The sequence below is a fragment of the Schistocerca gregaria genome, chromosome 1 (assembly GCF_023897955.1).
Source record: "Schistocerca gregaria isolate iqSchGreg1 chromosome 1, iqSchGreg1.2, whole genome shotgun sequence".
Lineage (NCBI taxonomy): Eukaryota > Metazoa > Arthropoda > Insecta > Orthoptera > Acrididae > Schistocerca > Schistocerca gregaria.
In genome coordinates, this window is record NC_064920.1 from 803,511,481 (window position 1) to 803,583,569 (window position 72,089).

Below are 72,089 nucleotides of genomic sequence, written 5' to 3' on the forward strand. Positions count from 1 at the left end.
GTCCATTCTCGCCGTGACGAAGTTGTTGACGACGATACTGCTGCTGGCTCCTTTCCGTTATAATTAGCGAGCACGGGAGTTATTGGCAATGATATTGGCGTGGCGGGTTCTTGATGTTGCTGCAGCCAATATTTCCACCGCCCACGCTCATCACTTGCCGCGTGGCGCTAAACAACCACTCCTCCAGTACAGTGCACGCCATCCATGTGTCCGCACTTCACCAAGTCTCACACCAGAGTTCTCTCTCTCTGTATAGCGCGCGCTCTGACGTAACATCCTCCCGCGTCCAGAGTCGCCGCTACTCCAACGATACTTATTCGTTGACAAAAACCTAACGTTCCCCTAACATTCCCTCAGCGATTACTCAGCTATATTTACTTAGTATACATAATTGATTATACAGCAAAATAAACAAATTAATGCATACATTGTGTACATATAAATTTACATAAAAATAGAAGCAAGTATATATACAATCATAAATGGTCAAAGAGCACATCGGCATGAAAGTGTTACAAATCCATTCATACACAGGACGGAGCAGTGAAATATGGAAATAAAAATAAGCTACTACAGCGCAATAGAATAAGCTGTGAATGTTTCCCCAGTAGCATCTTCTCGTGGCATCGCGCTCAGTGGAGAGGGCTGCGGCGAAATGGACACGATGCTGGAAGAACTTCGCGTGACTGAGGTGCTGCGAGGGTCAGGAGCGGCGTGCCTTACCTGTCGCCTAATGACAGGCGTTCGGCCGCCTGGCTTGGAACTGCGCGGCGCCTTTGATGGAGCGATGTGTGGCCCACCGCTTAATTACCGTCCAACTCTGTTCATTCTTCGCAGATCTCGAGCTCGTCTAGCATTCAGAGAACTTACTCCACATGAGTAATTGGATTTGTTTCGTCCTTACTGTCTCTCGCTGAGTTACGAACACTTTTTTTTTTGCCGATATGACTTTTTCAAGAAATGGTATTTCAACTAAATTAAAATAACGATAAAAGTGAAAAATTTGAAGAAAGACCCATTCTTCTAGGCTGTATATTAAGACTGTACTTTATTAAGCATTACTTGTTTCGATCGCGGCTCATTATCAAGTGTATCTATAACAGATGCGGATATCTCATCCTTAGCAAACAAGCATAGCACGGCTGTGAAAGTTCCTGACCTCGTGATGGAACTCCACGAACCACACGTACGCACATCCGTTTACGGCCCTGCGACATGTGTGCACGCACACAAGCACACTAGGACACGTGTAACAGTACCATAAACAGGCGTCTGTAGATGTGGTTCGTGGCGATGCATCGCGAGGTCTTGCTCTTTCACGACCGTGCTGTGCAAAATCACTCGCGGCACGCGAGTTTTGTTTGACGTGGATGAAGTATCCACATCAGTTATCGATGCCCCTGAAAACGAGCCATGCTCGAAACTTGCAATGCTTAATATAGTTTTGGAATACGGCCTTGTGGAACAATGTCTTTTCAGATTTATGAAGTCTGTGGTACTCGCGCAGAAGAAATTGATGAATGTGAAAAATCTTATGTGTATCTCTGTTGCGCCTGCCGAAGGCAGGAGGAGAAAAAGCGGCGATGCTCTACAACTGGCGCACGTTGTAGCAGCTCATGCTGCAGAATATGATGTGAGGATTGGGGCGTATTAGGATCATTCTTTTACTTCAACTGGTACTGCGTATCGGGGCTAGTTGGCGTGGGTGAGGAACTGTCACAACGTATCCTTTCTTATTCTACTTATCTTTGCTCGGGTTAGTCTTGAAATATATTCAAATAACCTTTTATGTATACCCACGAGGCGTATCTAACACACAGCGTGTGTCTGTGCGATTACCTGGCGTTGTCTCCGCAAAAACGATTAAAATGAACCTACTATGGACAACCTACACCTAGGGACTTCTATAAAACAAAGTATCGTGTTGTGGTTATTCTTCACTCCAGTCTACCACACCAAACCAATCATTCCTATCCAGGTTAATACTGTAAATTATTTTCTCTAAAAAGACGCGTGGATTGCAACAGTCGTATAAATATGAAGTACACAATATCGGATACTATCCTTCATGTAATTTCGAGAACAGGAGACTTTCTTTGGACCGCACCCTCCATTAATTAACGAACACAAAACAGGATGATACTGATTAGTAGTGAGAAACAGAAGAAGACCTACACCCTAACTGGCACCTTCAGAAAAAATTAGTGAACAAGCAAATATAACTCGACACATTTAGTGTGATTATCTTTTCCCTACAGTGGAGAGCACATGTCATCTATTAAGTACAGACAGCAATCGTTCTGCACCGATGATCTGCTCGTTGGGGCTTTGGCCCCTGTACAGATGATGTACTTGGATACTTGCAATTCTCTGCTACACAGTGGACACAATATGCTGTCCGAAAGCTTCTAGGGCTGAAATTACCACAGTACGAGACAAAATGCATGACAAGATTTCTGTTTGCTGACTAGCCACGAACAAAAATTCGACACAGGTATTCTCCGATACAGACGCACTTCAATGTGTCTCACACTCCATAGAGAGGTAAAGAATCGTCACTGAAATAAACAGAATAACAATACTGTTCTCGTGATTCAAGCAACACTTTTCAAAATCTAACTGCTAGATTCTTCTCTCTGGCTTTCACCAAATCTGCAGGGAAGTGTCTCTCCATGCCAAAGGCACATTCCCCCCTGAACACGTGGCGTCTATGTTTGCGTTCAAGCGATGAACTGCAACCCAGCAAGTTATAAAGAGATAACACTCGTTGCAGTAAGCCACGCAGCCGTCTAGTACGGTTGCTGCAGGATGACTATGGTGTTTTCGCTCTGCTCGCAGCACAGCTGACGGTGCCTGCCGTGAGAGCTGCATAGCGTAACATTCAGTCGATACGAAGATGCATACCCTCTACGAATCTAAATAATCCATATTAGCTATTATTATTATTTGGTACACAACCTTTTGTTATTAATGGAATGATGCTGTCAAAATTTCAGGTTTTTATTTGTTATAGTTCCGGAGATAAAGAGAAATACCCGAAAGTCCTTAAACCTACGCTTGTTTTTTAAAACCAGGTTAGGAACAATAACATACTGACTTTCATTATCATTTGAAGCCATTACAAAGTTGTCATTGCCTAAAAATCAATTAAGTAGATTTTCTTTTTAAAACTTTAGTCTCTTTGCATTACGAGTGGGCAGAGAGGAGAGTACCTCTGAAGAGTTGCTTGCTAGCCGGCCTACGGATCGCTCCTTAAAAATACTCTGTAAGATGAGGAAGTAGTGAGCTTATTTCGGTTCGAACATATCGTGACTGAAACGACTGGAGTTACGAACATTTTAATGAAAGCTTGGTGTTTCTAAGTGAAACAGTTTGAGAGATATGAGCGTGTGAACTTTCTGGTCGTAGTGAGAACACCGGGTGGCGTGTTTCGGGCTCTACGGAATATTTTGGCGAGCCCTTCTTACGACGAAGACCGCTGAAACGACAGAATGTTTAACTCGCGAATAGTTGTGGGTCTGTGACTAGAAGAATGTGAAAATTAGTCCCGTCAGACTTGCTAAAATTGTGGCTGCTTTTCGAGTGAATATTTGTTATACAGACAGTGAACTTTCATTGATAACGTATTACCGTATTAAATACGGACTTGATAGCCATTTCATGTGTTTCAGTATAAATAAAACACAGAGTTAATCTAATTTTAAACGCTTTTCTGCAAGTAGATTGAATATCCCGAACGCCCGATTTTTTTTTATTATGGCCTTTCAGAAACTGACTTTCAACTACATTTATGCGGCCTCTGTGTGGTAGGTATTAGGCAGTGGTTTCATCAACGCTGCTTTGCACTGCCTGGCACGTATCTGCTACCACAGAGTGAAGAGATATCGGCAAGAACCCTATCGAGGTAGGTGGACTGAACGATAGCATTAACAACAATGCAGACAACCTACCCGTTCCGCCGCAGAATCCCCGCGGCGATTACAGAAACATTACCGCCCACTACATGAATCTGCCGACCAATCACCTGAAGCTCATAAACCTTTCCAAAGATTTTCTGGAAGATTCAGTTTCCCTTCCTACATCTTTAGCACTCCGCTAATCAAACATGCGTCTCTGCTTTTCAGCGGGAAGTGTGACCTTGCGCTTCCCGTGAGAAGACTCCTTAGAGGCCAGCTCGTGACCCTCGTTTGTGGCCCTGTGCGTTTCTTTCCACTAAAAGGATATCTTTCGCTTTGTTCCGCCCCCAACGCTATTTCTCCAGTTACGCTATTCTGAAATCTTTTCTGTACCACCAGAGTGCACCCTCTTTCCTGCCCCGTCCACGCTATGGGGGTTCTGTGGCCTCCAGCATTATAAATTGCCCTCTCCTCGCTCAGCTCTCTCTCTCTCTGGGCAGAAAAATGTCCACCCCAGCAGAATGCAACAAGTCTCTTCCGAGCCCCTCTTTAACCGATAGCAGCTTCTGAAGAATGCGTGGCCCATGTCGTCCTTTATGTCAGTGCTCAGCACTAATTAACTCCAGAGATTTGATACAACAGAACTTTTAGTATGGGTGCTAGCCGGTGTCAGCTAATGAAATGATTAATAATACGATTGTGCTTCGTAAACAATGATCTAATATAAATATAAGTCGGAAAGAATATACATAATATTAAATGTAAGAAGCCAAAATCTTGCCACCTTACAAATCACGTATAAATATTAATGCCGATTGATCCTTCACTTGAACTAGACAGATACAAAATTATTGTGAACAATCTGAAATAAGACGGTATCTTAAGCTGGATAAGATCTTCTTTAATGGCGGCTGTGCTATGTATGACAAATTCCATTGTCATAGAAAAGATTGTTGTTCATGATCCATACTGAGTCTGGATCCATACTGTGTCTGTGACTTTGCCAGAGACTGACAAAGTCAGAACTCTCCGAAAATCATGGCATATTGATGGTCCCATGAACAAAAATCAAGTGATCAGTGGTCTGGTGATCTAACTGCCCACGCCCCAGGGTACTCCATGACCAATCACTTTTGAAGATAACGAATTTATGAAAGTGGATTCACACGGTACACTGAGAAATGTGTACCACGTGTTCTTTCGAAATGGTACACTAATGTCTCAGAAACTGTGTCGGAAAAGCAGTGATAAAAAGGGAAATATCGTTATGCTCTTAGTCCTGATGATGGCACGTGATGTCCCATGAGATGACCATCTGCAACGTCTCACTAGATACTGACGCCGGTTTTTTTTTTTTTTTCTGGGATGACTGCACCTTCGTTTATACTATGAGGATTAACCGTACTCTCCTTTATAAAATAGGTTTGTTCAGAGAAAATAATTATCCAGAAATTAGCTGGTGTCCCATCCACTGACTTATAATGAAGCTGCAGAAACCCGGTTTCCGTCTGTAGGCCTAAGGCAGAGAAATTGCACCTTTCGTGTGTGGAGGAGCTTCAGACGGTTACCGTGAATCGCTCTCTCATCAGAACTTAATTACTTTCCTAATGCTGTTCCAAGAGACATGTATGTTGTAGCCATTCGTAACTACTTTACTTCGTAACTACTTTTCCTTGTAACTTGCACTGTGCGTAGATCGTCGTCCCCAAACACGTGAAGTTCGTCACCGTGTTTTACACTGTGAAATTTGCAGCGGAATTAACACCACGGAGCGCTCGAAAGCAGCTTTTGGACGACCGTTGAACCGCACGCTGCTACTGTTATGGGAAAACATGCGCTGTTTCTTCCTGAGCTGGTCTTTATCTGTTTATAATTTTTACCATTGTTGGAAGTTGATCAGTTTGGCTTTAGGAAAGTTAAAGGCACCACAGAGGCAGTTTCGTTCTCGGTTGATAATGGAAGCAAGACTGAAGAAAATCAAGGCACGTTCATAGGATTTATCTATCTGGAAAAGTGTTTGACAACGTCGTATGGTCCGAGATATTCGAAATTCTGAGTAAAATAGGGGTAAGCTATGGGGAGAAACGGGTTATATACAACATGTACAGCAGGAGCGAAGAGAGAATAATAAGAGTGGAAGATCAAGGACGCAGTGCTCGGATAAAATGGGTGTAAGATAGATGTAGTATTTCGCTCCTATTGTTCAATCTATACTTCACTGAAGCAATGATGGAAATAGAAAGAAAGGTTCAAGAGTGAAATTAAAGTTCAAGGTGAAAGTATATTAATGATAAGATTCGCTTTTGACGTTGATATCCTCAGGGAAAGTGAAGAAGAATTACAAGAACTGCTGAACGGAATGAACGGTCTACTAAATGCAGAGTATGGATTGAAAGTAAATCGAAGAAAAACGAGAGGAATTAGAATTAGCAGAAATGAGAACAGCAAGAAAGCTACAATTAGGATTGATGGTCACGAAGTACATGAAGTTAAGCAATTCTGGTGTGGATAGATGTCATTCTTGGCAACCGGAATAAAATAATAATTGAATCCTTTTACCGACCTTCTCTGCCCTCTATGCACGATATCAGTGAAAGTACTATCGATGACAGTGCTGCTAAAGCAGAGTTACTAAACACAGCTTTCCGAAATTCCTTCCCCAAGGAAGACGAAGTAAATGTTTCAGATTTCGAATCAAGAAGCGCTGCCAACATGAGTAACCTACTCGTAGAAGCAGATAACCTCGGACCAGTGAAGCAGCTTAAATCACTTAATAAAAGCAAGTCTTCCGGTCCAGACTGTATACTAATTAAGTTCCTTTCAGCGTATGCTGGCGCAATAGCTCCATACGTAACCATCATATATAATCGCTCGCTCGACGAAAGATCCGTACCCATAGAAAAGTTGCACAGATCACACTAGTATTCAACAAATGCAATAGTAGTAATCCAGTAAATTACAATCCATATCACTGACGTAGATATGCCGCAGGATTTTGGAACATATGTTGTGCTCGTTATCAATTACCTGAAAGAGAACCTTCTTTTGACACACAGTCTACACGGATTTAGAAAACGTCATTCTTATGATACACAACTAGCTCTTTCCTAAGACGAAATGTTGATTGCTATCGCCAAAGAATTTCAAATTGATTCCATATTTTTAGATTTCCAAAAGGCCTTCTACAACGTACTTGACAAGCGGCTTGTAATCATATTGCGTTCTTACGGAATATCGTCTCAGTTACGCGACTGCAATTGTGTTTTTCCTGTCAGAAAGGTTAAAGTTCGTAGCAACTGACGGAAAGTAATCCAGTGAAACAGAAGTGATTTCTGGCGTTCCTCACCGTAGTGTTATAGGCTCTCTGCTACTGTTTATCTATATAAACGATTTAGGAGACAATATGAGCAGCAGTCTTAGGTTGTTTGCAGATGACGCTGTCGTTTACCAACTAGTAGAGTCATCAGAAGATCAAAAGAAATTGCAAAACGATTTAGAAAAGTTACCAGTATGGTGTGAAAATTGGTAGTTGAGCCTAGATAATGAAAAGTGTGAGGCCATCTACATGAATGCTAAAAAAGGAATCCGTTAAAGTTTGGTTAGACTATAAATCGATCAAATCCAGAGGCCATATATTAAACTAAATACATTAGAATTACGATTACGAACAACTTAAATTGGAAAGAACACATAGAAAATGTTGTTGGAAAGGCGAACCAAAGACTGCGTTTTATTGGGAAAGCGCTCACAAGATGCAACAGATCTGCTAGTGAAACTGCCTACACTACGCTTGTCTGTCCTCTTTTAGTGTACCGCTGTGGTTGTGGAATCTTTACCAGATAGGAGTAACTGAGTACATCGAGAAAGTTCAAAGAAGGGCAGCACGTTTTGTATTAACGAGATGTAGGGGGAAGAGAGTCACTGACATGATACATGATTTGGGGTGGACATTATTAAAACAAAAGTGTTCCTCGGTACGGCGAGATCTTTTCACGAAATTTCAACGACCAACTTTCTCCTCCGAATGCGGAAACATTTTATTGACGCCGACCTAAATAGGCAAAACAATCATCATAATAAAATAAGGGAAATCAGACCTCGCACGGAAAAATAAAGGTGTTCTTTTTTTCAACGAACTGCTGGAGATAGGAATAATAGAGAATTATTAGGAGGTTGGTGAGATAAACCCTCTGCCAGGCACTTAAGTGTGATTTGCAGAGTATCCAAGTAGATGTAGTTGTAGATGTAGATACTACCTAGGCAGTAAAATAACTCCTGACGTACGGAAAAAGGACGACATTAAAAGCAGAGTAGCACTGGAAAAAAGGGCATTCCTGGCCAGAAGAACTCTACTAGTATCAACATAGGCCTTAATTTGAGAAATCAATTTTTTGAGAGTGTACGTCTGGAGCACAGCATTGTATGATATTGAAACATGAACAGTGAGAAAACCAGAACAGTAGAGGATCGAAGCATTTGATACGTAGTGCTATAGACGAATGTCGAAAATTAGGTGAACTGATAAGGCAAGGAACGAGCAAGTCTACGTACAATCGGAGAGGTAGGAAATTTATGGAAAACACTGATAAGAAGTGACAGAATGGTGGGACATTTGGTGCTAGAGGGAGCTGTAGAGGGTATAGACTCTAGAGGAGGAGGGAGATTGGAATATATCCAACAAGTAATTGAAGGCGTAGATTGCAAATGTTGCATTGAGATGAAGAGAGGAATTGGTGGCGGACTGCAGAAAACCACTGAGAAGACAAAAATTTTATTGCTGTCATTATGAATGTCGATGGAATTCTGAGACTTTAGCCGCTATGAACAGTCGATATTAGCAGACAATGCAGTACACAATTTTACCTCCACATTTTACAGCTACATTTCAAAAGGAATACGTTTTTATCGTGAATATTTATTTTACTTAATTATAATCCACCAAAATCATAAAGTGAACATTATTTTTTTATTCCCTGACCATACCATAATTCCAGTTTTGTTACTTTTTATGGTTATTATTTTAACTGATAAAAGAGCCTGAAAAAATGAGTTGTCTATTCCGGTCTCAACGAAAAATTTCGATATTTTGGTTTATCATAATTATAAATTATTTGTCGAGGTTGCAGAGACATTTCATTAATATAATTGAACTCATGAGTGAATATTACTGTTTTCCACTAGTAAAGTCTCGACTCAAGTAGATGTTTACCTATCGCTCAATACATGAAATCGTGAGATTTCCGGAAAAATGCGTCCAGAACCTTAGCCAGCAATGGATTTTCCTTTAGATTAGCATAGCAAACAGTTTACAGCATTACTCTCAGAATGAAGAAGTAAAAGAACCATATAACCTACTTATTACTAATTAACATCGTAGTCTAGTAATTTACAACACTAACACCAAACTGAACTGTAATTGACTCATGATACGCATTCTAATTAATAAAGTGATCATTGTCAAAAACATAAAAAGTGATCTTTATAGTTATGTATGGCTGTATAGTAACTTATCCCTACCCTTTTCTGCCTGTAAGATAAGCAACTGATTAAATTATATCAAATTGTGAATAGACAATGTATACCGGCAATGGAAAAAAAAGCATTTGTAAGAGAAATTTTCTTAACATCGAATATAGATTTAAGTGTTAGAAAGTCGTTTCTGAAAGTACTAGTCTGGAGTGAGCCATGTATAGAAGTGAAACATGGACAATAAACAATTTAGACAAAAAGGGAACAGAAGCTTCAGAAATGTGGTACTACAGAATAATGTTGGAGATAAGATGGATAGATCACATTACTAATGAGAAGTTGCTGAACAGAACTGGGGAGATAAGAAATTTGTGGCACAACTTGACCAAAAGAAGTGGTCGGTTGATAGGACACGTTTTGAGACATAAAGGGATCACCAGTTTAGTACTGAAGGCAATTGTAGGGTGTAAAAAACGTAGAGGGAGGCGAAGAGTTGATTACAGTCAGCAGATTCAGAAGGATGTAGGTTGCAGCATCTACTAGGAGATGACGAGGTGGCACGGGGTAGAGTAGCAGGGAGAGCTGCATCAAAGCAGTGTTGGGACTAAAGACCGCAACAACAACGACAACAATACCACGCATAAACTCAATGTAAAACGAGAAAAAATGTCAGCTTCCCATCACCAGTATTTTGCTAGGTTGTCTGTAGCTTCAGCCTACTGTTTACTTGCGCGACTTAATTCATTTTAGAGGTCAGGGGCCAATTACTTCTACCGTGGCTGATTCATATACAGTACTCAAGCCGTCTCAATTCCTCAGATCTTCGTGGAGCACTAGCATACAAAACAACATACTGATTAGAAAGAAGTGGACGTGATTAGCCGGAGAGTTAGTGACTTGATGGTATCGCAACTGGCGTCTACACGTAGCGCAGTTTGCAGCTCTAAGTAAACGGACGACGTCAGCTGCCTGCGTATTAGTGGTGCCTTACTTCAGCCATTTCAGGCCACGTTCCGTGAATCTAGCTCAAGGTGAAGTTACAAAACTCATGACTGTGTGATGTCGTGATATTTGAGCTACTACGCCTTCGTGATGTTACGGTTAACGCTGCTACACTATCCATCAGCGGCACGCAGATTAGTGGCTAAATAACAAGTTAGTGAAGTGGAGAGGAATGAGTTGGCATAATGCAAGCAATTTCACCACGCGATATTTCTGTCACTTTCCTTAACAGACATGCCATTAACGATGGTATGAATACACTACTGACCATTAAAACTGCTGCGCCACAAAGATGACGTTCTACAGTCGCGAAATTTAACCGACAGGAAGAAAATGCTGTGATATGCAAATGATAACTTTTCAGAGCATTTACACAAGGTTGGCGCCGGTGGTGACACCTACAACGTACTGACATGAGGAAACATTCCAACCGACTTCTCACACATAAACAGCAGTTGGACGGCGTTGCGTGATGAAACGTTGCTGTGATGCCTCGTGTAAGGAGGAGAAATACGTACCATCACGTTTCCGACTTTGATAAAGGTCGGATTGTAGCGCATCGTGACATTGCTGCTCGCGTTGGTCGAGATCCAATGACTGTTAGCAGAATATTGAATCGATGGGTTCAGGAGGGTAATGCGGAACGCCGTTCTGAATCCCAACGGCCTCGTATCACTAGCAGCCAAGATGACCGGCATCTTATCTGCATGGCTGTAACGGATCCTGCAGCCACGTCTCGATCCCTGAGTCAACAGATGGGGACGTTTGCAAGACAACAACCATCTGCACGAACAATTCAACGACGTTTTGCAGCAGCATGGACTATCAGCTCGGAGACCATGGTTGCGGTTACCTTTGACGCTGCATCACAGACAGGAGCGCCCGCGATGGTGTGCTCAACAACGAATCTGGGTGCACGAATCATGATGGTCGCATCGGTGTTTGACAACATCACTGTGAATGCACATTGGAAGCGTGTATTCGTCATCGCCATACTGGCGTATCACCCGGCGTGATGGTATGGGGTGCCATTGGTTACACGTCTCGGTCACCTCTTGTTCGCATTGACGGCACTTTGAACAGTGGACGCTACATTTCAGATGTGTTACGACCAGTGGCTCTACCCTTATTTCGATCCCTGCGAAACTCTACATTTCAGCAGGATAATACACGACCGCATGTTACAAGTCCTGTGCGGGCCTTTCTGGATACAGAAATTGTTCGACTTCTGCCCTGGCGAGCACATTCTGCAGATCTCTCACCAATTGGAAACGTCTGTTCAGTGGTGGCCGAGCAAGTGGCTCGTCACAATACGCCATTCACTACTCTTGATGAACTGTGGTATCGTGTTGAAGCTGAATGGGCAGCTGTATCTGTACAGGCCATCCAAGCTGTGTTTGGATCAATTCCCAGGCTTATCAAGGCCGTTATTACGGCCAGAGGTGGTTGTTCTGGGTATTGATTGCTCAGGATACATGCACCCAAATTCCGTGAAAATGTAATCACATGTCAGTTCTAGTATAATATATTTGTCCAATGAATACTCGTTTATCATCTGCATTTCTTCTTGGTGTAGCAATTTTAAAAGAGTGTAGTGTATCTTCATGCAATAGAACGCTGTTATATGCGGAGGGTGATAAATATAAAAGAACAATACCCACGTCACAGTGTGAAGAAGAGTAAATTATATATTAAGAAAGTATACTATATCGTGTGACTGAAATCGATGTAATCAGGGACGGAGCAAACTATAACAACCTGCAGCTCGTTGCTGGTTTCAGTTAGTCTGCAGCTGCCAGTGTCTCGATATTAGTTGCAGCTAGTATAGAAAACCCTCCCCCCGTGAACCATGGACCTTGCCGTTTGTGGAGAGGCTTGCGTGCCTCAGAGATACAGATAGCCGTACCGTAGGTGCAACCACAACGGAGGGGTATCTGTTGAGAGGCCAGACAAACGTGTGGTTCCTGAAGAGGGGCAACAGCCTTTTCAGTATTTGCAGGGGCAACAGTCTGGATGATTGACTGATCTGGCCTTGTAACAATAAGCAAAACGGCCTTGCTGTGCTGGTACTGCGAACGGCTGAAAGCAAGGGGAAACTACAGCCGTAATTTTTCCCGAGGGCATGCAGCTTTACTGTATGATTAAATGATGATGGGGTCCTCTTGGGTAAAATATTCCGGAGGTAAAATAGTCCCCCATTCGGAACTCCGGGCGGGGACTACTCAAGAGAATGTCGTTATCAGCAGAAAGAAAACTGGCGTTCTACGAATCGGAGCGTGGAATGTCAGATCCCTTAATCGGGCAGGTAGGTTACAAAATTTAAAAAGGGAAATAGATAGGTTAAAGTTAGATATAGTGGGAATTAGTGAAGTTCGGTGGCAGGAGGAACAAGACTTTTGGCCAGGTGACTACAGGGTTATAAACACAAAATCAAATAGGGGTAATGCAGGAGTAGGTTTAATAATGAATAGGAAAATAGGAATGCGGATCGCTACTACAAACAGCATAGTGAACGCATTATTGTGGCCAAGATAGATACAAAGCCCAAACCTACTACAGTAGTACAAGTTTATATGCCAACAAGCTCTCCAGATGACGAAGAAATTGAAGAAATGTATGATCAAATAAAAGAAATTATTCAGATAGTGAAGGGTGACGAAAATTTAATAGTCATGGGTGACTGGAATTCGGTAGTAGGAAGAGGGAGAGAAGGAAACGTAGTAGGTGAATATGGACTGGGGCAAAGAAATGAAAGACGAAGCCGCCTCGTAGAATTTTGCACAGAGCACAACTTAATCATAGGTAACACTTGGTTCAAGAATCATGAAAGAAGGTTGTATACATGGAAGAAGCCGGGAGATACCGACAGGTTTCAGATAGATTATATAATGGTAAGACAGACATTTAGGAACCAGGTTTTAAATTGTAAGACATTTCCAGGGGCAGATGTGGACTCTGACCACAATCTATTGGTTATGAACTGTAGATTAAAACTGAACAAACTGCAAAAAGGTGGGAATTTAAGGAGTTGGGACCTGGATAAACTAAAAGAACCAGAGGTTGTACAGAGTTTCAGGGAGAGCATAAGGGAGCAATTGAGAGGAATGGATAAAAGAAATACGGTGGAAGAAGAATGGGTAGCTTTGAGGGATGAAGTAGTGAAGGTAGCAGAGGATCAAGTAGGTAAAAAGACGAGGGCTAGTAGAAATCCTTGGGTAACAGAAGAAATATTGAATTGAATTGATGAAAGGAGAAAATATAAAAATGCAGTAAATGAAGCAGGCAAAAAGGAATACAGACGTCTCAAAAATGAGATCGACAGGAAGTGCAAAATGGCTAAGCAGGGATGGCTAGAGGACAAATGTAAGGATGTAGAGGCTTATCTCACTAGGGGTAAGGTAGATACTGCCTACAGGAAAATTAAAGAGACCTTTGGAGATAAGAGAACCACTTGTACGAACATCAATTTCTCAAATGGAAACCCAGTTCTAAGCAAAGAAGGGAAAGCAGAAGGGTGGAAGGAGTATATAGAGGGTCTATACAAGGGCGTTGTACTTGAGGACAATATTATGGAAATGAAAGAGGATGTAGATGAAGATGAAATGGGAGATAAGATACTGCGTGAAGAGTTTGACAGAGCAGTGAAAGACCTGAGTCGAAACAAGACAACATTCCATTGGAACTACTGACGGCCTTGGGAGAGCCAGTCCTGACAAAATTCTACCATCTGGTGAGCAAGATGTATGAGACAGGAGAAATACCCCCAGACTTCAAAAAGAATATAATAATTCCAATCCCAAAGAAAGCAGGTGTTGACAGATGTGAAAATTACCGAACTATCAGTTTAATAAGTCACAGCTGCAAAATACTAACGCGAATTCTTTACACACGAATGGAAAAACTGGTAGATGCGGACTTCGGGGAAGATCAGTTTGGATTCCGTAGAAATGTTGGAACACGTGAGGCAATGCTGACCCTACGACTTACCTTAGAAGCTAGGTTAAGGAAGGGCAAACCTACGTTTCTAGCATTTGTAGACTTAGAGAAAGCTTTTGACAATGTTGATAGGAATACTCTCTTTCAAATTCTGATGGTAGCAGGGGTAAAATATAGGGAGCGAAAGGCTATTTACAATTTGTACAGAAACCAGATGGCAGTTATAAGAGTCGAGGGACATGAAAGGGAAGCAGTGGTTGGGAAGGGAGTGAGACAGGGTTGTAGTCTCTCCCCGATTTTATTCAATCTGTATATTGAACAAGGAGTGAAGGAAACAAAATAAAAATTCGGAGTAGGTATTAAGAACCATGGAGAAGAAATAAAAATGTTGAGGTTCGCCGATGACATCGTAATTCCGTCCGAGACAGCAAAGGACTTGGAAGAGCAGTTGAACGGAGTGTATAGTGTCTTGAAAGGAGGATATAAGATGAACATCAACAAAAGCAAAACGAGAATAATGGAATGTAGTCGAATAAAGTCGGGTGATGCTGAGGGAATTAGATTAGGAAATGAGACACTTAAAGTAGTAAAGGAGTTTTGCTACTTGGGGAGCAAAATAACGGATGATGGTCGAAGTAGAGAGGATATAAAATGTAGATTGGCAATGGCAAGGAAAGTGTTTCTGAAGAAGAGAAATTTGTTAACATCGAGTATAGATTTAAGTGGCAGGAAGTCATTTCTGAAAGTATTTGTATGGAGTGTAGCCATGTATGAAAGTGAAACATGAACGATAAATAGTTTGGACAAGAAGAGAATAGAAGCTTTCGAAACGTGGTGCTACAGAAGAGTGCTGAAGATTAGATGGGTAGATCACATAACTAATGAGGAAGTATTGAAAAAGGATTGGGGAGTAGTTTGTGGCACAACTTGACCAGAAGAAGGGATCGGTTGGTAGGACATGTTCTGAGGCATCAAGGGATCACCAATTTATTATTGGACGGCAGCGTGGAGGGTAAAAATCGTAGAGGGAGACCAAGAGATGACTACACTAAGCAGATTCAAAAGGATGTAGGTTGCAGTAGGTACTGGGAGATGAAGAAGCTTGCACAGGATAGGGTAGCATGGAGAGCTGCATCAAACCAGTCTCAGGACTGAAGACCACAATAACAACTACAACAGTATAGAAAACCTCGCAGAATACAATCCGGCCAGCAGAGTCAGCCTGTTTGAGCCGTAACCTCACTGGAGGTGCAGCCATTATCCAATTAGGTGCCCGTGGCCACCTGGGGCGCTCGGAACCGGAAACTCGGCAATCTGCACCGAACCGCGCGAACACAGCCGCGCACCCTGTCATTTGCGGTCGGCTTTCCTGAAGTCGACAACTGTGTCGGCTGAAGATTGTGGTGCTTTGTCTGGACTGAATACCACAGGCCACCAACAGCTTCCGCTGTTTCGCTGTCTCGCACCGTTGTCTTCCTTAGCAATTTCTCGGACTATCGGCATTTGCACTGTCACCTTTGCACTGTGCCGTATAAACGTTACGGATTGGCCGAACCGTTATCATCGTTTATGTAGTGTACAGCTTTGAAAGGTCTAAATAACATGGTTACAGGAAGTCTCATCCTGTCGTTAACGGAGAACCGTTTCAGTTATACGTTTTCTCCGCCGCCATTTCAAAGCTCGTTGTAAAGCGGCACATCGGCAATGCGGAACTTCCTGCGTCAGGCGCGTGAGAAATAGGAGGGCGTGACTCCCTGGCGAACTTGGCGCCTCGTCACGTTGCCTATCAGTCGGAGGCGCACAACCGCCGGCCGTTATTCAGCTGCCCGCCGGGGACGTGAGCAGCGCAGGATCATGCAGACAGTGCCGCTGCTCCATAATGCAGAGCACACCGCGCCTGCGGGAAACCTTAGACGCTTCAGAGCAAGAGGGCCGTCCCGGAGCGTGACGGCCAGTTCATTATGTCCGCCTTGTGGACTGCCCCTCTCCTCCCGAGTCTTTCATGGCACGAGAGCTATCGCTCTTCACAGCCATCGCAGAATGCAAGCTTCTACGTGACTAGTGCTGAGGAAGACAGTCGAAGACATTGAGTGTCATTAATTCAGGATGGGCCGGCCGTCGTGGCCGAGCTGTTGTAGGCGCTTCAGTCTGGAACCACGCGACCGCTACGGTCACAGGTTCGAATCCTGCCTCGGGCAGATGTCCTTAGTTTAGTTAGGTTTAAGTAGTTCTAAGTTCTGGGGGGCTAATGACCTCAGATGTCAACTCCCATAGTGCTCAGAGCCATTTGAACCAATTCAGGATGGCTGAGACAGTAGCAGGAACGTTTCGTGACTTTTCGTCATGATTTTTTTTTTTTGTCAAGGTATCTTCAGAGCCACATAACGCAGATTATCAGATAATGTAGTTTACCAAATGCACAGGTCGTTTGAAAAAGTTGTTACAACAGAAGATTGGAATATTTTTCAGGGATATTTTGATACAAGAGACCCGGTGTCGTCTTGTCACTCGTTTCGTAGTAACTGCCAGATACGCCCTATAAATCCGCTACACAGAACAGGTAATAGAATTGTGGAAAGGGCCAAAGTTTGAGGTCAGTTTCTTCTCCTAATTGTCATTTATTGTATTTCAATAACCTTTACAACCAAAGCGGCACATAGCCGGACCTTTACCGAATGCAACTTTTTCACGGCTGAAGGGCTTCAACCCAGAAATATTAATAAATCAACAAAAATCCAGTTAAGATAGCAATAAAATAATTTTAAAAAGCAAACATATGCAAATTGCAATACAAATGGCTGTAGGCCACAATTAAATTTCAAAATTTTAAAATCTGTTACCATAATCTTTTAAAGGCAGAAGGCCGCAATGTTTAAGCTTGAAAGATAAATTTAAAAATTAATTTTGCAAACTTTTTAAAAAAATTTAAGGTAGCTGACAACAGATAATGAAACACCTGTGACAGTCAGAAGCCTCCAGGGAGCTCGGTCTGTCCCCGTTCACTTAGGCCAGACGGATGGTTCCCAACTATACTTGATCAGTCGGAACCCAACCAGGGGACAGCCATGGACCGACCGAAACAACGACTTGCTTCCCGTCAATCAGTACATGAGAACCGGAAAGGTTTCAAACTTGACAACAGGTGAGGGAAGGACGCTGCCTGAAATTACGTTAGTGGCCAGGGCAGGTAACCGGAACGCTAAAGGCCACAAGACAGAGATTTCCACGGGTGCACACAAATTGTAGTCGACCAAAATAGTTAATTGCACCGCATGGCGGCTAAATTTCAGCAGTAGAAACACTCGCTGTTGCTCACAGGAAAACCTCCCCAACAGCAAACCATCGAAACGAACCATCTCAGCATGAATGGACGTGGCTTGGGTAGTTGAAAGCACTACACAACTTTGAAGTCCTGGGTCGTTGAACCACGAAGCTCGTAGCGATTGGACAGCTCCACATACGCTCCGACACTGTGCAAGAACTGCCATCAGCCCCAGCCGACTGCACCTCGCTGAGATAACTTCCCTCGTCCGCAACAACCGACCGACTCCCTCGGAATGCCGACAACATCTAAAATAGTCGACAGTGGAAATAAAACCAACTACACACACAACCTGACCAACACTTTCACAAAGACCTAAACGATACCCAACATTAACTAAGCACACACGAATACAAATCGGGCCCGGCCGAGCAGTAACTCAGTGACAGTTAAAAACAAGGTGTAAAATACATTATATCGGGAACACGAGCCACGCACGACTAACTGCATTTAGTTTGCCAGGGTTTTTCATAAATTCCTTTCCTCCCGATTCAGCACAGAACGTCCTCATTCCTTACTTTATCAGTCCACCTAATGTTCAACATTTTTCCGTAGCATATCTCAGATGCTTCGACTTCCTTCCTTTTCAGTCTTCCTACTGTCTATGATTCACTATGCGATGCTGTGCCCCAGACGTACACTCTCAGAAGTTTCTTCCTCAAAATAAGGCTCGTGTTTGATACCAGTAGATTTCTCTCCGCCAGAAGTGCCATCTTTGCCTGTGCTAGTCCGCTTTTTATGTCGTCCTTGCTTCGTCCGTCATGGTTTATTTTACTTCCAAGGTACCAGAATTCCTTAATTTCGTCTACTTCGTGATTATCAATGTTGGTGTTAAGTTTGTCGGTTTTCTCCTTTCTGCTGTCCTCATTACTTTTGTCTTTTTCCAGTTTGCCCCTAATTCATATTCTGTTCTCATTAGACTGTTCATTTCATTGAAGAGATTCTGTAATTCTTATTTTACGCTGAGGATAGAAATGTCATCAGCGAATCTTATTGCTATCCTTTCACTCTGAATTTTAATCCCATCCTCGAACCTTTCTTTCTTATCATCATCATTACTTCTTGGATGTATATATTAAACAGCAGACTGAATCCATGCCTTAAACCTGTTTAATCCGAGCACTTCCTTCTTGGTGTTCCAATTTTGTTCTTCCCTTTTGCTTCATGTACACATTCCATACTACCCGCCTTTATCTACAGCTTACATGTTTTTCTCAGAATTTCGAACATCTTGCGCTGTTTGACTTTATCGAACGCTTTTTCTAGGTTTAAAAATCCTATGAACATGTGTTGATTTTACTTAAGTCTTGCTTCCATTGTTAAGTGTAAACTGAGAAATACCCCTATGATGTCTTGTCTTTCCGAAATCCAAACCGATCATCTAACAGGCACTCATTTTCTATTCCATTCTTTTGTACGTTTTTTTATGTCAGCTACTCGGATGCATGGACTGTTAAGCTGATTTCACGGTAGTTCTCGCACTTATCTGCCCTTGATTCCTTTGGGATTATGCAGATGACATTTTTCCGAAATTATGATGGTATGTTTCCAGTCTCATAAATTCTACACACCAATATGAATAGCCATTTGGTTGCCACTTCTACAAAATATTTTAATAATTCCGATGGAATGTTATCCATTCCTTCTGCCTCGTTTGCCATCAAGTCCTACAAACCACTGTTACATTGTGTCTCTAATACTAGTTGTCTTTTATACCGACTCCATTTTCTTTTTCTATCACGTCATCAGACACATCCTCCCCATCATAGAAGCTTCTGTGTACTCTTCCGACTTATCTTCTCTCTTCTTCGCGCTTAACAGTAGAATTCCTATTCCACTATTAATTTCGCTGCCCTATCTCTTAATTTTACTGAAGATTGTTTTTTTTCTGTATACTGAATCATTCCTTCCGAAGCCCATTTCTTTTTCGATTTCTTCACATATTTGGCTGTTGCCATTTTACCTTAGCGTTTCTGCAATTCCTGTTTATTTCATTCCTAAGTGACTTGCTATATTGCTATATTCCTCTTAACATATTTGTACTTCCATCTTACGTCCATCAACTGAAGTATTTCTTCTTTTACCCAAGGTTTCTTGGCTGTTAGCTTCTTGGTACTTTCGTTTGTCCGTCCAAATTCTGTTACTGCCCTTTTCAGAGATTTCCATTCCTTATTAGTTGAACTTCCTACTGTGGTATTTATTGTCGCAGGTAGGCAAATGCCGGGCTGGTTCTTTTGAAAGGGCACAGCCATTTCCCTCCCCATCCATCACACAATCCGAGATTGTGCTCCGTCTCTAATAATTTTGATGTCGACGGGACGTTAAATCCAATCTCCCTGCCTCCCTTGCTTCTATATCTGCTCCTGGGTACGTGTTACAATTTCGGAATCTCTGTATAATCATGATGTATTTTAGATGGAATCATTCTGCGCCTCCCGGCTTTGTCTAAGAAGATTCCTCCTCTTATGATTCTTGAGCAGTGTATTCGCTTTTACTAGCTGCAATAAATTGGGGAATTCAGTTAGTCTTTCTCCTCTCTCATTTCTGCTACCAAGCCCATATTATCCGTAACTCTTCTGCTCCTTCCCTACTGCCGCGTTCCAGTCCCCCATGATTATTAGATTTTTCTCGCTTTAAATAAGGAGTTACGCTCATATATACCCTTACGTTCTCTACATCTTCTGCTTGGGCCATCGCTACGTAGACTTCGATATTATTGGTGTTGGTTTGCTGTCGATTCTGATGAGAACAACGCCACCACCAAACTGTTCACAGTGTCTCATATTTATAACGAATCCTACTCACGTTATAACATTTTCTATCGCTGTTGATATTACTCTGTACTTATCTGACTAGAAATCAGTGTCTGCTTTCCATTTCATTTCACTGACCTACTACATCTAGATTGAGCCTTAGCATTTTCCTTTTCAGAGTTTATAACTTCACTACCAAGTTTGAACTTCTGGCATTCAACGCCCCGTCACGTAGAACGTTATCCTATCGTTGGTTATTTAATCTTTTTCTCCTTGTCATCTCCCTCTTGGTATTCCCCTCTAGGAGATCCGAATGGGGGCTGTTTCGGAATCTTTTTCCAATGTACAATATGTGTCTTTAGCGCAGTGGTTTCCAATGCCTTCTGCATCCTCATGGCGTTGATCATTCCTGATCATTCTTCCGCCTTTAGGGTTAGTTTACTAACCCAAGGGCAAGAGAATGCCCTAAACCTCTGTCCATTCCATCACCCTCTTTGACAAGGCCTTTGGCAGAACGACTGTGACTCCTGACACTGGTAGTCTTCGGTAGTCATTACTATTTTTTATACAAAATTTAAATAGTGGCTGTGGCCCAGGAGGTTCTTTTTTCGACATGTTTGTTCCTCGTCTTTCTTCTGCAGTTCTACAGGGGAGCAGTTTTGTACGGATGTTGCTTGACCTCTGTCAAAGCCTTTCGTTGAAAATTTAGCTTAGTTCTTTATTACGGAAAGTGGTCAACTCCCTTACCAAACGCGTCTTTTTTGTCGCATTACCATTTTTATCCTTTACTGTTTTTTTTATTTTTTTATTAATATGAGGTAGAGCAGTCAGCTCCAGGCCGCTGGAGGCAGATTGAGCAGGGCTCGAAACCCGAAGCCTGGTCACGATGCCTCCCCCTTCCCGTACCTGTACCGCTCCAGTTTGTCGAGCAGGAAAGTCGTTAAAAAAAAAGTAGCCAACAACCATAAAAATTAAAGTAAACGTAAAGACCGCCTTCTGGCGGAACCAACTTTAGATACTACAGGCACTACTACCATTGATCAACATGTCTGTGGATCCTTCTAACCCATCATTCGGGCCGGGCACGTCTTCACGAAGGAAGGGTCCATATGATTCGTATGTGTCGTAACGTTAACACGCACATGAGGTTGACTTCTCATAACCAGCACACCGCAACTGTGGGGGGAGGGGGGAGTCCAAGAAGACACTACCCAGATAACTAGCAAAGTATTGGTGGTAGCGCAATAGACGAGTGAATCGTTCCAATAGCAAGGTCCAAAAATCGAGAAAGTGTTTGTCATCATCATGGTAAAGATACAGTATGCCCAAGCCCTTGATCCATATCACTCCATTTACCTTAGTATTTGGATAAATTGCCATATCTGGGATAAGAAGGGATGTCGGAGTCACTATTGTAGGGGTCTTTCGCTGTCTTGTCAACCTTCCACACCTCTATTGTAGACCAACATTCCAGAAGTGTTCATCTATATTAGGTAAATGGGGAGATAGTGGAGAATCGGCTATTCATATGGAATGGAGCCTCTGGCAATTCGAATGTTTGTGGTTGACCACCTAATACCAGGCCGCTCTGGCATCGAAATCGAGAACAGCGCCATGTACTGAACGCCAGACCACTGGCCAAATAACCGTGGGTAGATGGTTTTCAGTCGGATTTTGGGGATGCCCTCGCATAATATGGCAATAAACATCATGGCCCATTTGCTTTCGCTCACTTGGCAGCTCAGCATCAACATAAATGAAGTCCCCAAAAACTCCCATAGGTGAGATAGTGCTGGTGAAATATGCGTTACTGCAATAGCTGGGTTGTGAGAGACGGGCCAATTCTTGAATCAAAGTTCCTGTGAAACCGCACTGGTGGTGGTTCCACGTCTTCCTTATCGTGACAACATATGAAAAAGCTGCCCTAACCCACATATTGACCCTTCCGAAACAGCCCTTTCATGTTGGGAGGGTGCGCATGTTGGATCGGACTTCGATGATCATCCCACACTGGCAAAGTAACCAAAACCTGTTTCTAAACTGTTTGCTATCGTCTTTGGCATCATGAGGACGGTGGCTAGTTGGGGTATCCTGGATGCCAGATAGATATTGACATTAGCCACCCACTTTACCATGTTTAAAGACAGCAACAAGTCCTACAGACATCAGTAGTGTAGGAGGAGAGTATAGGTAAAGCGTTCCACCATTGACTGTCATGCTTCAATATAAGCCCAAAACATTTGATAGTGTCCTGGGCCAGGTATGGAGCCAAGCTCCCTTCTGGGAAGGCGCTGCCGATGACCATCGCTCCAGGCTTCTCCAAGTGTCTTCGAGCTATGACACTGTATTAGGAAATCCAGTCCAGTGATTTATGGAATTCATCTGGCGAACGCAATAAACACACGAGATCGTCTGCATACGCTCAACAGACAAAGGAATGGAGTCTCAACGTAAGTATCTGCAGCCAGAATCGTTGTCCATGTAACAGTGGCCCCATGTAGCGGTATACATAATCACAGACAGTGGTCAACGTTGCCTCAGAAGATCTAGGACAGTGATTATGAAGGGCTGGGGGAGGGCAAACTGCTGCAGCACCTTTTCAAATTCCACTGACGCTAAGTTTCGGATCAATTTAATCACTGAGCGCCGTCAATATGTAACTGTTACCACCAGACGTGTCTGGTCTGTCGAGACGACAGGCGGCCGGAATTCTCGTAAACATCTCGAAATCGATGTTGAATAGCTTAAGAGGCTGGTAAAGGTCAACTCCCCTTCTGGCAGATGGTTTGGGGACTGACATAAGGATGCCGTCAACAAAGGCAGATGGCATCTGGACTGCAGGGTCCATCAGCTCTTTTTACATCGTAACCCATTGGGGCATCATAACATCATGGAAAATACGATAGAACTCAATCGGAAGACCATATGGGTCCAGTGATTTGTTCGTCACCTTTATGCTGAGAGCATGTGTGACGACCTCTACCATTATAGGGTCCATGAGGGTCACTGCCGCTTGTACATCGATGGTCCGAGGTAGCATCCCGTTCTTTTGCGGCATAGAACTGCCGGTAATGATCTAAGAAGGCATTGGAAATATCCTTTTGGGTCGTTAGGCTCCAGGCGTCCAGTATATCGAGCACCCAGCAGGAGGACAAACGCTCTTCAGCATCTATGACGTGATGCATGGCTAGTGGTTCACTCCTGATCCAGTCTTGACTAGGTGCGCGCACAGGCATGCCCTTGAGATCACGTCCTCGATATCGTCGGCCCACTTGTGATGCGATCAGCCTTCAGAATTAATGGGGACGCTGAAGTTTGCAGTACATCTCTGACGGGGTCAGGTTAGGAATCCATCTCCTGTCCTTCATCCACAAGCGTGGCACTGTGTGAGGGCTCTTTCGAATCTCGTGCTGATCGAAACCCGTCAACGGAACTGACATTCCTATCTTCCTGCCAGGAATGGTCGTCACCATCAAGGTTTGCGACTACTGTTGACATCATCCTGCAGGTATCGGATAGAGTCAGTCGACGTTTCTTCCATCGCTTTGGAGCCCATTGTTTTTGGACATGAGTGTCGGTATCAGACGACGACTGGGGGTTTTCCATCAGGAACAAAAACGTCGGTTCTCACAATTAAATCTGCAGTGGCCAACCTCTCCTGCAGGGCCATTCCCTCTTCACAATGCAAAGCAGACGTCGGGGGTTGCTCTGACATGCCCGTCTATAGTGTCTTGCCGCTGCTTTTGAGCTGCTGAGCGTCGAATGAAGGCGACGCTTCTGTCGACAGTCGAGGATCGGTTAGAACAGTTTGAAGGTCCCACACGTATATCAATGGGAGCGCCGTTAGATCGGGTGACATTTTCTTCTCCCCCTTCGGCAGTTGTGTGATACGACGTTGCATACAGCTTGATGTGAGATGTCCCTCTTGCCTGCATCCCAAACAGGTCTTTGGCTGGCCATCGTAAACTACGGTGGCACGGCATCCGCCTATGTTCAAATAGGACGGGACATGATTACTAAGGTCGATGGATACCTAAAGTACCCCATTCAGTACTGAATACATGATAAAGTGTGCCCAATTTTCCACCATATGGGTTATCACAGTGCCATTGGGTCTCAATGTTGTGATCACCATCTCTGCTGGCTTCTCAAACGGCAACTCAAAAGCACTGGCCGAGACTTGCATGTTCCACTTTCACATGGCCAATGCGCCCAACCGAATGTCAGAACTGAAGGTCACTCATCCTTTTGAGAATCCATTAACAAGCTGCCTCGTCCACCAGTTACACGTAGACCACACTGCTCGCGATGGAGAGGTCAATCCGCGTTAGTTCGTGACAACCGTCGTGTACGCCATCTTGTAAAAACTGTTCAATTTCTAATGCTTTCGGTCATTGGCAACTTTCGTTGTGAATACGTCATGGTGCGTCAGAGGAAGTAAACAGCACGGAGCCGGCTGTAAACCACAACACTGCGCGCACGCTAACACAACATGGGCGTAAACAGGACTACCGAGCCACTGCCCTGCCGAAGGCAAACTACCACAGGAGATAGTCAGCCCTCTGACGAAACGCGTCGAGCTACCACGCCGGACCTTGACACTGAACAACGAATGCTATCAGGTCACAGATTTGTTTGATCCGTGGGAGAGATTGACGGTGATGCCGTAAAACATTAACTAGCAGGCGCTTGAATATGGGCTTTATTTATCCCGCGAAAGACTATTTGCAAAGTTTCAAAAGCCAACAATAATTGAGGAATCTAGGAAGATACTACAAGCCCCAACATATCGACCCCATAGCGACCATGGAGACAATTAGACAATAATTGCAGTATGTACAGATGCCATAAGTTTTGTTATTCGGAGCCCACAGTGCAAAATATTTCTTCCGATGACATGATTATTACGAATGTCTAGGTTCGATAGTATACTTTAATCCTTTATATAACAATTTTTGCTCTTGGTCATTGAAAGTCATTTCAGTTATGTTAATAGTTTTTTATGAAAACTGAAACGAGATATTATGTTGTAGTTTTGACAATGGGGTATTGTTTTTCCATGAGACGTTTGATTTTATTTTTGTGTGTAGATCTGATATGGGTGCTGATTTTATGCACATAGGTATTTATAAAATGTGACAGGGTGCCAAAAAGTAATGGAGTAATAATATTACTTAATTTTAGGTGAGCCACAAACGTATCTTGATTTAGGAGTTCCTTGTAAGATAATTTGCTGTTAATTTGTCGTTGCACCCATAATTTTCCTCCATATTGTCTGATGTGAAGTAGGAGCGTTGGTTCTGATGAAATCTTGATGTTGACGCAGGCCAGGATGAATTTCTTCTTTAGAAAAACCTTATTGAAATTCACAATTTCTGTGAGTTTTACCATTTGCATTCGTATTCTCATGTATTTGAGAAACATCCCCATAACCGTGTATGAAATTAAACTCTGTAACTTTCGTTCTTTGTGGCCGCAGTGTCAAATATTTCTTCTAATGACTTGATTATTCAGAATATCCGCCAGCTACATTTCACTTAAAATGATTTTTATTTTATGAATCATTAACGATGAGCCCATTTCGGCATATTGCCATTATCAGGTGCTCTGTAAATACATAGGTAAGCGTTGGTCTTAATATAGTGGTCTCTATCTGTGATCAGAAAAGTCATAATACGTCATTAGGTGTTTTTACCTTACATGTAATATCGTTACTGCTATGTCCTTTCTTTTTTTCCTTTTAGTTTCTTCTTAGATCCGCTGGAGACATATCTGACTTTAGTTAGTTTTTACGTATGCTATCTTTCTCTAGACAATTCGGATGACAATGGATGTGATATTACATGTTTGCATAGTTACCATTATAAATAAGCGATGTGTGGGAATTCGGTTGTTTCTTATTACTTTTATAGGTTTGGTTCTAATTATGTTTTTGTCTACTATCAAAATAGCGAACGCAACAGAAAGAGAACTCAAAATTAAGAAAAGTTACAGTACCTATTCAGATAACAAAACACTACGGCAAATTAATGAAAGATTAACGAATAACAACGCCCTAAAAGTTAAATCAGATAAAGACAATACTCGAGTTATCATAAACAAAAACGACTACATACAAAAAATTAGCGATTTCTTTGATAGAAATGGTATCACACAAATCAATTGAGACCCCACAAACAAATCTGTAGCCCAGACCAAGAAAACCAGAAAAGCATACAGAATATGAAAAAAGGAAATGTATATTCATGAACCCTAGAACACCAAAGCTCCGTGAACACCCTATGATGTGCAAACAGTTTATTCCTATACGTCCTGTAGTAGACAATGTTAACAGAACCACATACTACATAAGCAAGAAATTAAAACAATCTCCTAAATAAATTTTACGCATACAATAAAAATATACAGTAATGAATTCTAGAACATTAGCTAAAACATCAAAGACATAAAAAGTGCCCCAAATGCAAGATCTGTATCTTTCGACATCAGTAACCTGTACACGATCATCCCAGTCCAGGAGCATTCATCGATATTCGTGGGGAAACAGAGATATATTCACACGCATACAGCAACCCCAAGAATTCACTGAATGAACAAACCGACCTAAAGCAAAAAAAGTACAAAGAAAACTTTATTCACATTCTAAATCAAGAAAACGAGATACTAAATAACATACATCCAACACCAAGAACACATCATAAATTGTAGATAGTAACAACTATTTAGAAAAATAAAAATTTAACATAAAAATCTTAAAGGAAACTAAAACAAATTGCGGACGAAACCAAATTAAGACCAAACATATAAAAATAATTAAAAAACTGAATTTCCGAACATTACTTATTTATAATGTTAACTAGTTTAAACATGTAATATCGCTGATAAAGTGCCATCCAAGCTGTAAAGAGAAAAATAGCATACATAATAACCAACTAAAGTCAAACGTACGTCTCCATCACACATCTGAAGAATAACTAATAATTCTAAAAAAGAGACAGGACTTGGCAGCAAAGATAATACATGTAACATAAAAACACCTAACGATATAATGTAACTGTCCTGATCATAATTACAGATCATTACATTAAGGCCATTGCTTAAACCATTTAAAGAGCAATGTAGCTGGCTGATATTCGTAATAATGTACAGAGGCATTTCTTTACTGACTGCATACCGTCATGGAACGGGAGGAAGCCCTAACAATTGCAATGACAAGCCCATGACTGCGGTTTGCATAATACTGATATAGTTGTACAGGTAGATTGAGATGGTAATGTGAAAAAATAATTCAGTTGTCTTGACGAGACTGAATGCACCGCATTTCACTTCCCTCAACAAATATAAGATGCTCGTGCAGTGTAAACGCTTCAAAGTGACACATTATGTGTGCTGAGTTGATTGAACTTCAGTCGTCATTTATTAGCACCACCACATTAGCAGTTTATGTTTAAAGGAGTAATTTCGTAGCATAGGAAAATGCGACTGGCTTATTGTAGCTGTCGGCATAGTATCGTTTATCCGGAATTATTCAATGAAACATTGCTTGCTACTCGTACTTAGCACTCGCTGATGCATTTCCTTAAGTATATGCAGGCATGATTGTTCTCCGTGTTGAAGTGGGGTTCACTGAAAACAGGCTCTGTTAAGAACACACACGCCTTCGCTTTTGTATGCATTTATGCGTCCATTGTAGCCTTAAGCGATGTCCGCTCAGGGTCACAGGTTTTATTCCGTAAAGAATTCACATGCGGTGCTCTCTGTGCAGATGGAGTAGTTGTACGCTCTTACATGACAGCAACAGCAGTCTGCACGTCAGACAGAGCGTATAATGCGCTACCAGATATTTATTAACAATTCCTCCGTAATGCCATTTTGTTTCATGGCGTTTGAAAACGATTTATCTGATTTCACAAGATTATATTTTCTTCGCGAATGATAGAAACTGGTGGTGAGTGTTAACTTACATATCGGAAATAAAAGTTTACCTTGTCGCCAGTTGTTAGTTGCCGGTTTACAGGTATGTTATCTGTAGGGGTCTACCTAGTGCGACCAGCTCGCTCACTTGCAATAATCACGCACAGATGTAGCTCTTTCCAAAATTGCGGGAACATGCAGAATCTTTCAGTTTCTTACAAAAGGACGGAGCAGCACCACATTGTCATCGGTATGAAGAAGCATTTCCTAACAACGAAATAACAAAATAGCTCCAGTTGGTGCTTTTTACGAGTTTTTGAGTGTGTGAATCACAATATTGTCCTCGATAGGCTGAGGCTCTATTGCGTTCACGGTATAGCCAATCATTGGATAATATATCTCACCAAAAGAATGAAGAAAATTGCACTTAGTAAATCGATCATTATAGTACGCGGACATTATTCTGATTGGGGAGAAATCGTGTATAGGCAAGTCTCAGTCTTAAGCCCAGTATTGTCCCTCACATATGTAAATGATGAGCCATACATCAGGCACAATTAGTTCTTTTTTCTGATGACACTAGTACTGTAATTAGGCCTAGGATACCCACAGAAACAGAAAAATGGTGAACAATGTTTGACTTAGGTCAGCTACATTTGCACTTATAAGCATTGCATATGTTAGGGAGAGACAAATCAGTAAATTGATACATTTTGCACATTTTCATTCAATAATGTCATATGGAATAATGTTGTGGGGTAATTCATCTTTAAAAAAGAAACTCTTCCCTGCTCAATAACGTACTTTAAGAATAATGTGTGATGCTCACCCAATGCCATCTCGTAAACATATCTTTCAGGAGTTAGGCATGTTGACTATTCCTTCACACTATGTTTACTCCCTCATTACGTTCGTTGTGAATGATTTACACTGCATTTCAAAAGGAACGATGATGTACAAAGCTACAATACCAGAAGAATAAATGCAATTCATTACGCCAATTGTCTTAAGCACAAAAGGGGACACAATGCTACAACTAAAATTTTTCATCATTTATCCAGTGGTATAAAATGCCTGAGAGACAGCAAGTGAAATTTGAAAATAAACTGAAGAAGATTCGCCTTGGCAACTGCTTCTATTCCGTAGAAGAATGTTATGAAAAGCAGCAACGTGCAAAACTCGTGGAGCATCAGTTTGCCAATTCGAGTCTACAAAAACAAAGGAGTCGTTTGAGAATGTGGAAGCATCTCATACCCTTAAAATCTGAGCAAGAGTCGCTAAAGACTACCTCGCTCAACTTACCTCATTAACAGAAAATCAGTTTGGTTTCACAGCAGAAAAGACAGACCCAGCTATTATTCATGGAGTAAGACTAGCGAGTGAAAAATCTCGGAAGAGGAAGAAATTTTTTTTGTTGGTTTTTACAAACTAGAAAAGGCTTTTGACCGAGTGTCAAGAATAATAATACGGTAGTCATTATGTGCGCATTATGTCCAGGAGTGCTATACTCGACTTATCATGTCCAAATTTGCTTCAAAAGTTCTGCAGGAATACATTTAACAATGTATTTCACGTAGAGTTCTGCCGAATACACTATAAGTAGAAGAGCGGTTGCGGCGGCGTAGCGAAGCTTTTCTGTGGGTGGCTACGGCGATATCGCTCATTCGTCGATGCTGCTTGCAGTGACTATCTTCCCTTGCGGTTGCGTTGCGAGGCGCCAGACTTGCTGTGGTGTCTTAACAGGCAACACTCAGGAAAATGGATACTGAATTATATTCCATAATACATCTCACTTCAGAAAAATGATCGGGTTATGGAACAATGTAGTGAAGTACCTGCGACGAAACCACAGATAAGCAGAAGCCCGCACTGTGGACGGTTCGTATGACGATGTGTGGGGCACCTGCGGCTACACGATTAGTAACGTGGCTTATAAGAATTGTGCTACCAACAATATGGTACATTAATTAGTTGTTACTCCTCACAGCGGCAGAGTAGAACACGGCAGACTAATCGTGGAGTTAGATACGCTTGAGGTGAGGGAAAAGGAAGACAAGTTTGTAATAGTAACATAAGAATAATAACCAAATATACTAAGCGAGCTCACTGTAAATGTGCATGATACCATCCTTTTGAAAAAAAAATTCACTCATGCAGTAACTACTTTCATGTTGAAGCTAATTTTAGTTCGAGATAATTTCTGTTACAAGGCCCACTACATACGAATAATTTAAAATAGGTGGGTATGGGCTGTTGTTAATCTTGTCCGAAAAAGTTATTTCGTCATCTACATTTACTTTCGTAAAATGTATGATTTATCAACTCCCATGGCCAGCAGTCATACGAATAACACAACATATGTCGTCAGAGTGGCAGTTGTAATGTTACGTCAGACTTCAAGAAATGAAGAGTATTTCATAGAATTTGTCGATGTAGGAAACGCTTTCGACAATGCAAACTGGTGCAAGAGGTTTGAAGCCCTACAGGGAAGTATGAGTAAGATATAGAACCGACAAATACCAAGAGGGAACATTAAGTATTGTAGTAGTAGTAGTAGTAGTAGTAGTAGAAGTAATAGTAGTAGTTACTTTATTCATCCGTAGATCTCTTTTTACAAGGATATAGGACATGTCAAAGTATTTACAAATATAGATCAATTTAAAATAAACTAATTCGTATACACACATATTTACAGACTTCTAGTTAGAGACAATCATTAGATTTACTACTGATATACAATACTTTTTTTTATAAATTACTTATTAAATAATGTATTCCACATTGTTCACTCATATCTCACTACCAGTCACTGCGCACACTATACACACATTGTTTCATAACACTTCACTCACTACACACACCACACGCACACCCACCCACACACCCACCCACCCACCCACACACACACACACACACACACACACACACACACACACACACACACACAAACTGGTGATCTCTGGGCCATTTTCTGTACCTCAATTTCCCATTTTCTATCCTGAAAAGCTGAGTCAGCATCCCTCCATAATGAGTGACATGTTGAGCTCAGAAAGAGGTATTAGTATTGTGATATGCATAGCTTGGGGGTAAGTAATTCTAGGAAGTTAAAAAAGAAGGAAACAAACATAAAGGTAAGGTGTTATGTGGAATGTTGGATATTTTATAATCATTATTATTATTATTTATTTTTATGACATTCTTTATCAAACCCCTACTCTGTTTTAGCTAAGTAATCCTTCAATGTATAAAATGTATTGCATAACAAGTATTTTTAGCTGCCTTTTTAAATGAGTGTATTTTGGCAATTTCTTTAATCCCTTTTGGTAATTTATTGTACAGTTTTATTCCTTGGTAGAAAATGCTGTTTTGAGTTTTACGTTTATTTTATCTTGGTAAATGTAAGTTGAGCCTATCTCTTGTTGCATGGTCATGGACAGGGGCTGTTTCTGCAATAATTACCAATGCTATTTTTGATGTGTACAGCTGACTGGTAAATATATTCACGTGGAGCAGTTAAATTTCCCAGTGTTCTGAACAGATATTTACAGTGAGCTCGCTTAGTATTTTTGGTTATTATTCTTATGGTTCTTTTCTGAAATTTGAATATTGTGTTCATATCTTGTGCATTTGTTCCCCATAAAAGAATTCCATAGCTAAGAATTGAGTGTACATATGAAATATATGTCTCTAAAAGACACTGCATGTTAGACACTGATGACAGGATTCTAAGGGCATAACAAACTGATGACCTTATGTTTGCAAGTACCTTTGTGTGTTCACACCACTTCAACTTAGAATCGATATTCATTCCTAGAAATTTTGCATTTGTTACACGGCCTATAGAGGTGCCATCTAAATTTAATTTAACATTGTTATTTTTCCTCTTCAAACTGAAATTCATGACATTAGTTTTCTTTATGTTCAATGTCACTTTGTTACTTATTGACCAATCATAAACTTTCTTGAGAGTTTCATTTGCTTTCTCTGCAAGGAGTTCTCTTGTTTTCTCAGTGACTATAATATTGCTCTCATCAGCGAAGAGGATTTTTTTCTCCGTGAGTAACACTACTGGGAAAGTCATTGACGTATATCAGGAACAGTATTGGTCCTAATATGCTACCTTGTGGAACCCCTATATTAATGTATTTTGGTTCTAATAAGTGTTTTACTAAATGTTTAGCTCTACTTGAAGTATGTGTTATCTCTTTGTACCTTATCTGTTATGTATGATCGAAACCAGTCGTTAGCTACCCCTCTTATTCCTAATGCTTCTAATTTCTTTAATAGAATCTTGTGGTCGACTGTATCAAACGCCTTTGAAAGATCCAAAAATATGCCTTTGACACACTCATCTTTATCAAGTGCATCAAGTGCAGCTTTTGTGAATGCTACTATGAGTGACTCCGTATTTTTGCCACTTCGGAAACCAAACTGTGAGTCGCTTAAAAGATTGTATTTATTCAGATAATTCATTAATCTGTCTTTCATAATTGCTTCTATTATTTTTGAGAACGCTGAGTGCAGGGAAATGGGCCAGTAATTTTCTATGTCTTCAGCATTACCTTTCTTATGCAAAGGTACAACTCTTGCCTGTTTTTGAAGAACAAGAGAAAAGTGCTTGTCAGCGACTCCTACTTTCTACTTTTCCATTGAATCTGTATATCGAAGAAGCTAATGAAGCAAATAAAAGGTAGTCTTTCGCTATCATATTTGCCTTCTCGAGAAGTTGTGAAAACGTAGTTGAACAAAGTACCACAATATTAAGTATTTAACGGTACCAATCCTAAATACACTACGTGATCAGAAGTATCCGGACACCTATTAGTAGGTATCAATGTGAGGCGTGTCCATCCTTCGCCATTATGACGGCCTTAACTTTGCTGGGGACACTTGCAATGAGGTGCCTCAATGTCTGTGGAGGAATGGCAGCCCATTCTTCCTTAAGAGCAGAAACCAGAGATGGTAGAGATGTTGGACGCTGGATTCTGGAGCCAAGTCGACGTTCTAACTCATCCCAAAGGTGTCCATACAGTTCACATCATGACTCGGAATAGGCCAGTCCAGTCCATTTCAGGAATGCTGATTTCACAAAACCTACTTTATGACAGGATCCGTTGTCAGGCTGATACAAGCAGTCATCGGCTCCTAGCTATTCCTCTACTATACCAGGTAGGCAAATACTGTAAAATGTGTTGATATCCTCCCTAACCACGGAAAGCATTCCCATACAATAGCACCACCTCCTCCGTACTTCACTGCTAGCACTATACATAACAGTTAATGTTCTCCAGGTATTCACCATAGCCAAATCCTTCCATTCGGATTGCCACGGAGTATAATGTGACTCAGCACTCCAGATCTCTCGTTTCCCTTCCTCCACTACCCTCTGGTGTTGCTCTTTACACCACCTCAAGCGTCGCTTAGCAATGAGTACAGAAATGTGTGGCGTATGAGGAGCTACTCGATTATTGTAGGCTGCTCCATACTTCTTAACTCGCTACGATCAGTCATTATGCTAGCTGGACACCTGGTAGCACCTTCGAACTCACGAGTCATTCCTTCCACTGACGTCATGGGATGTTGAACAGATACCCTCTGCAATGCTCGAGCGTCCGTGTCTGCTAGCACATGAGGTCTGCTTGGTGTTGGTTTATCTGTGGTCGTTCCTCTGCGTTTCCACTTCAGAACCGCGTTACCAAGAGTCAACTTTAGAATGGCTGAAATGTTCAAATGGTTCAAATGGCTCTGAGCACTATGGGACTTCACATCTGAGGCCATCAGTCCCCTAGAACTTAGAAAGACTTAAACCTAACTAACCTAAGGACAGCACACACATCCATGCCCGAGGCAGGATTCGACCTGCGACCGTAACTGTCGCGCGGTTCCGGACTGAGCGCCTAGAACCGCTCGGCCACCGCGGTCAGCCGGTTGAAATGTCCCTAATGGGTATGTTACTCAGGTGACATCCAATGACTGGTCAACGTACGAAACCACTGAGCTCTCCTGACCGAACCATTCCTATACTGCTTCTCTAATGACAACACAGTGCCCTGAGACCTTGTATACTGGCAAGCCGGCCTCTCGTGACCTCAAGTCAACTCTGCATTGCATCTAAATACGTAACTCCGCAAGCCAACATACACTGTATGGCAAACTGTACCTTGTACCACTACTAGACAATTCCTAACTTGTTCGACACGCAAATCGAGCGAGGGGAAAACGACTGTCTAAATGCCTCCGTACGAGCTCTAATTTCTCTTATTTTCGGTTTTCTTAGGTGACAAGTACGTCAGCTTCAAATGGCGGTTCTCTAAATTGTCACAGTCGGGCCTTGCGGAAAGAACGTCGCCTTCACCCCAGAGATTCCCATTTGAGTTCACGAAACATCTCTGTAATATTTGCGTGCTGACCGAACCTGCTGGTAACAAATCTAGCAGCAAGCCTCTACACTGCACCGATATCTTCCTTTAACCCAACCTGGTGTGGATGCCGCATACTCGAGTAGTGCTCAGGAATGGACTGTACTAGATGACCTACACTTTCCTTAAATTCTCCCAGCAAACCAAAGTCTTGTCTGGATCCGTTCTATCAGGTAATGTTTGTGTAAACGAGATTATTGGTTCATACGTCCCACTGTCGCTAGTTCTTTTCCTCATTTGTGCATCGATCTCCTCTGCCATGGTCTGAAAACGGTGGTACAGTACCAACGCATTATGTTTGTTCCGACATCGTTAATGGAACAACCTGGTGCACTGTCCTCTGAGAGAGGCGTGTTTGAACTAACCGCGGGCGCGAATGGAAGCTGTAACCTTGCTGATAGTGTGTCCGGTTCTGCGAGCTTTGAAGGCAGCCGATTGGACTCGCCGTCGAGCAGGCGCCAGCCAGCTGTCTAAACGTCGCGTGCGCTTTCCCCGGTGCCCTGCACGGTGCTTGCATGTGCGCGTCCACGCAGCTACTTGGACAGGACGTGTGCGTGGCGCCGGAGGTCGCAGCTTTCCCCATTGCGCCGTCGTATGCTCCATGTGACCGTCCGCGTGTCCTTGAGCCTATCATCCACCACCTCTTGCACGTGCAGCCAAAGACACCGAAATTTCGTTGCTTCCCAAATTACGTATATGACATAAATCGATTATATTCTTTTCACTTCAAGATTGCAAGTCCAGCATGCCTCCTTACCATTGCAAGTTACAACACTTACAAGTCTAAAAATTTATTCTAATTGTGTGAACTGTATGTCAGAGGACACTATAGGGTAGTCCATACGTGTGGAACCAGCATTCATAAATAAAAACAGGTGAACTAGTAGAAACTTAGTGAAGTAGTATGAGATGAGAGAGAGGGAGAACCAACATGACGATAATTTTGGATCCGCCACCTTCGAAGTAACTCGTAATTTTCAAATAAAAAGGGGTCATGCGACATATCAAACACAGAGGGCATTACACGCGAAAAAGGACGGCGTCTTTCACTTGAGCATAGCTTTATACAACCCAGAGCTACGTCGTATTTTATATAGAAGAACGCAGATACTGACGCTAACACGTAATGACTATAGGATGTACTCAACGTGTTATGTGGCACGTTGTAAGGTTATTGTTTACGCTTCAATTATTCATCGTGGACGTTAATCAACACATCTACCGGAATGCGAGTACAAGCATTGCTAATCCGCTACTTGATGTGTAGAATTTATTTATTTATTTTATTTTATTTATGCATTTATTTTACCTGGCAAGATTAGGGCCTTCAGGCCCTCTCTTACACCTAACCAGGCATACTCAGATTGAACGAGTTACAGTTTCTTCTTAACTTTAAGGACATATAGCCTATTATGCAGTATTGATGTTAAAGAAAAAATAGATATTATAACAGTAGTACAATGATAATTATAACAATAAAAAATAATTATAACAATCAATAATAATAATAATAATAATAGTAATAATAATAATAGTAATAATAATAATAATAATAATGACTATGTATATGAAAGTAAACATACTTTTCTTTTCTGAATGTCAGTCACATTGTTAGTTGGGAATTTTCTCGTTATGTTCTTGCAGCTTGTGAGTTATTCTCATCGAGCAGAGACGTAAGACGATAGAATGGGGTGAAAGAGATATATAAGAGGTAGATAGGTTAGAGGAAGAGAAATAGAACGGTAAAATTCGAAGCTGTGATGGAGAGGAGAAAGAAAGAGATGGGAGGGGCACAAGAATGGTGGCTATACCGTCCCTAATATGTATGTTTTGAGTTCCCTCTTGAATTTTGAGTAGTCCTGGATAAGACGCAGATCACAGGGGAGCGCGTTCCATAGTCGTATGGCTGAGATGGAGAATGACACGGAGAAAGATTTTGTGTTATGTAAAAGTACAGCCAAGATGATAGACGTATCCGATCTGGTGTTGCGATTGTGGAATGATGATAGGTTTTTAATGTGAGAAGATAAGTATTGGGGGCACCAGTGGCTAAGAAATCGATGAAGTAAGCACATCGTGTGGAGATCGCGTGCCGTATGTGGGCGTATCCAACCTAGCTGGGAGTATGAAGGACTGATATGATCATACAACCGAATATTGCACACGTATCTAACGCAAGCATTCATCACTAGCTCGAGGAATCTATAATTTTCACTATTTGTGCCGTGTTGAACTACATCGCAGTAGTAAAGATTAGGCAAGACTAGTGTTTGGACTAATTTTTGTTTAACATGGGTTGGAAATATTTTTCTAAATTTTTGAATTGCATGTAGGGAGGAGAGCGATTTCCGGCAAGCTGTGACTGTTTGTTCTTCCCAGTTTAGGTGTTCATCCAAGATTATTCCAAGGTCTTTTGCTGTTTTTTGGTATGGTAGTTGGGTACCATTGAGGAGTATTTTAGGGACTGTTTCGCGAAAGTACCGGCTGATTAACTTTGGATGAGATATAAGTATGACCTGGGATTTCTTGGGGTTTAGTTTCAGACCTAGGTTCTGTGCCCATCGAGAAACAGAGCAAAGATCTGCGTTCATACTCGCTACTGCGCCAGCAGTGTTCTTGGGGCTTGCACTTATGTACAGTTGGATGTCGTCGGCATAAAGATGGTAGTTGCAGGAGTGAATCACTGAAGAAATATCATTAATGTACAGTGAGAAGAGTAGTGGACCAAGGACAGAGCCTTGGGGAACTCCAGAGCGCACGCTTTTCCATGATGACTTTTCCGACCCACAAAGGTTTCTGATCCTCGCTGCATGCACAGCTGCCTTTACATGTCCATAGAGACAGACATCTAATGAACTGAAATCGGGGGAACGTACTGGCCACTCCACCGGACCTCCAATCGCCGGGAAAACAGGATATCCATGTCTATCGGGAAAGATAACATATAACAAGGTTGGACGAAAAAGTGCTGAAAGAAACTTCAGAAGTCCCGATTTCAGAGAGCAGCGATGGCAGCACAGGTTCATCTAACAACTGCAGATAATGCTGCTGCTGCTGCTGTTCGGAATAAAGAAAGACCCAGCAATATGAAAACTCCGTATTCCACACTAGGCCATCACTTGCCATGCACCAGTTACCTCGATAGATCCATCCAGTCAAGTTTGGCATTTGTCCAATATCAGACATTCTGTTTACTCACCTCTCAGTTCACATAAAAATCAGGAAACAGTTCACATATTGGAAACGAGGGTCATCGTTCAGACGACAGGGCTTGCCCTCGACGTGGCTTTGAATCGATTGCATTTTATAAGGGTGACCAAAATTTTCACTACTGATGTGCGGTTGACTCCAGTTTCGTGCGAGATGGGGCGAGTACTGGTCTCTGGATTCTTACTGAACTCAGCCAGAAGAGCGGTAGATATGGCCTTATTCGCAGTCGTGTCAGGTTGTACTGCTTTCAGCGTGTCTGCTACAGATTGGCAGAATTTCGCAATAAGTTTCGTCGCCGCGCAGTCGGAAACAATTAGTTTTTCGGGGTGTCGTTGGCTGAAACCCTGTGCAATATCATGGGTGCTAATCTATGTGTTGTCTGTCTGAGTTCAACTCGCCTTATCGCCATCAGTTTTCAAGCCACTTGTTAGGAACAAACATCACCAGTAAATCGTGAATGTGTACCCATGGTCTAGAGGAGGCGTCTTCGATTAGTAATTAAAACGGCTTCGGACCGGGTTCGACCCCTACTACTGCTTAGATTTTGGATAAAAATCATTATCAGTCCGCTGTCAGCAGCGGTGCGGCAAGGTCGCCGTGCCTGTGTCCCCCTGTTAGCGCACCGCGCGCGCGAGTGTTTACTGTTTACCTTCCGCTGCGGCGAGTGTCACGCGTCCGTGTCTCGGTAGTGCCATGGCGCACTCGTATCGCAAGTCCACAATTAAGATCACATTTCAAGCGGACTACGCAAGACCTCGAGCACTTGACGTTGAACATTTCATCCGAGAAGAACTTCATATTGCACCTCAAGACATCATTGGGATCCACTTTTCTATAACACAAAGTGTCGTCTACATAAAAATGATCAATGAAAAGGCGTGCACTGATGTTGTGTGCCGACACGCTCATGGACTTAAATTTAAGCATTCTGATGGTCACATAGGAACTGTCACGATCGACCACGCTGGATTAGGCCTTCGCACTCTGAGGGTCTTCGAGCTGCCATTCGGAGTCCCGCCAGATGTTGTGATGACAGCTTTCAAACCGTAGGGCAACGTGCTAAGCCACTTGGCTGAAAAATGGCAAACGTTTGAGACGTACCCCGTCTTAAATGGAGTGAGACAAATTAAGATTGAACTGACGAAGCATGTGCCATCCTATCTTGTAATTGGCGGCTGCAGAGCCATTGTCATGTACGACGGACAACCGCGTACTTGCGCCGGCTGTGGCCAGGAAGGACATGTCCGATCGGCCTGCATTCAACGCCGACTGACTCAGACACCGGTTGGTGAAGTTCCATCCCCGGCGACGCCTACTTCACTCCCCATCACGTATGCAGCGGCTGCAACCGCAACAGCTGCTCCTGCCCAGGATCTTAACATCATATTGCAGTCAGTGGTCGATGACAGTGTGGCGGACAGCATATCCCCCTCTACGAAGCCTTCGGCAGACTTGCCTCAAGACGGTGATCAATTGTGCCACCAAGACGAGCCTAAAGAGAAGATGGAAGTAGAAACTAAAATTGTCCCGACCTCTGCCTTCCTACCAATGGAGACCGCATCAGATGATTGTCGCCCGCACTCTGACACAGAACAACATGTCCGGAAACAACGGTCCCCTCGAAAACGCAAGAAACGGCGCCATACGCCGTCCGATGATTGCTTGCTTCGGATGTGCGACCCAGACGAATATCCGGCGTCGGACGACGCTCAGGACTCTACCACCGCAACTCAACCTTCCCATCACGATGCTACGGCGGATACAATATCTGAGCCTCGGTCTGACAACATCACTTCTGCTACTGAACATACGCGCAAGCGCTCTACTGACAGCACTAATCAACAGTTACCAATTGCTGCATCTGATTCTTGGGCGGATGATGTCGAGGATGAGCCACAGCACCAGGAGGATGCCGAAGGCAGAGATGCTCCCTCGGCTGCACCCAGCACTAGCCAACAACAGTGACTACGGCTGTATCGTCAGCCTCTGTGGGGCCGCCCCTGCCGCCCACACCTGGCCTCCTACACAACCCAGTTGCCGACCTGGCTGACCAAACATACCGTCTAGCGACGATTAACATCAACAACATACGTGCCCGACATAAACTAGCGATGCTACAGGATCTACTCAACGCAGCAAACATCGACATTGCGCTCCTTCAAGAGGTGTATGTCGCCGACTTCAAGGGACCCTATGGCTACCAGACTTGGGTCTCACATGCGTCTGCCAATGGCAGTGGTGTGGCGATTCTCCTCCGCGACGGTATATCCGCAGAAGACGTCGAGTATCTCCCTGACGCCAGAGGCATGGCTCTTACTATCCAAGGAGTCAAACTTATTAACATCTATGCACCGTCAGGATCTGGTCGGCGTCGCGAACGATCCACCTTTTTCGCTCATACAATCACGCCCCTCTTTATGGGTCGTCAGGACGCCTTGATAATGGGAGGGGACTTCAACTGTAGCCAAGCACCTAAGGACCAGTTACCACATCATTCTCCCTGCGCAGAACTTACGACAATTATAAATAATCTTCAATTGGTGGACTCGTGGGAACATGTTTGTGGCGATCGGCCCGGATTTACTCACTACACCAGCCATTCCTCCAGCCGCATCGACCGGATTTACATCTCGCGCTCCATAGCTGTGGGGACCAGAGCTGCCGAAGTTTGGCCCACAGCTTTTTCTGACTACGACGCCTACATCTGCGCTATTACCCTCGGCCGCCAGAAGATATGGCACAGCCGTGGTCCTTGGAAGTTGAACGTCGCCCACCTAGCTTCTCAGGGATGCCGCCGCCTTATAGAGAACACGTGGAAATCTTGTAGCCGCCGGCGTGGCACCTACCAGTCTACACTGTCGTGGTGGTTACTCTGCGCCAAACCAGCCCTCCGGAAGACCTTGGTAGGCTACGGCCGAGATGTTGCAGCATGGAAGAGACATACCATGGACTTTTACTACAGCATCTTAAGGGAATGTGCAACACTGCCGTACTCACCTGCACGGCAGGTGACGGTGAACCGTGCCAAGGCACAGATCATCAGATTAACACGTTGCCACCTTGAGGGTGCGATCGTTAGAGCGCGCACTCAAGACAGAGTGGCCCAGGAGGAACCGTCTATGTACCACGTCATTGCAGGACGACGGCGCCGACGTAGGACACTGATCCAAGCTATCACCACGGAAGACAGACGACGCCTTGATATCCAGCGCGACATAGGAAACGCCCTTCATGCTCACTACACTATGCTGTACTCGGAACATCGACATCCCGCAGAGGTGATCGCCGAAGTCTCTCAACTCACTTATGGCTCGATCTCTCCGACAGCGGCGGCGGATTTGACTGCTGATGTAACGGAAGAGGAAATCATTGAAGCAATACAGGCTGGGGCTTCTCATAAGTCCCCGGGACCTGATGGCCTTCCTCTGGAATTTTACCGGACGTATCAACAATTGCTGGCACCAGCGTGGACTGATATTTGCCGCGATCTTATGTCTCCCACGACGCAGATACCTGGGGCCTTCCTAGAAGGACTGATTGTGCCCATACACAAACCACGAGGCGGATCCAGGATCAGTGACTATCGGCCCTTGACCTTACTCAACAGTGACTTGAAGATTTTCACCCGGCTTCTGGCGGCACGCCTAAAGCGATCAGTAGGATGTGTTGTGTCGCAGGACCAGGCATCGTTAGGTGGTGACCATAATATTCGCACTGCATTGTGCCGATATAGAGATATGATCGCGCTAGCCAAAGTTCGCCAACTGCTAGGAGTTTTGGCCTCACTCGACTTTAGCCAGGCCTTTGACAGAGTCGACCACACATTTTTGATGGAGGTACCGCGACACATGGGGTATCCGGACGTCATAGTTAATGTACTGATGCGTCTCCTACGCGGCGCGACGTCCAAGGTGTTATATAATGGCCGTCTTACGCCGCCAATACAGATCCAGCGATCGGTGCGACAAGGCTGCCCTCTTTCGGCGATATTGTACGCCCTCGTCTTGGAACCACTCCTCTGCGGCCTCCGACAACGCCTGACCGGGATGTCCCTTGGTGGACACACTTTCTGCTGCACTGCCTATGCAGATGATCTGGTACTCCTTTCTTCGCAATAATGACGATGTTCGTGCAGGACTGGCGTGGGTGGCGACCTACGGCGTGGCATCGGGGAGCCATCTCAATCTCCACAAATCACACGTTCTGTCAATAGGCAGAGGCCTACCCGGCGAGAGCGTCGCACCGCTACGAATCAGTGACACAATCCGCTGTCTTGGCATTGATTGCACATCTGACATGAAACGTTCAACAGCCCTTAACTACAGGCGTTTATTGAATCAGATGAGAGCAGGAATAAGTGACCACCGTCTGAGACATCTAGACCTCCTGCAACGGACACGATATGCTAACGTCTATTTGGCGTCACGTATCCCCCATTTTGCACAGATACTCCCCATACCACCTACCCTGGCTCACCGCATGTTGGCGATTTTGGGATCCTTTGTTAATACGGGCATGTTATTTAAGATTCGTTACGAGTCCCTAACCCTCCCGAGCAGCAGAGGGGGTTTAGGCCTTTGTCATGTTCAGAACAGAGCAAAGGCCCTGTTCGTCAGCTGTCACCTGCAACTGTGGCGACGAAGTCCGACGTGCCTCACAAGTCTCTTACTGGAAGCTTTACGACCAACCTCACTCGCACCCCCTGTGATGATATCGGACATCCCTGCACCTTTCTTCTACATTAGCCAATTCTTCCTTGAATTCAGCTACATCCGCACTGCACTACTACCCACACGCTTGATGATGACGAGGGCGATATATGCTGCCATGCAAATGAACATGACGCCGAATGTGATTGAAAGCAAACACCCCAATACAAAGTGGCGCGCTGTGTGGCAGGCAGTGAATGCCACCACCCTTGATACTGAGGTGCAATCTGCATGGTACGTAACTGCTAATGGGAAACAGTTGTGCCAGTCCCGCCTACACCGCATCCACCTCGCTGATTCACCCTTGTGTGCCACATGCCAAGTGACTGACACAGATGAACATCGTTTCGAATGCGGGTCGACAAAGGACGTATGGTATTTGGTGCGTCAGATATTGGCTTTTCTCACACGCACGACTCCTGACAGGATAACTACCCGATCACTTCTTTTCCCCGATAAGATTTATTTCCCAAGAGCAAAAACGAACTCTGTGACGTGGATCAGCGGCCACGCTGTTCACTACCTCTTCGGTAATGGCGAAAAGACAGTACCCGATTTTTGGTATTACCTCAACGAACGACATTGTGCGATCGTCAAGAACCCTAAATATAGGCAATATTTTTCTAATTTCCTTTGGAGCGCATTCCATAATCCGCCTCGCAGCTGGATTATCGATGACATGAGATGATAACCATAGCACCTCTTCCCAGTTCCTTTTTTTATGAGATTTGAACAAACAGCGGAAACAACACAGCAGCGAGAAGACAGTCATCGAAAAATTCGCAGCGGGCTATAGTATGGAGCGTCCTTTATCGTAACGGGACGACTTCCTATTATTCTGTTTATGTAGCCGAAGAGGAACGGCCTTCCTTTTATACATTTGTATAAAAATAAAATGAAATAAAAGTAAAAAAGCAGAAAAACAAACCTTCCAAAATCCTTTTTTTTTCATTTTTGTTAAAAAAGTGGCTAGGATAGCTGGCTATTAAAAAAATGCCTATTTGTGTTACGTACGCATTTTGTTGAAACAAAAAAAGGGGGTAGCGTAAAAAAAGGGTAGCGTCTAAAAAAAAAAAAAAGGAGGCGTCTTCGATTAGTAATCAAAACGGCTTCGGGCCGGGTTCGACCCCTTCTACTGCTTAGATTTTGAATAAAAATCATCATCATTGACGACCGAAAACTTCCGCCATAAGGAGTCACCCAGCATTCAGCTAACTACTTTATCAAAGAGTGGAAGAACGGACAGAGGTTCAGGGTACTCTCTTGCCATTGAGGCGGAAAATTACTCCTAAAGGCGGAAGAATCAGTAATGATCAACGACATGAGGATGCAGAAGACAATGAAACCACAGCATTTAAGACACATAATGTGTATTCACAGGACGTGTGGCCTGTAATTGGAAAAGTGTTATAATGATCTCTCCACTGGCAAAAGGTTCCGGAATAGTCCCCTATTCGGATCTCCGGCAGAGAACTGCCAAGAGGGAGGCAACTGTGAGGCATACATAAACTTAAGAAAGGATAACCTCCTACTAGTCGGGGCGTGGAGTGTCAGAAGTTTTAACGTGGTAGGGATGCTAGAAACTCTATACATAGAGGGACGTTAGAGAAGGCAATGGAAACAGACAAGGATTTCTGGTCAGATGATAATCGGTAATATCAACAGCGGCAGAAAGTGGTATAACGGGAGTAGGATTTATTATGAATATAAAAGTAGGGCAAAGAATGAGTTACTGTGAACAGTTCACTGGTAGGGTTGTTCTCATCAGAATTGACAGTAGACGAACACCGACAACGATAGTTCAAGTATACACGCCTACGGCGCAAGCCGAAGATGAATAGGGAAATTATATGAGGATGCTGAACAGGTACTTCAGTATGAGCATGAACTCTTAAGCTGATTCTCGATCATTCTCGAACTTGTCAGCTATTGCTGTCTTGGGAATTGTGTGGATGATGTTTTTTTTCGGAAAGTCTGATGTTATATCGCAGTCCCATATATGCTACACACCAATGGGAATAGTCGCTTTGTTGCCAATTCCTCCAATGGTTTTAGAAATTTAGCTATCCCTTCTGCCTTATTCGATTCCAGAGCTCTTTTAAAATCTAATTGTAATACTGCATCCTCAAATACTTCTATATTGATTCCTGTTTCTTCTTGTCATCAAGGATGCCTTCTATGTATCCACCCTCTCCTTTGCATTTGACGGTAGTATTGCCACTGCAGTCTTAATGCTATTTTGACTTTCCTATATGCTGAGTCGGTCCTTCTGACATTAATTTTGCTTCCTATACATTCTCATTTTTGATGCAGCCATTTCGTCTTAGTTTCCCTGCACTTCCTATTTATTCATTCCTAAGACTCTTTTGTTTTAGTATTCCTGAATTTCCCTGAGTTATTTTGTACTTTCTTCTTTCATCCATCAGTTGGAGTATTTTCTGTGTTACCCATCGTATCTTCGCTGTTACCTTCCTTGTACGCTTTTCTTGGCAACTTCTGTGATTGCTCTTTTTAGAGTTCCCCTTCCTCTTCAACTGCGCTGCCACTGAGCTATTCCTTACCGCAGTATCTATACCGCCAGAAAACTTCAAGCGTACCTCCGTATTCCTTAGTACTTCCGTATTCCACTTATTTGAGTCTTCTTGACTAATCTCTTAAGCTTCAGCCCACTCATCATCAGTATTATATTGTGATCTGAGTCTATATCTGCCCCAGGGTGCTCCTTACAATCCAATATCTGATTTCGGAATCTCTGCCTGACCATGGTGTAATCTAACCTCCTCTTCTTGTGATTCTTGAACAGATTATTCGCTATTACTAGCTGAAAGATACTTCAAAACTCAATCTTTCTCTTCTTCCATCCCCAGTACCAAGCCCATACTCTTCCGTAGCGGTTCCCTCTAGTCCTTCCCCTACAACCACATTCCATTCACCTATGACTATTAGATTTTAATCTGCCTTTACGCACTGAATTACCCGTTCAGCATCCTCACATACTTTCCCTATTACTTCATCTTCTGTTTGCGCCGTCGGCCCATATACCTGAATTATCGTTGTCGGTGTTCGTTTGCTGTAGATCCTGATGAGAACAACCGTATCAGTGAACTGTTCACAGTAACTCTCTCTTTGCCCTACCTTTATGTTCACAACGAATCCTACTTCCGTTATACCACTTTCTGCCTGTAATTGCCTGACCAGAAACCCTTGTCTGCTTTCCATTGCCCTCTCCGACATCCCTCTGTATCAAGATTGAGCTTTAGCATTACTCTTTTCAAACCTTTTAGCTTCCCCGCCACGTTCAGACTTCTGACATTCCACGCCCCCACTAGTAGGACATTATCCTTTCGTTGGTTACTCTATGTTTGCCTCACAGCCACCTCCCTCTTGGCAGTTCCCTACCGGAGATCCAATGGAGAGATCATCATTTCACTTTTCCAATTACAGGCCACATGTACTGTGGATCCCCTCTGTGTGTCTTTATTTCAGTAGTTTCCATTGTGTTCTGCATTCTCATGCCTTGATAATTGTTGATTCTTCCGCCTGTAGGGGCAATTTCCACCTCAAGGGCAAGAGAGTGCCCTGAACCACTCTCCGTTCCTCCGTCCTCTTTGACAAGGCCGTTGGTAGAACAAGGGTGACTTCTTATGCCGGACGTCTTCGGCCACATTTGCTGTAGAGTCTTATCCAATATTAAGCAGTAGTGAGATTCGAACCTGGAACCCGGGATGTTTTGATTACTAGTCACAGACGCTATCCCACCCTTTTTTTCTTTTAACGGGAAGGTAGGTAGAACAAACCATCTTTATTCGTACATTTGTGTTCTTCTAGGGGTAAAGAAAGTATCTAAACAGGAAAAAGAGAGAATAAGTATAACTTAAGCCTGTCCTTCCGGAGGAACCGACGTTAGACGCTACAACTAAGTCTGATAACGACAAGACGCCCGCTAATCCTTCTACTACTTCTTTTTCTTTTGCCTCTTTCTCTCTCTCGTTTCCTTTTTTTTTTTTTTAGAGCGTACAAAGGCCTTTATTAACAACTTATCCGTAAACAAGATAAACTGAAAGTAAGATACGAGGTTTCACGTCGTAGACAAAGAGGGGAGAATGGATGAAATGGCATAGACGTGCAAGTCCTGCTTGCATCCTCCTGCTCGGCAGACTGGCCGTGGGGGCAGAGTGGGTGGGGGTCAACATGCCAAGCCTGGCCACCGAGTTCCCAGCATCACCTCCGGGCACGAGCGCTCTAGTTGACGGCGGAAACCATGGAGCGGCGGGAGGAGGGGGGGACAGTAGAACTGGAGCAGCGCCCGTCTAGACCTGGCACTGTGTATAAAAGAAATAGCCACGTGTTCACGCGCTTACTCCCCTGATGGGGGGAGGGGCCGGTATAGAAATGTAGCTCCGAGAGCCTCAGACTTTAGCAGGGAGTAGGGGGGTTGGGGTGGGGGGAACCGCGTAGGATACAGATCAGCTGAGCGGGGTGACGTACAGATCCCGGGGATAATTAGCGAAGAAGGAGCGGTAGCGGGTTCGGTGCTCGATTTCAGTGTGGGCGGTTTGTTTTTACTGTCGGAAGTCAAGGCGTGATCTATCGCCATCAGTACACAGTGATCATCCATCTCTTGACCAATACAATAGCGTAAATTTTAGTGATGGGGAAATGAATGCCCTCAGGTTGAACAAAAGTTCACATTTCGATCGAATCCGGCAGAACGTGATGGTAGCAGGTAACGAACTGTCGACCCGACTTCCAGACATCGGCAGTGGCAGCACAAGTCATGTGGACATCGTTGCCTACGATCTGGCGAATTGTACAGAGCGGAGTGTCCTGTAATCCTGTGTGAAGACGTTGATTTGTGGCGAGTTTTCCAAATGCGACATGGTGCTATGTTACCGGGTCATTGGAAGAAAAGAGAAGCTCGTGCATATGACGCCAAACCTTGGACCACTGCGTCGATAGATGTTTGAGTTCGATGTTATACCGCGATATGAAAGGAATAGTGGGTTGTATGAAGTTTTGGTTCGAGGAAGGCGCTTGCTCGATTACTGAGTGGAGCGTAGGTGAAGTCGACGATGAATTCAGAATTGTTCGCCAGATTGGGCGCGATGTGGCCTGCCAGCACCGGCGGGTATATGGACTTGGCGTAAAGGGAGGTGCCCCAGTTCTACTGCTTGTACATAGTGGCCATGTACAAAGCCGCGCTCGTTGTCTAACGTTGGCGAGGCCGAGGACCCCGATCGCGGTTAGGAAGGGGGGCGGGGGACGTAAACATTCCGTAACGGGCCTTAAAGAGCGTACCACCCGTAAAAAAGCATCCGAACGCGATCTGGAGGCTGCTTCCAATAGTTCTTAGCAGTGAGAGTATCTGTGCGATGCGGTCCATCTTGGACGCCACATGTTGATTGAGATATTCGACGCGTCGTAAAGAATGAGTCAGCATTGCCGTGCGGGCAGATAGGGTAATTCCAAAATTGATGGCAGCGGAGCGGCGCAAGGTAGAGGCGAAAATAATACCAGGGTTCTGCACGCACGGGAGAGGTGCTAAGTCGGCGTGTGCGAGGCCGCATGCAATGGACATCGCCGAGGACTTCGTCAAATTCATCGTACTACCCGCTGAAGTTCCTTACATTGAGATCCGCGAGTGGACTCCCCTCTTCCACGGGTGCTGACTTATGTTATCTGTTTCTGCAGCTGACACAAACTTCGATGTGAACATGCATCGGTGGTACGAGATTCATGCATGTTACTTCCCACGGCAAAATATTTAATTACATAGAAGTATCTATAAAATTGCAGTGAGTAACGAGATACTACAGCAACAAGATTTCTGGAGTAGTCGACATTCTGGTAGAATTATTGATATCCTCGATAGAACCAGCCATGACAAAACAATTCCATCTTTGAAACAGGCGACATATCCATCCTGTGATTGGCGCCCGCTACGAATTTCTCTCTTACACAACCTCGTCATCTTAGGGTAACATTTGCATCCTACGTACTCAGTTATTTGTTAGATATATTCCGTTCTCTGTCTTGTGCTATGTCTTTTACCGTCTATAAGTCCATCTAGTACGAAGGAAGTTACTCCCTGATGTCATGTCTTATCATCGTGTCCCTCCTTCTTGTCCGTGATTTCCATGAGTTCCTTGCTGCACCGTTTCTGCGGAGAACCTACTCATTTATTATCATATCACTCCACCATACTGCAAACGCTTCGATTATTTTCTTTTTCAGTTTTCCTACAGTCGGTTATTCAGTATCGTACAATATTGTGTTCCGAAGGCATATCCTCAGAAATGTCATCATCGAATCCTATCATTGATAATCTTTTACCGTGAACTATAATCTCACTCCTAAACCTTTCTTTTATTTCCTCGTCGCTTCTCCGATGTATAGTATGAACAGTCTTAGATCCTTTTGAACTCGAGTTCCCGTCTTGGTTCTTGTACTCAGTGTATATATACGTCATTCCCCATATTTTACTGCTATTTCCCCAGAATTACAAACGTCTTGCACCAGTTTACATAGCCGAACACTTTTTCCTGATTAATAAATTCTATGAACTTCTCATTATTTTTCTTAAGTCTAGCTAACATTATAAAGCAAAACGTCAGAACTGCCTCTCTGGTGCCCTTACCTTCCCGAAATCCAAACTGAACGTCGTGTAACAGATCCTCAACTTCATTTTGTTTCTTCTGTATATTATGCTTTGCAGCAACTTCGATGCATGATTTATTAAGTTGATTGTGCAACAGTTCTCGCTCTTATCTCCCCTAGCTATATTTGAGATTGTGTAGTTTTTCCGAAGGTCTGACGGTGTTTCCAGGCTCTTGATGCCTCTTCCGCCAATGATTTTAAAAGATTTGAATTCCTTATGCCTTATTTCAAGGTAAGTCTTCCAAACCTTGATTGACTGAGAATGTCCTCCATAAAAATTCTTATTTACGCCTCAGTAAGGTCTTCAGGCATATCCTCCCCTAGATAAAGGCCTTCAATGTACTCTTTCCATCAGTTCGCTCTCTCCTCTGCTTTTAGCAATCGAATTCACATCGCACTTTCAGTTCCACCGTAATGACTTCTTCCGTCAACTATTTCTTTTTCGATTTGTTCGCGTTTCTCCTGCACTCGTTTTATCTTAGCTTCCCTGCACTTCCCATTAATTTCATTTGTAATTGACTTCTATTTCTGTATTCCTTATTTCGTTCAACATTTTTGTACTTCATTCTTTTGACGGTCAGTTGATCTTCGGTTACACAAGATTTCCTTGCAGTTACCTTCCTTGTACCTACATCTGTCCTGTTTCCGTGATTGCCCCTTTTGGAGATGACCATTCCTCTTCAACTGAACTGTCTATTGTGGTTTCACTATCGCAGGAGATATGTAGTAATCCCAAATGTAAAAAAAAAGGCAGTGCTGATAGGTGCAGATATTACCAAGCCGTTTGTTTAAGAAGCGAAGGTTGCAAAATACTGATGCTTATTATCTACAGTGAAATGGAGAAATTGTCAGATGAAGACGTCAGAGAATATCAGTTTGGGTTCCAGAAAAAGTTGGGAACAGGCGAAGCAACACTTAGTCTACGACATCTCTTCGAAGATTGGATAAGGAAATGCAAACCTACCCTAATAGCTCTTGCTGACTGGGAGAAAGCTTTTGACAATCTTGACCGAACATACTGTTTGAAAGTCTGAAGGAAGCAGGGTTAAAAAATAGGGAGCTAGTCCTATTCACGACTTGTACTGGATTCCTAATGCAGCTATGAGTGTCTAAGAACATGAAATAACGGCAGTTGTTGAGAAGGAAGTGATACAGGGTTGTAGCCTGCCTCCTACGTTGGTTAATTTGCACATTCTGGAAGCTGTGAAGGAATCCATGGAGACATTTTGAAAGGAAATTAAAGTACAGGAAGATGAATAAAGACTTTGAGATTTCCAGAATGAGATTTTCACTCTGCAGCGGAGTGTGCGCTGATATGAAACTTCCTGGCAGATTAAAACTGTGTGCCCGACCGAGACTCGAACTCGGGACCTTTGCCTTTCGCGGGCAAGTGCTCTACCATCTGAGCTACCGAAGCACGACTCACGCCCGGTACTCACAGCTTTACTTCTGCCAGTACCTCGTCTCCTACCTTCCAAACCTTACAGAAGCTCTTCTGCGAAAGTTGCAGAACTAGCACTCCTGAAAGAAAGGATATTGCGGAGACATGGCTTAGCCACAGCCTGGGGGATGTTTCCAGAATGAGATTTTCACTCCGCAGCGGAGTGTGCGCTGATATGAAACTTCCTGGCAGATTAAAACTGTGTGCCCAACCGAGACTCGAACTCGGGACCTTCGCCTTTCGCGGGCAAGTGCTCTACCATCTGAGCTACCGAAGCACGACTCACGCCCGGTACTCACAGCTTTACTTCTGCCAGTACCTCGTCTCCTACCTTCCAAACTTTACAGAAGCTCTCCTGCGAAACTTGCAGAACTAGCACTCCTGAAAGAAAGGATATTGCGGAGACATGGCTTAGCCACAGCCTGGGGGATGTTTCCAGAATGAGATTTTCACTCTGCAGCGGAGTGTGCGCTGATATGAAACTTCCTGGCAGATTAAAACTGTGTGCCCAACCGAGACTCGAACTCGGGACCTTTGCCTTTCGCGGGCAAGTGCTCTACCATCTGAGTACCGAAGCACGACTCACGCCCGGTACTTTTCGCAGGAGAGCTTCTGTAAAGTTTGGAAGGTAGGAGACGAGGTACTGGCAGAAGTAAAGCTGTGAGTACCGGGCGTGAGTCGTGCTTCAGTAGCTCAGATGGTAGAGCACTTGTCCGCGAAAGTCAAAGGTCCCGAGTTCGAGTCTCGGTTGGGCACACAGTTTTAATCTGCCAGGAAGTTTCACTTTGAGATTTGCTGATGGCACTGTAGTTGTGTCAGAGGCGATAAGACTTTAAACTCGTGGATACTATCTTGAAAAGAGGTTATAAACTGAACATCAAAAAAGGTGAAACAAGTGTAATGGACTGTAGCTGTGTAAGTGTACTGTCATATCGCTGGCTTGGTTGCGGAGTATCTTTTTGCGGGCAGCCGCGTCTATCGAGTCGAGCGCGGGACACGGAACTGTTACGTTGTGTAGCTCTGCATGTGAGAGGCATTGTTAGTATGGAAGTTGAAGTGTTGCTACAAGTGCTGTTACAGTAAAATGATAAAATAAGTAAATGATTCAGAGGAAAGTGCGTCAAGAAGTAATTTAAAAAATGAGCAGTGTTGCTGATAACGTATTTGTGTACCCTCGCGCTGAGTGTCGCACAGTATCAATCATCCGCGCCGTGTTCGGTCTCTCGGAATGAACTAATGTGAATCAGTAGAAATTAGTTACCGTAAAAGAGTGCGTTCACGTGCCAGTGTCTTGTAGAGAGCGTGAGGACGCGCGTTCGATCATCGCGTTTCCGCATTATCAACAATCAGCCGCGCCACGACGGTTACGCGCACGCCCGTACAAGTGAGAACTAAGAACTGAAAAATTAACTTTACGAACTTTCGTCCGATCATTCGGCTTCCGCATCATCAACAATCACCCGCGTCATGTCGGTTACGCGTACGCTCGTCTGAGTGATATTGTGGACTGGTACTCATCCATTAATTGGGATAAACACTTACGAATTAAAATGTAAACTGTGTAACCTGAGATTTCCTTTAATCATCTCAGAATATAGTTTTTCATACCAGACTTGTTGTGTTTTAACGTAGAGTGGCTCCCCTAAACACGCGTGAATATTTCGACAGATAATTTGAGGCAAGCCAGCAGCGGTGTGGAGCAGAACAGTACGGCCGCCGCGGGATTACCAGGTACGAGGTGTGGGCAGGGCGCACGGTCGGAACGACAACCAGTTTAAAGTACTCCACCCATTTGTACCCCCTGGCGTGTTACAGCTGCATTGGATACCGATATGCTGAGGAAAATAAATTAGGAAATGAGCTTGTCTGCCAGCATTCAGTGAAGTATCTTGTAGCTTCCGCTTGTGATCTTACGAAGTTTTGTAGACCAGATCTGTGTGTAATAGACATCAAGGATCGTTTCCATTATTTGTTTTAATTCTCTGTACCCCTAGTTTTTGTAGTCTATTTTAGCGCCTCCACTGTCGCGTAGCTTAGAACAGTTATGTAGTCACCCACACTCTCAATTCTCTGGCAGGTGCCTGCCTCCGTTTGCGAACTGAGAGGAGAGTAGATTTTTTTGTTTGCATCTGTCAGTGTGCAGCGAACTGGTATCAGTGACAGGCCAAGTGTTTTGTAGTAGCTTGCATTCGTGTTTTTAACGTTTTTGGTAGTTAAAGGTCTCATCTAAAGGACAGAGGGGTTCCTTTTTATATTTTTTGTACTAATCGTTTTTACAGTAATTTTAGTAGTAGGGTTCATGGAGAGTGTGCATGCTGTTTGCGGGGTAGGAGGAGCTGGTTACAGTTCACGAACAGCGAAGAGCTGAACGCGTCGTTGGCTGCTGTCAACTGGCCGCATGGTGCTGCCTCGGGGCGGGGCGGCAGCGGAGGAAAGGGCGCGTTGCGCGAGGGCTCTGCCGCCGGGGGGCCTCCCAGCGTACCCGACACAGGCATCCGCGCTCGCCGCCGACTGACTGGCAGGTTGTCACGCTGAGTGGCGGAGAGTTAGTGTGGGGCACTGGCCACCTGGCCCCGTGCATTCACCCTGTGAGAGCACAAGTTGTCGCTTCTTCCACAGGGTCCGAGCAGCCGCACGGGGTAGGGGTTTGCTGGTTATACGGATCCTGAATGTTATGCGCGTTGTGGAGCCCCTTAGGGAAATGGTGTCAAGGGTTCGAATAAAGTCCTATGTGCGGTCAGTATGCTTTTGGGGAGCCTCATCCCTGATGTAGAGACGCCTGCATGCGGCTATCGAGGGTGTAGGGTGCAGTGATCTTCAAGTTGTGACATGTCGCACCAGTTACTCCTGTCGCTTGGGTCCTGAAGTCATTCTCAGTTCGTATGGCGAGCTGGCGGAGGCGGTGACGACGGCTGCCCTTGCTACCAGGATGCGAGCAGATCTCACAATTTTCTGTATCGTGACCAGAATTGGTAATGGTACTTCGACTTGGAGCCAAGTAAAGGATATGAACAAGAGGATTTATCGATTCTGTGATAGACTTGGTGGCAGATTTCTGTACCTTCTTTGTTAGGTGAAAAATTGTTGGAAGCCTTGATACGTCAGGGGAGCACCACACGTAGGAAACAACTGCTCCATTAGTAGAATGCTTGTGGAGCCCACATGGGGGTGTTCTGAACTAGACAATGGTTTAGGGTCCTCCGGTGAACGCTCCCCAGTCGATGAGCAGAGAGCTAAATAAGGTAGCTTACGAAATAAAGAAGGGAAAGCAAAAAGGTGGAAGGAGTATATAGAGGGTCTATACAAGGGCGATGTACTTGAGGACAATATTATAGAAATGGAAGGGGATGTAGATGAAGATGAAATGGGAGATACGATACTGCGTGAAGAGTTTGACAGAGCACTGAAAGACTTGAGTCGAAACAAGGCCCCGAGAGTAGACAACATTCCATTGGAACTACTGACGGCCTCGGGAGAGCCAGCCCTGACAAAACTCTACCATCTGGTGAGCAAGATGTATAAAACAGGCGAAATACCCTCAGACTTCAAGAAGAATATAATAATTCCAATCCCAAAGAAAGTAGGTGTTGACAGATCTGAAAATTACCGAACTATCAGTTTAATAAGCCACAGCTGCAAAATACTAACTCGAATTCTTTACAGACGAATGGAAAAACAAGTAGAAGCCGACCTCGTGGAAGATCAGTTTGGATTCCGTAGAAATACTGGAACACGTGAGGCAATACTGACCCCACGACTTATCCTAGAAGAAAGATTAAGGAAAGGCAAACCTACGTTTCTAGCATTTGTAGACTTAGAGAAAGCTTTTGACAATGTTGATTGGAATACTCTCTTTCAAATTCTAAAGGTGGCAGGGGTAAAATACAGGGAGCGAAAGGCTATTTACAATTTGTACAGAAACCAGATGGCAGTTATAAGAGTCGAGGGACATGAAAGGGAAGCAGTGGTTGAGAAGGGAGTAAGACAGGACTGCAGCCTCTCCCCGATGTTATTCAATCTGTATATTGAGCAAGCAGTAAAGGAAACAAAATAAAAATTCGGAGTAGGTATTAAAATCCATGGAGAAGAAATAAAAACTTTGACATTCGCCGATGACATTGTAATTCTGTCAGAGACAGCAAAGGACTTGGAAGAGCAGTTGAACGGAATGGACAGTGTCTTGAAAGCAGGATATAAGATGAACATCAAGAAAAGCAAAACGAGGATAATGGAATGTAGTCGAAGTAAGTCGGGTGATGCTGAGGGAATTAGATTAGGAAATGAGACTTTTAAAGTAGTAAAGGAGTTTTGCTACTTGGGGAGCAAAATAACTGATGATGGTCGAAGAAGAGAGGATATAAAATATAAAATGTAGACTGGCAATGGCAAGGAAAGCGTTTCTGAAGAAGAGAAATTTGTTAACATCGAGTATAGATTTAAGTGTCAGGAAGTCGTTTCTGAAAGTATTTGTATGGAGTGTAGCCACGTATTGGAGGTGAAACATGGACAATAAATAGTTTGGACAGAAGAGAATAGAAGCTTTCGAGATGTGGTGCTACAGAAGAATGCTGAAGATTTGATGGGTAGATCACATAACTAATGAGGAAGTATTGAATAGGACTGGGGAGAAGTTTGTGGCACAACTTGACCAGAAGAAGGCATCGGTTGGTAGGACATGGTCTGAGGCATCAAGGGATCACCAATTTAGTATTGGAGGGCAGCATGGAGGGTAAAAATCGTAGAGAGAGACCAAGAGATGAATACACTAAGCAGATTCAGAAGGATTTATGTTGCAGTAGGTACTGGGAGATGAAGAAGCTTGCACAGGATAGAGTAGCATGGAGAGCTGCATCCAACCAGTCTCAGGACTGAAGACAACAACAACAACAAACAACGAAATAAAGAAACTTTGAATGTCAGTTGCCGAAGTGTTCGCAACTAAGCTCCTGAATTTAGCACCCTCTAGGAAACTGTCGCGCTCAAATTCTACTCGTAACCGGTAGTTGCATGTAACACGAAGTAGAAAGCTCCGGTATGTTTATAGAGGTGTGGAACGTATTCCGATAAGACAAGTCAGAAGCCCCAGAAGAGGCAGTTTTCGTAGCAGTCCCCAGAAGTGTTGTGTCTGCCGAAGTCGAAATTGAGTCTAACTGCGAAATTATCCGGACTCGGGTAAACGCTTTAGGTGTTATATTCAAGATAATAATGGGTTGTATTTACGGGCCACCCGGTTCCACTGTATGAGTTGTAGAATCATTCAAAGAAAGCTATACTAAATGACACGGAAGTGCCACGATCATGCAACATAAGTTGTAGGCGACTTTAATCTACCGAGTATAGACTGGAACGTCTATGGGTGGTACGGACAGACAGTCTTATGAAGTAGTTCCCGACAAATTTTCGTTAAATTGTCTTCTCCAGCTAGTTCGAGAGTCCACCCGCAAGCGAAATATTTTAGACCTCTTAGCTACGAAGAAGTCTGACCTTATCGACGGTGTCAGCATAGAGACAGGGATAAGTGATGATATATCGTAGCGACGAAAACTATTAATGTCCGCAACTCCATCAACAAGGGTAGGAGTATTTATGCTGGAAAGAGCTGGTAAGAAGTTGTTAGCCATCTACTTAGACAATCAATAGACATCATTTAGTTGAATTTGGTAACCGTAGAGGAATTACGGGCAAAACTTAAACTTGGTCTTAATCTTGCTCTGGAGAAGTATGTGATGAGTAAATGTATGAAGGACGGAAAAGATGAGCCGTGGTTTAATAACAAAATTCGAACAGTACTGAGGAAGCAGAGACTGTTGAACTCTCTGCTCAGAACATGACGACGAAATGTCGATAGGCTAAAAGTAGTAGAAATTCGTGTCTCTATAAAGAGATCGATGCACGAAGCGTAGAACTCCCACAGTGATATGTCAGTGGAAGAGAATACCAGAAAATTCTGATCCTACTTAACAATCTCTAATTAGGCCGAAGGCTTCTATTCAGGTACTCGTCGACCAGTGTGATGTGGCAATAGAAGACAGCAAAAGAAAATTTTAAATTTCGCTTTTAAAAAATCGTTCACGCACGTACAGACATACTATACTTCGACCGGCGCACAGACTCCAGTATGAATGACATAGAAGTAGACATCCTTGGCGGTGAGACTCAACTGACAGAGTTGAAAACAAATACGTCCGGATGGGGAACTCTTTGTCATTGGCCCCTTACTTGGCTCGCATTTATCCCGGATTTCTCTCCCCGTGCAAATGCCATGCGAAAGGAAAAAGCGCAGGTGAGTCTTGTATGTGAAGTAGAGTAAAAGAACGGATGAGCAGAATTATAGACCAATATCCTTAACATCGGATTTCTGCAGAATTCTTCAGCATATTTTGAGAACGAATATAATAAATTTCTTTGATACAGAAAACTTGTGTCTACAGAATGGCACTGATTTAGAAAGCATCGAAGGAATTATAACGCGCCTTTCAAAAGAATATCCAGAATATAGTTTGTCACTGAAACACTACATTTTAAATAATTTATAACGCAATCTGTGACTAAAAACCGCTTTTATGCGGAATAGGGTGGCGTACCAGACCGCTGGCACGAGTGGATTTAGAACGGGTAAGGGAAGATAAGTGCTGACTTAATGAAAGTGAATGAACCTTCAAGGCCACGCTTCTCATTTGACAATGAGAAAACTGCACACTGGCAGTGCCGGTAAACACGAAGAGTCTGAAGCGTCGAAGTCTGCGAAGCTCCTCGTTACTCATTTCCAGACAACAAAAAGTTTCATCTGAGCCGGCACCCAATCGTTACGAGACATAAAATTTTATGAGGAGTCGTGAATAAAAATCTAGAGAACGGCTGTTGCTTATCCGTGCATTACGTCTCGCTGCAGGCAGTCGCTTTTGTTACCTATTACGAAGACTATATAGAGAATCTAGAATTTCGTCTCGGCAAAGAGTGAAGTGACAGTCGGAGCACGGAAGCTGCTTTTCGCTTGCCAGGTAATTGCACGGCTCTGGCGCCGGGATGCTGCGAGCCGCGGGCCTGGGCCCGGAGTACCACCGCCAGCATAATAGCGTGGAGGGGGGCGGGGGGGGGGGGGGGAGGGGAAGGCATGACCAGAGGGAGAGGAGTGGTCCGGGGGGGGGGGGGGGGGGGGGTGGCCATGCAGATGGCCGGACAACAACCTCTGAGCCGCCTCCAACCGCTGCGGCCGTCCAGGTCGGACGTTGCCGTTGAACTTCACCATCCAACTCCCTCGGCAGATCCTTTGACTATATAACAGCATGACTACGTAGTCCAAGTTTGTGGTTTTACGGTGTCGATACGACTTGGAACGCTTGTTTCAAATTGTCAGTGAAACAGTATCGATCTTGTTTCTAGCAGCTGAAATGAGAACGGCACAGGTGCTAAATCAGCTAATTCGTGAGTATCCGAACGGGAGTATCATTTATCGCTTAATTGTGATGGACTACTTGCGTTTGGGTGGTGAATTATGTAATTATTAATAGCAACATCTGCTTGTACACCGGTATAATTGATTTAGTGCAACTGTCCCTGCGGAAGTTGTCGGTATTCATAATGCTCCCTGCCCTCTCAGTACCTACAGCAACAAGATTGAAGTATCAGTTGATAAAGAGCACTCTGTAGTGGTAAAAGAGGGAAGAATTGTAGCCGGCAGGGATGGCCGAGCCCTTCTAGGCGCTACAGTCTGGAACCGCGTGACCGCTACGGTCGCAGGTTCGAATCCTGCCTCGGGCATGCATGTGTGTGATGTCCTTAGGTTAGTTAGGTTTAAGTAGTTCTAAGTTCTAGGTGACTGATGACCTCAGCAGTTAAGTCCCATAGTACTCAGAGCCATCTAAACCATTTGAAGAAATGTTGATGCCTGATGAATGACAAACTGAGATCTCATAGGGCTGATACCCTACCTCAGAACTAGTTTCGTTTATGAGGGAGTGTAGATATTTCGAGATGTGCCGTTTGCACACAATAATGAAGAATCTCCGGTGCAACTGTGAAAGACGGGGAAAGGTTGACAGTCAGTCCCAAGGCCAGGCATGAAGACTGTTTCATACAGTAGTATGGAGTAGCTGACTATTCTGTACTACAGTGCGTAACCGGAAAAAAAATACTTGGCGACCTGTACTGCTTACTCGCATCTACTGGCTGTCTGTAGCAGGACACATAAGTGAACAGGTCAAAATAGCTCTCAACAAAACGGCTACTGCTCTTTCCCGCCTACTAAACACTTAGCCTCTACAGGGCCCTCTTAAGAGGTGCCTCTAAATACTCTGTCGACTTTTCTTACCTCTGAATGTCCAAATAGAAAATTAACGTCACGTACTACTATTTTTTAGGGAGGACACGCTCAGTACCGTATTATGAAGTTTCTTTTACTTTGTGTATATTCGCAATTTTCGTTTGCGAACCGTGATTGTTTCTGAAAATGTTTCGTCTGTTAAGCGGGATAGATTATGAAGTATCCTCTGCCATTAGCCAAATTCCAAATAAAAACAGGAACCGGCACGAAAACTTCTTGTCAGTGGCGTTCTACATAGGACCATCAGATTTCTTTTCCTACTAGCATGGTTAATTTATGCCTAATCTTTCCAGTCTGTCACACTGACTTGATTAGCAATACATATAAAAATACCGTACGAAAAGGGTGCCCGCAGACACTAGTTAGAGGAGAGCTAAACCTAAACGCCAAAGCTAGACTACAGAAGGAATGTATACTATGGTCTTTTGGTGAACAGACTACTAGAAAACACCGATTGAATAATAATATCGTTGAAAATGTGGGAAAGAGTGCTTAAATAATCATACATAATCACAACAACAAATCAGGAGCACATTATTTTGTGAATATTGGAATAATGGAAATTCATTGATATTAAGAAAAATAGTTGGCATTCATGTTCCTCTGAGGCTTCTGCTTCAGCTCACGTGGCCCTAAAACTATAGGTACATATGAACCAGTATAAACGGATCTCCGAAGGTCGTGTTGTCACCTCCAGCTAAAAGTGTAAAGTGGCTGATCTCTCTCTCTCTGGATACTATTGAAAGACTCCTACGTAGAAAAGAACAGTCTATTAGTGAAAGTGGAACGGCTTTTGTGATTCTGAAGAAACCGCTTCATGACCGTAGGTTACTAGGTCATGGTGACATTCATAGTGCAATTTTCTTCTTGTAACCTTCTCAGATAGAGTTACGTTTGAACGGAAGTTGGCTTCGTGATAATGATTGATAACTTATGAAGGACAATACGTATTAAGAGGCAAATGTCGGTGGAAAATATCCATATACCTTAGGAACATCATTACGTTATCGTTACCTCTCGATCGTCTCGAGAATATGCACGAAATTCAAACTCAAATTTAATTACTTTAATCAGTTTTCGATATCAATTTTCGGCTTAGTTCACCTATTTTTAACTTGTTTCTTGAACATGATATTGCCAGCCACGTTTAGTTTATGCCATCATGTGCCGTAAATGTTCATGATAGGATGTGAGAGACAGGGAAATGTGAATCTCATTGTCAGTGCGTTATCTGTCTCCAATAACTGAACAATCTTAAAGAAACATGCCGCAGAGTTTTGGGCGACATTTGAAAGACGGACCTGTAGTCTTGTTTCGGATTTAATCTGGGACGCTGAGACACAAACTGATGGACTGAAGCTGTACTCCATCACCACCACTGGTCGACTCAACTGTGAACTTGAAAATTTCTGCCACTTCCAAGGATTTGAACCGGCTGGATCCAGATAAATGCATACAGACTTGAAATACTCTCAAACAATTAAGTGTTATTCCGACAATATATTCGACAGATCACATGAAGCCGCCACATCGTCACTCGATACGTCGCCTACTTTGTTCAAAAATGGTTCAAATGGCTCTGAGCAATATGGGACTTAACAGCTGTGGTCATCAGTCCCCTAGAACTTAGAACAACTTAAACCTAACTAGCCTAAGGACATCACACACATCCATGTTCGAGCGGGATTCGAACCTGCGACAGTAGCAGTCGCGCGGTTCCGGACTGAGCGCCTAGAACCTCTCGGCCACCAAGGGCGGCCCTACTTCTGTACCCTACTGAAAGCCGCTGGGTGATTGGTCACCCACAAGACTACTTCTCGTGTCTCATTATCACATTAAAGCATCCTAACGCCACAAGGTGGACGGCAGAATTGCTAGATATGGGGAAGCGACCATGTAGACTTTCACGCGTGCACCGAACCGTACCGATCATATTTTGCACCCCTGGCAGAACGGCCAAAGTTCCATGCCGCTCCCTTCCAATTGTAATGGTATTTGAATTACGTAACCATTACGGCACCTCACCTCAACCTCTCGATACCAGCGATATTCTATTGTGTTTCTCTAAAATAGTTAACATATTTCTGTGACAACATTCAGATTTGATTTCATTAATGTAGAGGGATTCGATACATCGATATGTATATATTGCAATGATATTATTCTTAAGTGTATTCTTTCTTTTGTCACTATGATCTTTGACGTACTTGTAACTCTGATTTTTGGGCGCGTAAGCGGTTATTAGAGAGTCAAGCTTTGGTCGTCATGTTAAAAAGACGAAAATTGTAGTCAGTTTATGAAATGTGAACTTTAACAGTGAGGTAGATATTTTCAAGTATGTTTTAAATTGTGAAGTGATGTTTTCGAACGAGTTACGTGATATTGCAACAAAAGTAATAAAAAAGAAGTGTAACTTAAATTCGGAGTGCTGATACTTTTTTACATCACCATTGTCCTAACTTGCAAAAGTTTAATCTTCAAGAATGGTTTATGAAACACATCTATAAAACTTTTGAATATCGCAGAATAACACATAATCATCTTTGCATCCGAGCTTATAATCATCACTACCTAGATTTTCGACGATTGAGCCATGAGGTCACAACGAGACACGCGTGGGAAACACGAAGGGATGAGTGCCTAGTTTATCCACTATTTCAAGAAATGACTTTATTAACTGTGCTCTAATGACACCTGCCACATAATATGACTTTCTTGTTGCCCGAAAATGCAACATTTAGCAGCGTGAGCAACACTACAATCATTATTACTTTTTGACCTTTGTTGTGGTAGGGTTGTTAGACAATAAAGCTACTTTTCTTCAACTTTTGTACAGGGGTTTAGCCAACTTTGTTAGCAGGTTAATGCAAATTAAGCGTTACTGAAGTATATTACTTAAATGAACAATATTGCTAAAAATACGGGACCTGACGAGATAAATGAAGCACCCAGAAGAAATGGTCGGATGTCAGTATAACAGTGTACGTGAGGACACGCTCGAAGGATATGTAAACGGATAGAGTTGCAGTTCTCTGTGACAAGTAGAACGCTCATCAGAATGCAGCAGTGTTGTCCGTATTTAGTTTTGTTGCCGGGTCAGCTAGGGTGTAAGTGGCGTGAACAGCTACAGATTCTGAGTGACCAGTGTCAAAGAGACGGAGATGCTGCGTACTCGTCTGAGACAGTGTTATCATCGCCTGACATACACAACTGGCCATTAAAATTGCTACACCACGAAGATGACGTGCTACAGACGTGAAATTTAACCGACAGGAAGAGTATGCTGTGATATGGAAATGATTAGCTTTTCAGAACGTTCACACAAGATTGGCGCCGGTGGCAACACCTACAACGTGCTGACATGAGAAACGTTTCCAACTGATTTCTCATACACAAACAGCAGTTGACCGGCGTTGCCTGGTGAAAAATTGTTGTAATGCCTCGTGTAAGGAGGAGAAATGCGTACCATGACGTTTCCGACTTTGATAAAGGTCGGATTGTAGCCTATCGCCATTGCGGTTTATCGTATCGCCACATTGCTGCTCGCGTTGGTTCAGATTCAATGACTGTTAGCAGAACATGGAATCGGTGGGTTCAAGAGCGTAATACGGAACGCCGTGCTAGATTCCAACGGCCTCGTATCACTAGCAGTCGAGATGACAGGCATCTTGTCCGCGTGGCTGTAAGGGATCGTGCAGCCACGTCTGGAGCCCTGAGTCAACAGATGTTGACATTTGCAAGACAACAACCATCTGCACGAGCAGTTCGACGACGTTTGCAGCAGCACGGTCTATCAGCTCGCAGACCATGGCTGCGGTTACCCTAGACGCTGCGTCACACACAGGAGCGCCTGCAATGGTGTACTCAACGACGAACCTGGGTGCACGAATGGCAAAACGTCATTTTTTCGGATGAATTCAGGTTTTGATTACAGCATCATCATGGTCGCATCCGTGTTTGGCGACATCGCGGTGAACGGGCATTGGAATCGTGTATTCGTCATCGCCACACTGGCGTATCACCCGGCATGAAAGTATGGTGTGCCATTGATTACAGGTCTCGGTCACCTCTTGTTCGCATTGACGGCATTTTGAACAGTGGACGTTACATTTCAGATGTGTTACGACCCGTGGCTCTACCCTTCATTCGATCCCTGCGAAACTCTACATTTCAGCAGTATATTGCACGACCGCATGTTGCAGGTCCTGTGCGGGCCTTTCTGGATACAGAAAATGTTCGACTGCTGCCCTGGCCAGCACATTCTCCAGATCTCCCATCAATTGAAAACGTCTGTCAATGGTGGCCGAGAAACTGGCTCGTCACAATACGCCAGTCACTACTCTTGATGAATTGTGGTATCGTGTTGACGCTGCATGGGCAGCTGTACCTGTACACGCCATACGAGCTCTGACTCAATGCCCAGGCGAATCAAAGCCGTTATTACGGCCAGAGATGGTTATTCTGAGTAATGATTTCTCAGGATCTATGCACCCAAATTGCGTAAAAATGTAATCACATGTCAGTTCTAGTATAATATATTTGTCCAATGAATACTCGTTTATCATCTGCATTTCTTATTGGTGTAGCAATTTTAATGGCCAGTAGTGTAGGTTGAAAGGAGCCTCACTGTCTGTCTCCATTTGGCCAACTGGTCGGCTCATGCAGTATCCAGATTTGTGGGGCATTCGGATGTGGACTGCGTAGAAACATGAGGACAGGCGTACTCGTCATCAATGTTCCGGCCTACCACGTCTGACGTCTGACCACCAAAGGGGAGGATAACTGTATTGTACACCAAGCACATATCAACCCCTTCCCATCTGCGCCTGCCAGCTGGAGTCCCTGCGACACTGTGTTCCATCCCGCACCACGCTTGCGCTGCCGTTGATACCGCAGTATAGGCGACGGTGTCTGGAGCGGTGCCGTGGCCGAGAAGCATTGACTGTCGATCAGTTTCCTCACATTGTGCTCAGCGATGAATCGTGATTCTGTACTACCTCGGATAACCATGGTCACCGAGACTGGCGGTGAACTGCAGAGATGCTCTTTCAATGTTTTGGAGACGCATAGATTTGTTTTTCCTGGTGACATGGTGTCTCCGAGAAGCTATCAAGTATGACCACAAGTCATGGTTTGTAGTGATCGAGGGAACTGTAAGGGCAGAACAGGACGTCAGGAACATCTTGCGTCCTTATGCCTCATGTGTTACGTCTCACGCAACAGTATTGTAGTGCCATTTTTGAACAGGGCAAATCTCGTCCACACGTGGTACGTTTCCCTATGAAATGTCTGCGTGATATTGAGATACTGCCGTATCCAGCAAGGTTCACACATTTGTCCCGAACAGAGCATGCGTGGCACCAACTTGGTTGTCAACTGCGTCCTAGTGCCGTATCCAGGTTATCAAGGGCAAGCTATAACAATTGCACGACACCTTGTCGGAGGATAGGATAGATCGGGTTTAAGACAGCCTTCCCTATCGAATCAGTGCGTACACCCAGGCCAGAGGGAGTGCAATGTAATGCTCATACTATCAATCAACATGGGAAGCTGACTAGTCCCACCTCTAACAGTTTTATAGACTATGGCAGCGTGGTCTATGGATCGGTCCGTCCTTCCTATTTCCGGATGTTAGATGCTGTCCACCATGCAGGAATTCGGGTATCGACTGGAGCCTTTCGGACCAGACCAGTTCAGAGTCTGTGTTTAGAGGCTGTTGAACCACCTCTCTGAATTCGACGAGGTATCTTTTTGGCTCGACAGGCGCTGAAAATCTCAGCGTCACCCCAGTCGTTGGCATTTAGGTCAGAGATCCAACCCGCCTTCGAACAACTATTCAGGAGTCGGCCCCAGGCGACCCAGCCATTTTGTATATATGCTACGAACTGCCACAAGAATCTGGATCTCTCGGGCATGAAAATACACACCCAGGGATGGAACGCACTGCCTCCTCGGTGTCTTCGGAAGCCCAAAGTGATTTTAATCTTGATTCAGTACCCGAAAATTGTACTCCAGATATGGTTTTTTCAGCTCTGTTTTCGTCTATTTTAAGTATGTACCATAGTTTTATTGTTATTTATACAGATGGATCCCAGCAGGGGAATGCTCTGGGTTGTTCTGTGGTTTTCCCTGATAGGGTTTTTAAAGTGCGTCTTCCAGAACAATTTACAAATTGTGATGCAGAGTTATATGGTTTTCTAAAGGCACTGGAGATGGTTCACAGGCATCACCGCACGAGTTTTCTTGTCTGTTCCGACTCTCTTAGTGCATTGCAAGCGCTTCACCAAATGTATGCGGTAGACCCGCTGATTCAGCTTATCCATGATTCCTTACAGAGGCTCCAGCATCGTGGCAAGGAGGTGATCTTTTGCTGGGTACCTGGCCACGTTGGGATACAGGGTAACGACATGGCTGATAACGCTGCCAAGGAGGGATGTTGGGATGGTGCTGTCCATCAATGTCCAATCCCGTTGCACGCCATTATCTCATTTTCTGACAGATGCATCATGCTTCAGTGGGAGACTGAATGGTTGCAGGTGTCGGGCAACAAACTGCGGTCACTCAAGCCGACCACAAAAGCTTGGCGGACTACGTGTCCGCCTCGCCGCTGGAAGGACGTTTTGCTTACTAGACTGCGTATCGGGAGTAGCCCTTCCACACGTGGCTTCCTCTTCCGGGGGGAGGATCCACCTTTTGTGTGAAGTTTGTGTCGTGCCGCTTTCAGATCAGCGTATTGTGGCTACGTGTGTCCTGTATATTGGTAATAGGGCAGCCCTTGGTCTCGCTGGAGATCTGCCCACCGTTCTCGCAGATACCGATACCAGTGTTAACAGAGTGGTGAAATTTTGTGAACTATCAGGCCTCATCCCTAAACTGGCGGGGATGGGCGGAAGATTTTAGTATGTTATAAAGTGCTCTGCATGTGGAGACAGCATTTGTCCCCGCCCATGAAATTTCCTGTTGATTTTTCGTCAGGGCGCTGATGACCGTGATGTCAAGCGCCCCCCTCAACCCAACTCATCATCATCATCCTGTTCTAGGTGTTTTGGCAGGCACAACAAATTAAATGTATCATTGTAGTAAATAAATTACTAATAGCACAAATTTTCTAAAAGAATGAAATAAAAACAGAATCTGCATCTTAGCTTTTAGGGCTCCTATGTTTATTTTAGTATGACTTGTAACGAAGAAAAGATTGTATGGTCTTCTCGTGGATTATTAATAGTCCACAATCGGCAGAAACTGCCACACATTTGAAGTCTTCGGTTAAATGACATATTTATTCAGTGTTTGCTCGCTTGTCTTTGAGGTCCTACATTAATATAACGAAGTAACAGCGAGATCTCCACTGTTGAACATGGGAGGCCTTTGTAGATGATAGCTGTGTGAAAGAAGCACATTGTTGCCAGATAAATCATGTTAATGCTGTCTTATCGAGTGTAACAGTTTCTGTAATGCTTATCGTCTAAATGATACTGCAGAAATGACACAGTGACAACAGTGTGCGTTCACCGTCGCGTTTCTCTTAAGCAGAATATTCACTGAAGAGCCAAAGGAACTGGTACACCTGCGTAATATCGTGTAGGGTCCCCGTGAGCCCACAGAAGTGCCGTAACACGACGTGCCATGTGCTCAACTGAAGTAGAACTGGAGGGAACTGACACCATGAATCCTCCAGGGCTGTCCATAAATCCGTAAGAGTACGAGGGGCTGGAGGTCTCTTCTGAACAGCCCGTTGAAAGACATCCAAGATATGCTCAGTAATGTTCGTGTCTGGGGAGTTTGGTGGCCAGCGAAAGTGTTTAAACTCGCATTGTCCTGCTGGAATTACCCAAGTCCGTCGCAATTCTCAATGGGTATGAATGGATGCAGGTGATCATACAGGTTGCATACGTACGTGCTATCTGTCAGAGCCGCATCTACCCGTATAAAGGGTCCCATATCACTCCAACTGCACATGCCCCACGCCATTAAAGAGTCTCCACCAGCTTGAACAGTCCTCTGAGGCCATGCTGGGTCCATGGATTCATGAGGTTATCTCCATACTCGTTCATGTCCATCCGCTCAATACAATTTGAAACGAGACTCGTCCGAACAGTCATCACCAGTCCAATGTCGGTGTTGACGGGCCCAAGCGAGGCATAAAGCTTTGTGTCGTGCAGCCATCAAGTGTGCACGAGTGGGTCTTTGGCTCCGAAATCTCATATCGCACGCTGACACTTGTTGATGGCCCAATATTGAAATCTGCAGAAAAGGTTGCACTTCTGTCACGTCGAACGATTCTCTTCAGTCGTCATCGGTTCCGTTCTTGCACGATCTTTTTCCAACCGCAGCGATGTCGAAGATTTGTTTTACTGGATTCATGGTACAGTGGTGCAATGATCGTTCGGGAAAATCTGCATTTCATCGCCACCTTGGAGATGGTGTGTTCCATCGCTCGTGCACCGACTTTACCACCACGTTCAAACTTCCTTAAGGGGAGTTGGAACGCCATATCCCGACAATGTTAAATTTAGTGACTTGGCATGCCCGTACTTCAGGAACCACTGTAGCCATTGACATGAAACTTTTTTAGTTCAGTAGACTCAGGATGTGTTTGTTATTACCCCCTGAAAATTTGAATACTCTACTAGAATTGGTTTCTGAGATTTAGGGAAGAATGCAACAGAAAACGTAAATTTTCAGGAACGGCTTCTAAAGTTTCAAGAGACTGTAACTCACTTAATATATGCTTAATTTTTTATTTTAAGTCACTCAGAAGCACCCTGCCCCCTACTGTATATCATCCTCTTGATCTTTTTCCAAGTTTTATTCTTTTTTCTTCTTTCTGGACTCCTTAGTGGCCAATTGTGCTGCATACTCTGTTTTATCAATGCAAACCTTGTCCATTCGTTCAAGTTCTCTGATGCAGTTTACTCCAGTATTAATTCCCGTATGGCCGTATGAACTGTTTGAGCACTGGGCATTGTGATAATTGCATCATGAATCAGGTCCAGTAGGACAAAGGTGGTATACTGGTTTTTCATATGTTAACAGTCTGGGGAAGAAGGTAGCCCATAGTGCCTGCTTCATTTTCAAAAAATCCTCAGTATTATTTCTAATGACCAGCCCATAATACTGCTGTATTTATCAATCATTTTGTCTGCCAGCCGGCCTCTTACGATTTTACCATCAGAAAGTTTCTTGTCACTCAAAGTTTGTATCAACTTGCTGAATCTGGTGCCGATTCTCTTCTGGACATGACCAATACAAACAGGTAATTTAACCTTTATAACACAGCAATTAGAATCGAAATTTAAAAGAGCTTTGGAGGACTTACGGTCAAATAAGGCAGAAGGGATAGATAACATTCCATCAGAATTTCTAAAATCATTAGGGGAAGTGGCAACAAAACGACTATTCACGTTGGTGTGTAGAATATATGAGTCAGGCGACATACCATCTGACTTTCGGAAAAGCATCATCCAGCAAGAGCTGACAAGTGCGAGAATTATCGCACAATCAGCTTAACAGCTCATGCATCGAGGCTGCTTACAAGAATAATATACAGATGAATGGAAAAGAAAATTGAGAATGCGCTAGGTGACGATCAGTTTGGCTTTAGGAAAAGTAAAGGCACGAGAGAGGCAATTCTGACGTTACGGCTAATAATGGAAGCAAGGCTAAAGAAAAATCAAGACACGTTCATAGGATTTGTCGACCTGGAAAAAGCGTTCGACAATATAAAATGGTGCAAGCTGTTCGAGGTTCTGAAAAAAGTAGGGGTAAGCTATAGGGAGAGACGGGTCATATACAATATGTACAATAACCAAGAGGGAATAATAAGAGTGGACGATCAAGGACGAAGTGCTCGTGTTAAGAAGGGCACAAGAGAAGGCTGTAGCCATTCGCCCCTACTCTTCAATCTGTACATCGAGGAAGCATGGATGGAAATAAAAGAAAGGTTCAGGAGTGGAATTAAAATACAAGTTGGAAGGATATCAATGATACGATTCGCTGATGACATTGCTATCCTGAGTGAAAGTGAAGAAGAATTAAATGATCTGCTGAACGGAATTAACAGTCTAATGAGTACACAGTATGGTTTGAGAGTAAATCGGAGAAAGACGAAGGTAATGAGAAGTAGTAGAAATGAGAACAGCGAGAAACTTAACATCAGGATTGAGGGTCACGAAGTCAATGAAGTTAAGGAATTCTGCTACCCAGGCAGTAAAATAACCAATGACGGACGGAGCAAGGAAGACATCAAAAGCAGACTCGCTACGGCAAAAAAGGCATTTCTGGCCAAGAGAAGTCTAGTAATATCAAATACCGGCCTTAATTTGAGGAAGAAGTTTCTGAGGATATACGTCTGGAGTACAGCATTGTATGGTAGTGAAACATGGACTGTGGGAAAACCGGAACAGAAGAGAATCGAAGCATTTGAGATGTGGTGCTATAGACGAATGTTGAAAATTAGGTGGACTGATAAGGTAAGGAATGAGGAGGTTCTACGCAGAATCGGAGAGGAAAGGAATATGTGGAAAACACTGATAAGGAGAAGAGACAGGATGATAGGACATCTGCTAAGACATGAGGGAATGACTTCCATGGGACTAGAGGGAGCTGTAGAGGGCAAAAACTGTAGAGGAAGACAGAGATTGGAATACGTCAAGGAAATAATTGAGGACGTAGGTTGCGAGTGCTACTCTGAGATGAAGAGGTTAGCACAGGAAAGGAATTCGTGGCGGGCCGCATCAAACCAGTCAGTAGACTGATGGAAAAAAAAAAAAAAAACAGCAATCCGCCGCCTTCTATGTAAAAAAATTACCGATTTTATCAGATCTTGAATAATGAAAGTAAAAAATTTTAACATTTTAACCCGTGTAGACTATATTTAAAAAAATAAAATTAAATACCGCGTGATCAAAAAGACAGTATAAATTTGAAAACTTAACAAACCACGGAATAATGGAGATAGAGAGGTAAAAGTTGACACACATCCTTGGAATGAGATGGGGTTTTATTAGAACAACAAAAAAAAACAAAGGTCACAAAATATACGACAGATGGCGCTGGACAGCATAACTGCTACCGTGACGGGTGAGAGGTATGCCGATATGTTACAGAATCCTATCATCCCTAGCCTGGCTGATAAATACCTGCTGGAACATACGATGTTTATGCAGGATGGCGCTCCACTCCATATTGCTAGAGGCATGGAAGATCTCTTGCGAGCGTCGTTTGGTGATGATCATGTGCTCTGCCGCCACTTTCGTCATTCTTGACTTCCCAGGTCCCCAGACCTCAGTCCGTGCGATTATTGGCTTTGGGGTTACCTGAAGTCGCAAGTGTTTCGTGATCGACCGACATCTCTAGGGATGCTGAAAGACAACATCCGACGCCAATGCCTCACCATAACTCCGAAAATGCTTTTACAGTGCTGTTCACAACATTATTCCTCGACTACAGCTATTGTTGAGGAATGATGGTGGACATATTGAGCATTTCCTGTAAGGAACATCATCTTTACTTTGTCTTACTTCGTTATGCTAATTATTGCTATTCTGATCAGATGAAGCGCCATCTGTCGGACATTTTTTGAACTTTTGTATTTTTTTTGTTCTAATAAAACCCCATGTCATGCGAAGGATGAGTGTCAATTTTTACCTCACTATCTACATTATTGCGTTAATTATTCACTTTTCAAGTTTATACTGACTTTTTGAACTTCAAATTTTATAATGCGATAAAAAACCGAAAACGTGAAAAAATTTCCGTTCTACCTGCCCTTAAAGCTTGATAACCTGCCATTGTAGCAGCAGTAACCGACCTAACAACTGCGCCAGATTCTTGTTGTGTTATATAGATCTTGCCGACCGCAGTTACGATTTCTACTTGTTTACATATTTCTGTATTTGAATACATCTACATCTACATTCATACTCCGCAGGCCACCTGACGGTGTGTGGCGGAGGCTATATTATTTTCCTCGGCGCTTCAGTGTAGAAACGCTAGGGACAGAACTCATTTACTTCTTCCAGTGAAATGTTAATTCATTTTTATTTGTTATTTTGTCAGTTTTTGCGTCCCAACTGAGCCGGTACCCTAGGCGGGTATCGGTTACGTCGCCCCTTCGCTAGACCCACACCTGTGCCCACGCGTCTGCGCCTGTGTGTGTGTGTGTGTGTGTGTGTGTGTGTGTGTGTGTGTGTGTGTTGTGTTGTTGTGTTGTGCTCGCGTGAGGACATCTGGTGCTGTGGGCGTACGTGCGGCCGCCATCGACCTCCCGAGCTGAGCGTTGGCGTGATTGCGGCAACTGCAGCCGGCACGGCGGCGCGTTATCGGGCGGCGGAGGTTGTTGAACGCAGGGGGCGCGCGTTGGCGGAAGACGATCCGGCAGGCGAGGCGCGGCGCGGCGCGGCGCGGTGCGTCGGCCTGCGCTGGGGGCTGCGGCCGGCTGGCCGGCGCGCCATATACGAGTACAGGACGCAGGGCCGCGGCCAAGCCGTGCAGAGCCGTCGCTACAGAACCGACCACCTCGCCGCAGGGACCGACTCGCCGCACAAAGAGACGCACCGGCGGCTCCCGCTCCCGATAAGGCGGCCAGCTGGTTGTTAGCGGACCTCCGACGGAGGCACGGCAAGACCACACCGACACTCGCATCCGGATGCAGGCAGCATTACGAAGCACCGGCAGTACAGTGTCTCACTAAAAAGGATAATGTGGTAACTAAGGTGACGAGCATTCTGCTGGAACTCGTTATAAGACCTTCGCTGAATCTTATTGCTGGTGATGAGACGTTAAGAAGTTACCAATCCTTAGCCTGCATTTATACACTGACGGAAAAAATCCCACCAAGAAGGTGTTGTGCGAACATAAACGAAAGTTTTTTTTTTCTTTGATGCACTAATTTAGCAACAGTCGTATGTATTGTAGAAATTTATTTTATTTTATGAACTTTTATGTGCTACCAGTTTCGGCATTACATTGATGCCATCTTCAGCCCCACTCGTCATAGTCGTAAAATCGCTATGCATGGAAGGAGCCATATAACTG